Source organism: Chaetodon trifascialis, chromosome 23 (genome assembly GCF_039877785.1).
Source record: "Chaetodon trifascialis isolate fChaTrf1 chromosome 23, fChaTrf1.hap1, whole genome shotgun sequence".
Taxonomy (NCBI): Eukaryota; Metazoa; Chordata; class Actinopteri; order Chaetodontiformes; family Chaetodontidae; genus Chaetodon; species Chaetodon trifascialis.
This window is the reverse complement of record NC_092078.1, coordinates 19,071,261-19,143,349: the sequence shown is the minus strand read 5'-3', so window position 1 is coordinate 19,143,349 and position 72,089 is coordinate 19,071,261. Positions and strand designations below refer to the sequence as shown.

The 72,089-nt window shown below is 41.0% G+C and overlaps 1 protein-coding gene across 1 annotated transcript; it reads left to right on the top strand.

Annotated features, from left to right (window-relative positions):
• Positions 1 to 24,557: 24,557 nt before the first annotated feature.
• On the top strand, positions 24,558 to 66,726 carry ache (acetylcholinesterase (Yt blood group)). Its single transcript, XM_070993058.1, has 9 exons — positions 24,558 to 24,810; positions 55,114 to 55,629; positions 55,877 to 56,100; positions 56,209 to 56,469; positions 56,743 to 56,965; positions 57,486 to 57,731; positions 59,012 to 59,204; positions 60,434 to 60,612; positions 64,899 to 66,726. Exons 2-9 carry the CDS (start codon positions 55,203 to 55,205, stop codon positions 65,018 to 65,020), a joined length of 1,875 nt encoding a protein of 624 aa, XP_070849159.1. The 5' UTR covers positions 24,558 to 24,810; positions 55,114 to 55,202; the 3' UTR covers positions 65,021 to 66,726.
• The last annotated feature ends 5,363 nt before the right edge of the window (positions 66,727 to 72,089 follow it).

Genomic DNA, 72,089 nt, shown 5'->3' with positions numbered 1-72,089 from the left:
GAGCCTGTGCTGAGGGTGATGACACAGTAGGTTTTCTGTCTAACCTGCACTGACTGTGGTCTTTCAGTGAGAAAATCAAGCAGCTAGTTGCATGGGGGGGTGCTGAAACCCAGGGGCCCCAGTTTGTCCACCAGATGCTGTCCTAAAGTCCAGAACCGGCATCTGCACATGAGTGTTCTTCTGCTCCAGGTGTGCAAGGCTCAGGTAGAGAGTGGAGGAGATGGCATCCGCAATGGAGTGGTTTGGCTAGTAGGCAAACTGGAAAGGGTTGAACATGGGAGGGAGTCTGGAGATGATGTGCTCCTTTACCAGCCTTTCAAAGCACTTCATCATAATGGGAGTGAGTGCGACAGGCTGGTAGTCATTGAGTAATGTGATCTGAGGTCTTTTTGGCACTGGGATGATGGTGGCAGACTTGAAGCATGATGGAACTTTGGCTTGATCCAGTGAGGTGTTAAAAATTAAATTAAATTAAATTAAATTAAATTAAATTAAATTAAATTAAATTAAATTAAATTAAATTAAATTAAATTAAAACGCAAGCCAGCTGATCTGCACATTCCCTGAGCACCTGCCCAGGTATATTATCAGGGCCCAGGGCCTCCACATATCAGCTGTGGGCATGCTTTGGTAGTCTGATGGCATATTTCAAGTTGGCTCTTGCTGTTCTCTGTGCCTCCTCGTCACCAGACTTGAAGGCTGAATTCCGTGTCTTTAGCATTTTGTGTACATCATCAGGGTTTTTGGTTGGCCCAGGTGATGATGTCCTTCATGACACTGACGTCATCCATGCATTTGCTGATGTTGATTTTTAATTAGCTATGTTTAGTTTACAGTTTACAAGAAATTAAGCTTACTGTAGAGGCATATAAGTGATAACATTTATGCATTTATGTTTTCTATTATGTACCTTACCTGCAACTGATTTTTAATTATTATAACACAAATTTGTGAATTAGAGTTGATTTTATCAACTTTACCTTATGATAAATAATGCTCATAGAGTGAGCAAAAAAGGTAATTGTACCTTGACCTCATTCATAGGTCAGGTGGGGTTTTCTTTTAGTTCAAGTCTTCTTAAGGACAAGTCAAGACTTCAGAGATCTCAGAAGCAGCAGAGGAGATTTCAAAGTGGAACCAATTCTAGAGATTCTAGAGAGGAGCTTTTTCGACACACTGTGTCACGGATGATATCAATTTCTGTGTGGAGAATGCCATACCAGGACTGTCCAGTGTTTTGCCAATAATAAACTCTGGATTACTCCTGACATAAAGGATTTACTCAAGGAAAAGAAAAAGGTCAGAAAAAGGTCCCCCTATCAGCAAAGCACCTAGTGATGGCAGAGAGGAAAAACTTCCTTTAACAGGCAGAAACCTTGGCAGAAGAAGACTCTGGGTAGGTAAAATTGCCCCTACTCACACCTAGAGGCAATTTTAGAGTTACCAAGGAGAGAACCCGTGCATGCACAGGAAGAACATGCAAACTTCACACAGAAAGGCCCCACCCAGGGATCGAACCAGCAACCTTCTTGCTGTGAGGCACCCACACTACCTGCTGCACCACCGTGCAGCCCTATATTAATATATGATATTATATATAATAACAATAATATGAATCAAATAATCATAGCAATGTGACTAATAAAGTAACAGCAGCAGTCACACAGGGCCAAGGCAGTAGGCGCAACCATGATCCACAATCCAGGCACAGCCATGATCCATGAGAAGGCACAAAGACTCGAGGGAAGAAGCCAAGTTAGTAACATGCATTAATGGGATGTGAATGCATACAAATGAGGAGGGAGCGGATTTCAGTGCATCATGGTTCCCCAGCAGTCTGAGCCTATGGTAGCATAATGAGGTGCTGGTCCAAGGCAAGCCTGAATCAGCCCTAACAGTAAGATTTATTAAAATAGAACGTTTTAAGCCTACTATGTAGAGAGGGTGTCTGCCCTGGACTGAGACTGGAAAATGATTCCACAGGAGAGGAGCTTGGTAGCTAAAGGCTCTGGCTCCCATTGTACTTTTTGGAGATTGTAGGAACCATAAGTAAGACTGCATTCTGGGAGTGCAGTGTTCTAGTGTAATAATAGCATAATATGAGAGCTTGACCAGTTCGGGCTTTGTAGGTAAGGAGAAGGCTTTTAATTCTAGATTTTATGGGGAATCAGTGCAGAGGGGATAATTTTGGGAGAATATGACTCCTTTTCCCAAGTTTCCCATGCTTTTCATGCAACTAATGATTTCACAGTAATGCCTGATAATGTTTTTATGTCATCATATCATAGTATTGCAATTAAGTGCAAACTAAGTTCAGAAATCTACACTGCATTATTACACAACAGTTATAGAACTGACTCAGACTAACAGCTGATACATTCTCCATTGTGACAGATTGTGTACCTCAAATAACAGACAAGTCATTTCAATCTGTTTTCATATGCCATTAAAATGAATGTAAACTATTGTCTGTAATCCAGTTGAAAGTAAGAAAGAACTCATGTAAATAAATAAATAAAGAAAAGCTATTGTATGAGCTAAAACATGCTGACAAGTACATGCAATGCTATCATAAATTAAAAAGGCCACTTACTGTATGTTACAATAAAATCAAAGGCTGGCATCATAAAACAAAATGTGGGAAGTCACAACAGTAAATGTCATTTGTTACACTCAACCTTGCACAGTACTTTAACATACAGTATGTGTATGGGAATGTTTCCATTGTGAAGATAAAGATACACTCAGTTGGCCTTGCAGCCAGGCCGCAGATGCTGTCTGTCCACATGACTGAAGAACCATAATACAGAGCTTCTAAAACACTTTGAACTGGAGGGGGGCAGTACATTTCTCTGTGGTGGTTTGAATGGTTGCTAAAAATATCTGTGTGACTGAAAGGCACAACTGTGAAGCTGATATATTTAGCACATTCATTTATTTTAATACCACTCTATCCTTTGCTGCTTTGTGTTGATTTTTTGGTAGTTTTTCTACATGTGTTTAAAATGAAGTTAACATTATTTGATAATATATCAAAAGATCATTCACATGAGCCACAGAGAGAGGTTTTGGTCTCAGGCTCCCTTGAACTTTAGATGTTTTTATCTGCTAATTGTTCACATATCAGAATCCTCAATCTTATTAAAATCCCATCTCCATCTGAATCTGGAGTCAGTTTCACTGGCCAAATATGTTGACACATACAATGACTTTGACACTGTGTCAGTGGCTTGCAATTTATATATATACAGGCCTGAGGACAAATATACAGGAAGACACAAATCTAGACATACAGTATAACTAAATAAAGATATCAAAGATATGGGGCATTATGTGACATCCTCATATCTTCAGTCCAAAGCCATATTCAAAGAATAAAAGCATTGCACACACTGCTTTGGTCCACATCAGATTCCTGGGAGAGTTTGTAGAATAAACCCTTTACCAGCCCAGTAAAAATTTGCATGAAATGCCGATCTAAGGCATACTCACAGTAAATTGCTGTTCTTGAACCATTTGGAGTACATGCAAGGTTTTGGTCTAACTATTATGCCCCAGGCTAGGGGAGCAGGGAGGCAACATAAAACAGTGAAAAAACAAACTTTGTCTCCAAATCAAAGATCACTCTAAGCAAAACCAGGTACAATAGCAAACCACAAATTTATTGTTTTAACAAAAAGAGGCCTGATGTACAGGTAAAAAAGGGGCCACAGCCAAAACAAAACAGTTCTCAAGATAAACACCAGAAACACATCAGCAATTGCTGTCAAGCCGAGTCCCCTGGTGAATGAAAAATCCCTGGTTTAAGACACGTTGGATGTGGCAGCAGGGATCAATGGGACAGCGACACCACTTGCTGTATGGAGGAGGGCAGGACCAGCACAGCTGCTAAAAAAAAAAGAAGGGAGCACACTTGGACACAGAAACATAGACCAGACAATACGGCCAGGGCTGTAACAGTAACACTCTGAACTTTTATCCCCAGCAGTCTGAATGACTGTACGTGTGATTGGCATTTAGTAATAGATGATTGAACACACTGAAGTAGAAGTGTTTTTGTTCCACCTGAATTTTGTTTTTGCAAATAGATGCCTACAAATGACTATGTGGGACTTATTGGCTGTAAAACACAATGGGATCATGAAGCCTTACCTTAGTCAAAGTTCAATAAAAACTGATAACAATACCACAGAAACTGAATATTTTCATGTTTTAATCTGATAGTATATGAAGGTGGTAATTGGGACAAGAGGTAATTTGCGATATATTTATTGAGATATACATTTCCTTAAGTTATAATGGGAATAACTGAAGACAAGTGGAAGATGAGCACATCACCCGCTAATTTGAAAGGAGAACACATCTTTCTGAGAATTATCCTGTTTTGGACTAAATATTTTTACTGAGGTGGATCATTCTGGACCATTGTTGATATTACCAGACCAGGGCAAGTAAACAGCTCAATCTGGTTTGAATTTCTTAATGAATAATAATGATCCATCCATCCATCGTCTATACCCGACTATCCCTTTTCGGGGTTGCGGGGGGGCTGGAGCCTATCCCAGCTGTCAATGGGCAAGAGGCGGGGTGCACCCTGAGCTGGTCGCAGGACAACATACACAGACACACAACCATTCATGCTCACACTCACACCTAAGGACAATTTTAGAGTCACAAATCAACCTAATGAGCATGTTTTGTCTGTGGGAGGAAGCTGGAGTGCCAATGCACGAGAAGAACATGCAAGCTTCACAGAGAAGCCGACCGACCCGGGGATCAAACCGGCGACCTTCTTGCTGTGAGGCACGCGCACTACCTGCTGCGCCACCGTGCAGTAGTATATATGTCCTTGATAAAATGCTGATGCTAATTTAATCTGGAGTGAAGGAGGGAGATCGATGGAAAACCCATCCTGGTTGTAGTAGAGTGAGTGAAGAAGAACATGAATACACCAATATCCTGTCATATTTCTTAATTCCTTTCTTAATTATAATAACATCCTGCAGGAATTTCAGTCAGGCTTTCGAACATACCACACCACTGAAATCGCTCTTACTAAAATAAATTAAAAATTCAGATGAAAGTAAGGTCTCAATTCCTGTTCCTTCAGACCAAAGTTCAACATTTGATACAACTGACCATGATATGTTATCAGTCATCTTAAAAAGTTGGTTGGTCTGTCTGACTTTGTGTTAAACTGGTTCTAAAGATAAATCGGGGGGGGGGGGGGGGGGCTTTATGTCACTCTTGGAGATCATGTGTCTGAGAAACATGACATCTATTTGGGGGTTGCACAAAGCAGCTATTATTATCATCTTATATGTTGTTGTTGACAAAGAGCACAATGTATGTTTCCACAGTTATGTGGAGGACATGAAACTGTATATCTCTGATGAGCCAAATGGTGCTGCAAATATTAGACTCCATTGCTGCCTTTTAGCAATAACTAAATGGATGAGCAATAATGGGGCAGCATGGTGCGCAGCAGGTAGTGCGTGTGCCTCACAGCAAGAAGGTCACCGGTTCGATCCCCGTGTTGGGCGGGGGCCTTTCTGTGTGAAGCTTGCACGTTTTTCCCGTGCATGCGTGGGCTCTCTCCGGGCACTTCGGCTTCCTCCCACAGACCAAAAACATGCTCATTGGTGACTCTAAAATTGTCCTTAGGTGTGAGTGTGAGCGTGAATGGTTGTATGTCTTTACATGTTGCCCTGCAATCGACTGGTGACCGGTTCAGGGTGTACCCCGCCCTCCGCCCAATGACAGCTGGAATAGGCTCCAGCCCCCCTGCAAACTCGAAAGGGATGGTCGGGTATAGACTATGAATGGATGAGCAATAATTTCTTAAAGTTAAACAAGGGCATAAAAATGAAACAAACTAAAACAAAAAGAGAAATGATTTTTAACAGTATGTGATAATTAAATCCCTGGATTAAATCTGAGTTTGCAAATCTTGTAATCCTAGATTCTTATATAAAATTCAAGTCCCACATGAACAAGGCGATGAACACTTAATTTTTCCACCTTAGAAACTTTGCTGAAGTACAACCAATTATAAATCAAAAAGATGCTCATAAAATGATTCATGCCTTCATTCCAAACCGACCTAATTACTCTAATGCACTCTTTACTGGTCTTTCGTCAAACACCACTGAGAGACTTTAGCTCATTCAAAATTCTGTGTCTATGCTTTTTACAAGAACCGAGAGCACAGAGACAGAGCACATTCATCCAGTTTTACCTGCTCTGCGCTGGGCTCCTGTAACATTTAGAATTGATTTTGAGGCCTCTCTTCTTGTGTTCAAAACCCTTAACTTGGTAGGATCAAGGTGCATAGATAACTCTCTTGTTCACTATTTGGCTTCAGTAAACCAGCAGCCATCTGCATCTGGTTCTAAGTATTGAGTTCTCCGCCTCATTTCCTTGTGCCCTGTGAGCTGTGCAAGTCCTGATGAACCATTTGGCAGTAATTTGTTCCAAATGGTGGAAGGATTATGAGAATATTAACATTTAAAATACAAAATGAATAAGAAAATCGTGACTGAAAGAACAGTTAAATATATGACAAATCCTGGTAATGTGCACAGAGCCCATACTGTATGTACAGATAGAATATCTTAGTAAGCAGCGAGTGATGGATAGAGAAAAAAGTAATTGTACAGCAGATATGGGCCGGATGGAGAGAGAGAGAGAGAGGGAGGGAGAGATTGATGTGTCATGCCGAGTCAGTGCTGCTGCAGTAGCAATTAGATAATAGGTTTGGATCAGCAGCACACACAGCCTGCTCAACACTATCAGAAATTAGCCTGAGAAAACTGTTTTACTGCTGGATGTAAACCTGTTCATGACCACTTGAACTAAAAGGATCTCATCTGTACACCTGTCTCACACTATAGACTTTAAAAAAGATACATCTACAATTAGCCAGAGAAACACATTTCACTGGCATATTGAAAAAAAGGTAGGTAGTTTTTAAATACACTGTGTGACACACTGGGACACACTGTTAATAATATCATTTCAGGTTTTGGTTGTTTCATGTCCGAAACCAGAAGCTGTTAACAAAAAAAAAAGCAATTTTCAAGCATTCCTTCCTTGGAGGTTGCAAAACATTTTCAAAGCATTTTTCACAAATGATTGCAAGTATTGCTATACTGGTGTTTGTTTTGATTAGTGAAATGTGCCAAAATTGAGAGGATGAGACCAAGCGGTCAGCAAAGACTCTTGGATCACCAGTGAGCTCTCAACCATTGCCTCTGACGCTGCTATATTAGCTTCACATTCACATTAGCTTCAATTTGGTCCTCCTCTCTCTTGTGGACCTTCTCAGTATTTCTTTGAACTGCAGAAATCAACAGGTCAGAGTCAGAGTAATTCTTATTGTCCCTCATCGGGGAAATTCATTTTGCAGTGTAGGACGACATACACGAACAATTAAAAAAAGCAATAACAATCGTACCGACAGACAGTCATATAAATAAAAACAATTACAATCATGTCAATAGTAGCCATCAATAAAATGAGTAAGATAAAGAAGTGCTTCGGGCAATACGGGCAGATTATTTTGTCATTTCCTGCTAAAAACCTAGTGCAGATTGATTCTGTTGATTGCAGTGGGGATGAAAGAAAATATATATTTGTTACGTTTGGCCCTATGAAGCCTGTAACGTCATCCAGAGGGGAGAAGAACAAATTCCTGTGACAGAGGATGATCGGGGCTGGCCATGATTTCCTGTGCCTTTTTCAGGACTCGACTGTCATCGATGTCAGCCAAAGAAGCTGCTGAGTGCCAATTTCTTTTACTGGCCGTTTTGACAATGTCTTGCAACCGTTTCTTGTTCTGCACAGTTGCCGTACCACAAGACATTTAACACCACAAACTTGATACGACACCTCAATACACTGCACTGCAGTTCGCAACATAACGCTAAGCAATCATCTCACTTCCCTCCACTGATTAGGCCAAATATAACAGCTGCGGCTGACCGAGCTGCAGGTTCTGTGGCCAGAGTCGGTTACCTTGGCAACACGTCACAACGAGAGATATTAAATAGTCCACTCAGCCGCTTCTTGTGAAAAACTTACGATTTTAACGGTAAAAAAAACCCAACATTGACGTATTAATTGATTAAATATTCATTTCTTTCGTAAGTGACCATGGTATAAGCGGGATAATGCCCTTCGAGGTGTCCATTATCAGAAATGAAAGTGAAGTCCATTCATTCGCGTCGGACGCCTCGCGTCGGACGGTTCACGCCTCCGCGTCGTCCATTCATTTCTGATAATGGACACCTCGTTGGGCATTATCACTTACGTAATGTTGCACTATTCCTAATGTGAAGAAAATTTTATTTTATTTCTATGTTCTGTTCTGACTTGAGACTGTAATTCAAGCTACTTCATAGAAGTTTACAATACACTGCACTGCATACATGTATGTGTAACAGAGTTTGTATATAGTGTTTGTTTCCACTTGCTGTAATGGCTGTATAAGGATAATGTTGTATTCAGGTGGTTAGATGGCTCAATGTCGTCCCCTCTCAGGCAGTTGACAAATGCTCTCTGCTACTTGAAAACACTGCCAGTTAATGAGAGACATGACCGAGGTGAGTTGTGGAACGCAGCACTCCATACAAATTATGTGTATTACTGTCTGTTTACTGTCCTGTATAAGCATAGGTGCACGTTGACTCATGGAGATGTTATTGTGAAGAGTTATGAGTGAGTCGCGGCACTGTTGTGTACAGAAATGTACAGTTAACAGCATAATGCACTTTCTGAGTTAGCTAGTTAGCCTTTGTGCTAACACGCGCTATCCCTTTTGTAGCTGCTGCGTGTAAGCTGCCTTTTGAGCCAACTGACCAGTACATATCCTGTTCCTGTTCAGGTACACAATTCATTGTTATTCTATTTTATATGTGATTTTGTATTGTGAAAACACGGCCAGTTAATGAGAGACGTGACCGAGCATGCTGCGTGTAAGCTGCCTTTTGAGCCAACTGACCAGTACATATCCTGTTCCTGTTCAGAATAAACGGCAACATGAACTGTAAACGAGTATCCTGTCCATCATTCAACACAACACAACGCAGAGTCCGAGTTTGAACCAGCCGGCTACAGAAAAGTGCAGCTGCGCATGGTTACACTGGTGCCGTGAATACCCGGATTCCTGTTCTGGCCGGCGAGCGGGACACATCTAATTCCCGGAGATCCTGTTGGGGTGCAGAGCCGCGCAGACGTGGATTCACCTGCACCACGTGGTCGCCGCATCATCAGCCGTCTCAGTAGGGACATGGACTTCTGAATTTAGCCACAAGGTGGCGGTGTTGTTTAATGACACTATAAATTTGATGTGCTGTCAGCTTGTTCTGTGAGAGGTCCTTGCATTTAAATAATAGGGATCTGAAATTGCAGATACTATTTTATTTGCTGATAATTATTATTTTTTTGACTGAGTATGCATCTGTGATAAGTGGTCTTTAGTGAGTGGCATTATCTGCTCAGTGAGTTTGGTCGCTTATTTGTTTGATTTTATTTGATAAATTGCTTTTGTTTATTTTGTTGCATGGATTTACTAGTTTTGATTTCTTACTGAAACATTTGTTTTTCTTTCATTTCTGCTTAGTCTTTTGTGTATAGTGGGATTTTATTTTTCTTGTTTATTTTCAACATTTTTTTTTTCTCTTCCATTGCCTTTTCTTTTCTCTTTTAACTAGTGATAGAGTCATGGAAAGTGGTCCTGTTTTTAGTAGAGGGAGGTGTTCAGCGACTTTAACCCCAATACCCACACTTGGTAGGGGTAGAGGCGGATTTTTGTTCTCCCCAGATGCATCTACCCCCAAACCAGTTTTTGAGGAGTCAGTGGTTGGTGTTGAGTCCCCTGGTGTGCCCTCCCGGGTGGTTTCACACACTATGAAGTTAGAGGATGATGATAAAACCAAGAGGCTTTTGGCGGGCATGGCATCAAAAATTGGGCTCTCTATAGGTGAGAGCATAGCCTCCTGCCTTGAGTCACGCCTGGCCCATGAGATGGGACCTAGTGTTGCTGGTTCGGTGGGCAGTGCAGTGTCTGATTCTTCACTGATGAATGTCGTAGTCAGGTCTGAGATCAAGGAACCGGACAGTTTCAAGGGAGATGGTTATGACACACATACAGTACAGGAGTGGGAAGCGGTAATGGTTGCTTATATGAGGAAGAAGGGGATCCCTTTAGCAGATCAGGCTGAGGAGGTGCTGAGCAAGCTGGTGGGGAGGGCGCGTGAGGTGGTTAGGGTGGCCATATGCAGTAAGCCATCCCTCTCGCTGTCTGGGGGCCCGGACCCCATTTTTGAGATATTAAAGCAGCACTTTAGCGACACAGTTTCTTCTGGCATGCCCCTAGCTGACACCTATGCCACATTGCCCAGTTCAGGTGAACGCCCCTTTGACTACTGGCTGAGGTTAAATAGAGCTATGGAGTTGACTGAAGACTGTCTTAGGAGACAGAACAAAACATTTGACAATCTGACACGTGACTTGACTGCCATGTTCATACGTCACTGCCCTGACCCAGAGTTGTCCCTTATATTCAAATGTAAACCACTACAACAATGGACAGTTGCTGCTGTACATGAGAGACTTGTTGAGCACAGCAGGGACCAAAGACAGACATCACAGTTGAGATTACACACTACCATAACATCACAGCGGCAGAAGGTGGGTGCCCATGTGACTCCTGACAATAAGTTTGTTATGGCACCACCAGCCTCCGCTCCAGCTCCCACTCTGGGACAACAGGCTGAGGGATCGGCTGATCACCTTGATTGCATCATAGCTATGCTGGAGCGTGTGTTAGAGCAACAGCCACAGCAGGCAGGATTGCTCAACAGGACTGATGCACGTACTGGAAAGGGTCAGGCAGCCAAGGCGAAATCTCTTGGTCCCTGTGAAATTTGTGGAGATGCAGGACACACTACTTGTTACCATTGCAGGGTCAACCGCCTCTGCTTTGCCTGCTTCACAGCTGGTCACACACGTGCTGAGTGTCCTATGGCTATGTCCACCAAACCCAGGGTCCCCGACACTGCGGCTCAACGTGAGGGAAACTAGTTGGCCTACATGTAGAGGGGGAAAGTGTTAGGCCTGAGGGTAATCCCCCAGAGATTGATGATGATATCAATGATTTGGACTCTATCTACCATAGTGTATGTGAGGAGAGGAAACAGGGACGCAGACCCATCCTCCAAAACATTCAAAGACTGAGAACACATGATGAACTGTTCTATGAAAGTGGTTTCTTGGGTGGAAAAGTCTCTGTGAGAGCCATGCTTGACAGTGGATCGATGGCTTGTACTGTGAGTTCCACTGTCATTCCCCAGCTGTTAGAGCAGGAAGCATTAAAGACCCCCAACCTAGAGCCCACTGATGTTGTCCTAATTGGATGTGGTGGCTCAAAGACTTTGCCATCAGGTATGTGTGACCTTGAGGTGGAGGCTTATGGATGCAAGGTCATCGTGCCAATGCTTGTGGTTGAGGGTCAGAGTGAAAACCTCATCATCGGCAGTAACTTGCTGAGGAACCTGGTCCATCGCCTGAGGCTGAGAAGAGAGCTTCTTGACTGTGGTCCTGCTACAGCTGAAAGTGACTGTGACCCACAGAGGGAGTTGTTGAGTCTGGTGGCCGAGGTTGAAGAGCAGACTGATGATGTCCCAGAGAAAGTTGGTTTTGTTAAGATAAAGAGAGCTGTCATTCTGGAGCCCATGACTGAACACTTGGTCTGGGGCAAGCTGCAGCAAGTGAGTGGTGTGTCAGCTGGCAGCACGGTCATGATGGAACGGACGAGTGCAAAATCAAGACCATGGTCAGTCATAGTTGGGAGGACGGTGGCCTTGCTCGGAGATGATGGGTGGCTCCCACTGAAAGTAATAAATCCATCAGATAAACCTGTCACTCTGAAACAAAATACTAAGCTGGCTGATGTGCATATGTGTGTGGCAGTTGAGAGTTTCGGCAGCCCCGAGGTTGCCAGTGTCCCTCAGTGCAGTGTGCAGCAAAATGTGCAACTGCCAGCTGTCAGCCCCATCTGTAGCCACGAGCAGCACAGTTTGACCACAGAGGTCTCCAGTTTACCTGACCATCCTTGTCAACAGAAACCAAGTCAGACTGATCCGCTCCATTCACTGTTGTCTGGCATTGGATTGTCTGACATAGACATTGACTCTTGTGAGGTTTCCTCTGCTTGCAAAGAGAGTCTGGTCAATCTCATAACTGAGTATCAATCCATTTTTTCCAGAGATAAATTGGATTGTGGTAAAGCTGCAGGCTTTCTTCATCGGATTCGAGTTGTTGATGAGACACCCTTTCGGCTGCCATGCCGACGCATACCACCCACGCAGTATGAGAAAGTGAGGCGAGTCTTGAATGACATGGAGGAGCGGGAAATCATCAGAAAGTCTAGCAGTGAGTTTGCATCGCCTTTGGTGTTGGTTTAGAAAAAGTCAGGTGATGTGAGAATCTGTAATGATTTTCACTGGCTTAATGCTCGCACGGTCAAAGATGCGCACCCCCTCCCCCATCCGGCTGATGCTCTGGCTGCCTTAGGCGGTAATGCCTATTTCTCCACGATGGACCTTACTTCTGGGTACTATAATGTGGAGGTTCACCAAGACGACAGGAAGTACACGGCATTCACATCGCCGTTTGCACTGTATGAATATAATCGAATGCCTCAAGGGTTGTGTAATAGTCCTGCAACATTTATGAGGATGATGCTAGGCATCTTTGGTGACCAAAACTTCCTGAGCCTGCTGTGCTATTTAGATGACGTTCTGGTGTTTGCCCCCACAGAGGATCTGGCACTGGAACGGCTAGAGATGGTTTTTCAGCGGCTTAAGGCTCACAATCTCAAACTGGCCCCGAAGAAATGCCATTTCCTGCAGAAGTCAGTGAGATTTCTTGGGCATATTGTCAGTGCGGATGGCATCAGATCTGACCCTGACAAGCTAGTGGCTATTACCTCCCTAACGGAGTCTGATCTCATGGAGCCAGGCACGAATGTTCCTTCACAGCGGAGAATTAGGGTATTCCTCGGAATGGTAGTGTTCTACCAGCAGTTTATTGAAAGCTGCTCTTCGATAGCTAAACCACTGTTCAGACTCACCTCAGGCAGCACAGGCCCCAGGGGGAGTGGAAAAAGGCGCAAGCAGGTTCAGAGGAAGCTTTGTGCTGAGGACTGGACAGATGAGTGCCGGCAGGCTTTCCAGCTGCTGAAGCAGGCTCTGCTGGACCAGGTTCCTTTAGCCCATCCTGACTTTAATGAGCCCTTTCTGCTTTCAGTGGATGCTTCCTGCAATGGTCTTGGAGCTGTGCTTTCACAAATTCCTGCTGGTGGGGCTACTGCTCGGCCTATTGCATTCACGAGTAAGTCACTGAGTTATGCACAGTCCAGATACCCGGCTCACAGGCTTGAGTTTTTCGCCTTGAAATGGGCAGTGTGTGACAAGTTTCATCATTGGTTGAGGGGTCATCGGTTCACTGTGTGGACAGATAATAATCCCTTGACTTACATACTGTCTAAGGCCTGACTGGATGCGTGTGAGCAGAGGTGGATTGCAAAGCTGGCTCCTTTCCAGTTTGATATTAAGTACATTCCTGGTCCCAAAAATGTTGTCGCTTGTTGTCGCTGACGCATTGAGCAGAGAGCCCTTTGTGCAGCCCAGCACTGTGCACCGATTGACAAGAGTCCCCTATGAGGACTTACTGGCTGTGGCAGCGGCAGTGTGTGCACCTGCAGTGCAGGAAGCTTTCCGCTGCTCAGTTCACCCAGTCGATAAGAACCTTGATGGCAGCCAGCCTGTCACTTGTCAGTGCACAGCAGTCACTCAGGTGGGCGCTCTGACATCCGATGAGGTGGCGGCTGTTTTCCATGCACGTGACCTGCAGGACTCTGTTGTCTACCCACATGCACTTTTGTTGCCTCAGTTCTCCCAGACTGTGCTGACTTCTGACCGCATTGGTTCAGAGGTGCTCTCACATGAGGTGTTGATGGAGAAGCAGCGAAGTGACGATGTTCTCAGCAGAGTTATCTTCTACGTGGAGAGGGGTCTGAGACCGTCACGGAGGGAACGTGCCAAAGAACCGATTGGAGCTGCCAAGCTGCTGAGAAACTGGGAGAAGTTGGCAGTGCGAGATGGTGTACTGTATCGCGTGGCAAAGAATGCTATGACGAAGAAGAGAACTTACCTGTACATTGTCCCAGTGTCTCTGCGCTCCAGGGTGTTGAAGGGTATCCATGATGAAGCTGGCCATCAGGGGCAGCAGCGAACATTGTACCTTGCGAGGCAGAGGTTTCATTGGCTGGGATTGTGTAAAGATGTGGCGGAGTATGTGAGGAACTGCAGACGGTGTGTTGTGAGCAAATCGGCGGAGCCTGAGGCCAGAGCACCTCTAGAGAACATCAGAACGTCTGAGCCACTCGAGCTGGTATGCATTGATTTCTGGACAGCTGAAGATTCTGCCAACAGATCTGTAGATGTGCTTGTTGTCACAGACCACTTTACAAAGATGGCGCACGCTTTCTTGTGTCCCAACCAGTCTGCTAAAGCAGTGGCACATCAGCTGTGGCATAACTACTTCTGCATCTATGGCTTTCCAAAACGTCTTCACTCTGACCAAGGGGCTAATTTTGAGAGTGCTCTGATTGCTGAGTTGTTGAGTGTGGCTGGTGTCCAAAAATCTCACACGACGCCTTATCACCCAATGGGAAATGGCTCGTGTGAGAGGATGAACAGGACTCTGGGCAATATGATTCGCACGCTTCCTCCCAGAGCAAAGCAGAGGTGGCCTGAGGCTTTGAAGTCTCTGACGTTTGCTTACAACTGTACGATCCATGAAACAACTGGATATGCGCCATTCCTGCTCATGTTTGGCAGAGTGCCGAGGCTTCCCGTTGATGTCATATTTGGCTCTGTTCTTGACAATTCGGACGTCATGGATTATGACCGATATGTTCAGTCATTGCGAAAAGATCTGGCGGAAGCTATGGACATAGCTCAGGCTGTGGCATCCAAGCAGTTGCAGCGCCACACTGATCTGTACAACAGGAAGGTACGTGGTGCGCCAGTGGAAGTGGGCGACCGTGTGTTGCTGGCTAACAAAGGGGAGCGTGGCAAGAGGAAGCTCGCTGACCGTTGGGAGAATACTGTCTATGTGGTGGTTGGAAAGAATGAGGAGTGTCACACCTTTAAAATCCAGAATGCCTCCACTGGTCAGGAGAAAGTTGTGCATCGAAACCTGATAATGCCAGTGAACTTTCTTCCCTTGCCCGACGCTGCTCCCTCCGATGAGGTGGATGTGTCCTCCATGTCTGACTCTGAGGATTTTGTTGATAAGAGGGAGGTGGTCGCTGACGTTTCTGTGGACTCTGTGAAGTACAGGACTCAGGTGTGGGTGTCTGTCCTGCCATCTGAGACCTCCAGCAATGCAAACTTGGAGGACATTGACCTGTCTGGGGTCACAGAGATTGGTCAACGGGGTCATGCAACCCCTGCCTCCTCTACTGGTGACACCTTACCTGGAGCGCCTATCCAGACATCTTGCAGGCTGTCAGATTCAGACCCCCCAAGGACGGAGGCCATGACAATGACTGGTGACGTTGCTGAATCTGTTTGCGCTCTGGCTGTTGAGGATGACTTGAGAGACCCCCCTTTATGCACTGAAAATCAGGGCCTGGCTTTGACTACTTTTGACAGCCCTAGAGCTCCTGTTAGGGATGACAGAAGTAGGGCTGGTGAGATCCAGAGCAGGGAGGTTGTCGAAACCGGTTTCCAGGCTCATTGAGTTCATGCATCAGAGAGCTAGTGTGTTGTAGGGATTGTTTTAGGGTTGAGGTTGTTACCCTCTATTGTGATTTTGTATAGTTGCTGATATTTCTGTTCGTGTTCCACATATTTGTCAATAGGAGATACATTTTCATTGATTCTCTTCTGTTTTATTTCCGTATTGGGGTAATTTACAGTCATGACATTGTGAAATATGTAACAGGCATATTTTTTTTTCCCTGTGTGTGGTGATGAGGTCTGGCCAACTTTTTCCTACACTGACTCTCGTGCAGAATAGTCTTTGGACTGGGTGCTGTGTTTAATTTTGTGGTTGTGACCTCATCGGTGACACACTTGAAGAGAGGAAGATGTTGACTAGGTGGATTAATGTAATTGTATTTTATTGTATTTTCCTTTGTGTGTTCATGATTGTGATTTTGTGTGCCTGGTATTTTGTACTGGTCATTTTTTTGTTTGTTTGTTTGTTTTTTTCTGTTTACATGCAAGTGGAATTCGGCTGTGGGGGATGTAACAGAGTTTGTATATAGTGTTTGTTTCCACTTGCTGTAATGGCTGTATGAGGATAATGTTGTATTCAGGTGGTTAGATGGCTCAATGTCGCCCCCTCTCAGGCAGTTGACAAATGCTCTCTGCTACTTGAAAACACTCCCAGTTAATGAGAGACGTGACCGAGGTGAGTTGTGGAACGCAGCACTCCGTACAAATTATGTGTATTACTGTCTGTTTACTGTCCTGTATAAGCATAGGTGCACATTGACTCATGGAGATGTTATTGTGAAGAGTTATGAGTGAGTCGCGGCACTGTTGCGTACAGAAATGTACAGTTAACAGCATAATGCACTTTCTGAGTTAGCTAGTTAGCCTTTGTGCTAACACGCGCTATCCCTTTTGTAGCATGCTGCGTGTAAGCTGCCTTTTGAGCCAACTGACCAGTACATATCCTGTTCCTGTTCAGGTACACAATTCATTGTTATTCTATTTTATATGTGATTTTGTATTTTGAAAAAACGGCCAGTTAATGAGAGACGTGACCGAGCATGCTGCGTGTAAGCTGCCTTTTGAGCCAACTAACCAGTACATATCCTGTTCCTGTTCAGAATAAATGGCAACATGAACTGTAAACGAGTATCCTGTCCATCATTCAACACAACACAACGCAGAGTCCGAGTTTGAACCAGCCGGCTACAGAAAAGTGCAGCTGCATATGGTTACACATGCACAATTGTTACATGTTAATATAAGAGTAATTGGTAAAATAAAATAAAATAAAATAAAATAAAATAAAATAAAATAAAATAAAATAAAATAAAAATAAGGGACATCCTGGATCTTATTCTTTGCTCTTAGTTTGTTTGACTCGGACTCGGGGGCAAAAAAAAACAAAAAAACATCCCTAATACTAACTGTCATTATCTGTCACTGTTGCCAGTCACTTGTCCTCTGTCATCTGTCAATTGTAGTGACAATTGTACTGTATTGCATGGAAGACAGATGCCCATATAAAGAGACACTCTGGTTGGAGGCAAAGGAGCGACATATTACAAAACTGAAGTTAGTACATGACAAGCTAGCTATGTTAAATGCTGACTGAATGGTGACAAAACATTGTTCTGTTATGCATAATTAATCTATCTAATCTAGCTGTATCTAACAAAATGAAACAACATTTACCTTTGTGCCTCACTGTATACTGCAAAATTTCTTGTTTTCAACCTGATTAAATGTGTAGTGTGTTTAGTGTTGGCTCAGCAGTTCTTCTGACAGTACAGTACAGTACAGTACAGTACAGTACAGTACAGTAAACAGCCAGTGGATGGCAATCTTATCCTTGTACATAACATAACATAACATAACATAACATAACATAACATAACATAACATAACATAACATAACATAAGACTTTATAGATCCCACACTAGGGAAATCTACTTGTTACAACAACAGGAATGAAAAGGACACAAAAAGAACAAAGAACAAACAGACAATGAAAAGATGCAAAATAAAGTCAACTATAGATAGCGTTACAGTTATGCCAAGACCTTGAGCAACTATCATTCTATGTAGCATCTCAGTGTGTAACTTAAAACATTTTACAACCTACATAAACAGTAAAATGTCTAATTTTAACTTCTTACCTAATGTCTTGCACTCACAACCCCTCAGCATGATCTATTTTTTTGCTTGTTTTTTTGCTTGTTTTTGACCTATACAAGTGTTTACCAGCCATGTTGAAACTGAAGTGTAACTACTGTGTCCTTGTAACTTACAGTATGTTTCATGTATTTCTCATTTCAGTCTAAACACCAGAATAAGGTTTTACAGTATGTTTTTAATCAAAATCCGAGGAATAAAATACATACATTGGCTTTCTACTCCGTAATCAACAGATATATAAATGCATGGTTAGGCTATTTAGCAGATGGTTGGAATATGCAGCAGTGTTGATGGAAGTGAACAGTGCCTGCACTTCTTGGGCAGACTATATTGATTATGTAATATACCTGCAGCAGTGCTGCAATGACTCCTTATTTTTCTGAGAGCTGTTTGCCATTATGCTGAGGAGAGCAAAGAGAAGAGGGGGAAGGGTCGCACAGAGGAATGATGGAGTGAAGGTGAAGAAAAGAGGTGTAGTGGCAGAGTCAGCCTGTCATACAACGGCACTTTACCAGCTCTGTGTGAGTGTGTGTGTGTGGTGTGTGTGTGTTTGTGTGTGTGTTTTCACATTATCAAATATTCCTCCTTTTTCCTCCAGTTTTAATATAGCCCTAATCAGGGAAGAACAGCTATGACTGAAATCACGGGGTGTATATGCCCAGTGGGTTAAATCCAATCAACATTGTGCTCTTTCTGATGTTTTTTGATGCATGCTTGTCGATAGCAACTTACCACATTTGACTCTATGGGGCAGCAATTTAGTCAAGGTATTAATTCACTGGCAGATCATGGGCATCATGAATGCAGGGCTTCAGACTACATTCTTACTATACTAAAAATGCTGTTTAAAAAAGATGTTTTATGACAATCTGACTGGTGGTATAACTGGGCAACTGTAAAACTATGGATGGATGAAAGACTGGATGGATGATCACTCAAGGATCATGGAATTCCTATGTCAACCATGTTAAATGAGCTGTCATATCACCAATTTTAGTAGACAAAATTGCATGTTTTACAGGGTTTTCAACGTGGTGATTTCCATTTTACTGCTTACTTTGTCCATATTGGTATATATGAAAATGCAAAATATATAGTTCATGTAAATATCGCCTGTTTTTTTAAGGGGGTCACAGTAAGAGTTGGGATAGGCATTTAGGTATGATGGTTAGGTTAAGTTTAGGATAAGGAGCTAGAGAATGCATTATGTCAATGAGTGTTGAGTGTCTCACACACGGAAAGAGAGTGTGTGTGTGTGTGTGTGTGTGTGTGTGTGTGTGTGTGTGTGTGTGTGTATGTGTGTGTGTGTGTGTGAGAGAGAGAGAGAGAGAGAGAGAGAGAGAGAGAGAGAGAGAGAGAGAGTGTGTGTGTTTAAATGTACCCTGAGGAGAAAGAAGTAGGATACGTCAGATTCAAGGCACTTAAATTGATTAAAATTTCTCTCAGCTGCAGTACCACCTCTCCTCAATGCCTTCTCTCTCCTCCTTGTCTATCCTTTCCTTTCTTCTTCTCCTTCCCTCTACTTTCCTCATCCCTGTCCTTTTTTAGAGAATGTTGCAATACACTAACCTTGCAAACCAAAGGCAAAAGGAGAATAGCCAGACTCCTCCAAGCTCACAGGAAAGGCCACATATGAAGACAGTAACCTCTCTAGTTTCTTCATCGCAGTGTTATTAGTCTACTTGCAGAATTGACTTCTACTGGCTGGATTTAGTTCACAAGCTTTTCTGTCATACACCAGTGAAACTAGCTGAAGAATATTTTGAATGGTGATGATGATGATGATGTGTAATGCGAAAGGTGTTCCTCATAGTGATTAAGTCACAGAAAAGTAACCAACTCTGCAGACCTCCTTACTTTTAAGACCACCAGATAGTGGTACAGCAAAATACAGTCATTGATGGAGCCTGTTTCTGCACCTCTTGGCACTTGTCAGATTTGTTCTGCTGGCTCATATCAGTTTTCTCTCCTTGTGATACACTGAAATCCATGTGACAAATTAAAAAAAAAAAAACAACGAGTTTGACCTATGTTGCTCTTCATTAAGTATGGGTAAGTTTCCATCCCTCTCGCTTCATCTTTCTTCTTCTTTTTCTAGTTTTATTGGCAGGTGCCATTTGAGTGAATGACTCCTCATCACTCCTCATCTACATACTGCCACCTGCTGTACTAGAGGGAAATGTAGCAAACACATATCCACAATTAAAATCATAACCCATTGAAATTTCGACTTTATTTTTTCAATCGATTGGTTTTTTGGGGCTGCACGGTGGAGCAGCAGGTAGTGCGCGTGCCTCACAGCAAGAAGGTCACCGGTTAGGGTTAGGGTTGCCCTGCGATCGGCTGGCGACCGGTCCAGGGTGTTCCCCGGGATGGATTGGATTCAGTTTGTTACAAATGCCAGATTTGTGGGCATTCATACCAAATACTTCATTTAATGTACATAGTAACAGTAATAACTATATAATATAAGATAAATTTATCCTTTAGTTACAATGTATTTTTTTTTAACACATGTTAAATGGCTGCTATGATGTAATTGTGTTATAATTTTGGAAATAGGTAAAGATTTAAATAATGAAAAAGACATAATTACAACAAATACTAAAGTTATAAGATTAAGAATTTTTTACAGGCTCCACAGTTCTGTTTTTAATTACATTTGCAGTGAAATATTCACATTTTGTTAATTAGAATTTAAGTCACCTATTATTTGCAAAATAACCAACCTTACACCTTTGTAAAATTGACAATGAAAGCGCCATGAAAATGTCTTTGGCCTGCATGTTTATCCAAGAGAGATGAACAATAAAAATGTAGCTCTAATCTCATATGAAACCGTAAAATTATGAAGATGATTGATAACAAAGATTTTTAGGTATTTTTAGATTTGGTATATGAGTTTTATAAGATGTTCATCTTTTTTCTTCATCTAACAGACGTTAGCTTAACTTAGTATCGAGACAGTCACTTTACCTTTTGTTAGCATAAAACAAGTACTATTACTTTAGTGTACTTATATATCTAAGTCAACACATTCATAACAGCACAATATTGTAAAACAACTTCACCTTTTAAAGGTTTTTCCCTGTTACTTGACTTTTGCATTTCTTTCATTAGAACATACAATAGGTGCACAAATGTCTGGCATTTTCTATTTACAGAACACCTCTGCAAGATGGTGGCAGCAGAGATGCATCCCACAAGTCCAATTGCAGTGTGTACTAAACATATCTATGATTGTCAGTGTTGGACTAAGGTTGTGAAATGTAGTGATGTACAATTTATCTCCCAGTAACGTTTGGGTAGTCTAGCTATTTTCAAAGTCATGTAATGTCTTCTAGAGGTAAGCTATTTCTACTAAACAACTGGGACATGCAACCATGGTAACATTGCTATATTCTATTTTTCTTCTAATTCAGGTGAAAATGAAACAATGACAGTATGCCACATTCGTATATTGTATGTGCTTACGCTTTTTGCATTGCTTGCTACTTTCAGCAGAAATATAGTGTAACTGTACCCTATGTACCTATTGCCTCCAATAAAGAGTAGCTTGTAGCTTCACTAGCTACTATTTCAAAGTAGCCCACTGCTAATTGTACAGAAAAATTGTGCAAACATACATTAAGTATGCAGATCAAGGTTCAAGTAAGAAGTGGGTCTGTAAAGTGTAATGGATCTAATTTTACGTTTTCTTTACTTTGTGTCTACCTGTCAAATTCAATTGTATCATTCATTTGTCTTCTACTTTACCATTTGTACTTTACATTTCACATATTGCTTGAATTTAAGGACAGGCTTTTCTGATCTACCTGTGAGTAAGTTATTTCAAACTCATGCAGCTAAATAGCTTTGTTCAAATCCACAGTACTTTATTTTAGATTCTAGTGGAGAACCCAAGCTTTCCAAATACACAAAATCTGTACCAAATTTTGGGGAAGATTGCCTTAAATGATACATAAAACTGTGAGAATTAAGAATATGACATAAATAAATAAATATAACTTGGATGGTCATTGTGTCATTGTGTGAGCAGGCATAACTCTTTGCATTGATCCTGTTTTCCAATAGCATTGCATTGTGTTGTGCGTACAGTAATGCTACTTATAATACATACTGCTGCACTCACTTCCTTTCTCTACTGACACTGTAGCTGGCACTGTGGATGCATTAATTCAAAACCAATCCAAAAGTGAATCAGTTTAAACTGCTGAAGGCATTACCAAGGTTTTGGAACTGCTTCAACCCTGTCACGTAATACTGTCTATGCAGATAAAGTAAAGTACCTTTACTTCCCTGGACAACTGAAATAAGTCCTTTTTACTTTATTTGGCAGTCAATGAAGATGACTGGCTATTTCCTTGTGACTTGCTGAAATGTTTGTTATTTAATGTTTTTCATTAAGCGATGCAACTGTTTGCTATTTGACAATATCACGAATCATCATTTGTTATGACTATTTGAGAACTCCTACAGAGACATGCAGACACACACACAAAACATCCCAAGTATTCTGAGCGTGACTTACATCATATTAGCTGGTGGGATAGTTTGCAGAACAGTTGCTGTCTTTAGTGCCAATAAAAGACAACAGCTGTCACTTAACAAGCCTGGAGGGACCATGACTGTATATATGTGTGTGTCCATGTATTACTCATGTTGTGGGGACATAATTCTGTTTACACTCACATTGTGGGGACTTGTCATACTTGTGGGGACAAATTGCAGGTCCCAATAATGTAAATCATAACATTTTGAAGTGAAGACTTTGGTTAAGGTTAGGGTAAGGTCAGGTTTAGTTTAAGGTTTGAGTGAGGGGAGGCCCGTTATTGCCAACAAAAAAAGAGTGGAAAGGGGAGGGAGACTGACATTTTTTTCTTAAAATGATTGCTAAACTTTGCATTAATCCCAAAGCTTTTTTGATCTGCTTATTATTATTTTTTTGTTGTAAGGCAAGCCAGTGTGCCTTAGTTTGTGGGGATGTGTGTGTATTGATAAAAAAAAGGTCAATCCCAGGTGTCACTACAGCTCAAAACAAGCCAAATTAGATGACTTATAAAATGTTCTTTGATAAAGTTAATGATCTTCAGTGGAGTTTGGGTTGACAAGACTATGTTCTGGCAGAGAGAGTGTTCTGAAGGCAAGTTTTGTGGTGATTGAGCTAATGGCTAAGAGCAGGCACTGCTGAGTTGGACACACTGGACAAAGAAAAAAAATATTCAAAGGTGTCAGTTTGTCTCGAGTATTCATGAGATGAACTGAAAACCTGAGGTTTCAGTACATGAAAGGTAAACAAAAGGAACTGAACATATTTGCTACAACATTATTGTGGAACCAGCTGATGTGCCAGAGGACCTACAACACAAAATCATTTAGCGGCAAAGCAACAATGAGCTCAAAGGAACAATAACCTCCCTCTGCTTGAGTTCTATAAACTGTCCACATGCTCTTAAGATTTCCCCATTCTAAGGAGACATGCAATTTTGCATCTCTGTTTGCAAAACCATGGCCAAATAAAGCCTGTAGGGGGGATTTGGTGTTCACCATAGAAACACTATTTAACAAACAGGCAAACAGTCTTCCTTTTTTTGAAACCCAAGGAAAATCTGTTAATACATAGAAGGTGTGCCCACAAATCAGTAGCCACACTCTCTTCACTTGAGTATTATAGAGGGCAGGATGGGTCACCATATAGATCCAAAGTTGGGGAAAAAGGATACTATTTTTAGGCCAGCAAACAAGTAATTAAAGGAAGTGAAGGGATCATCCACATCTAATTCACTGACTGGGACCTCCGTGCAGAAGCATTAATGTCACTTTTTCATGTGACACCAACTCCCGACAACCACTAAGTGGTGAAACAAAAAAAGGGGTGGGGTTATGAATGGGTCGTGTAATGGTAATATGATACAGGAAGAAAATCAGTTCTTGCAAAAGAAAAGATTATCTAAATTCACATTGAGCTGGCCAGTGTGCCAGACTGTCAGTGACCTGTGTTTGCTGGCAGTAAAAACAGAGCCAATACCTACTCTGTGCATACATAATAATTGTAATATTCATTTAAATTAATCAATAAAAGTCTGTGAGACATTTTGACATTTTTTGAGATATCTATGGTGGTATTGGTTATACTGAAGCACTGCAACATTTTTGCATGGCAGGAAGATCTCTCCACAGTCTCTTTTTCTATTTATCAGACTGACTTAAGAGCTTGATTGACTGATTGAAATTCTATGCTGCTTTGTGCTCTGTGTTGTATTGTTTTATCAGTTCATTGTGCCTTTGACCTAGAGCCTACAGTGCCTTTTACCACTTAGTGTTTGTTGTCAGTAGTCAGTATTTGTAGTTAAGATGCCTTAGCAACCTTATTCATTTATAGCGACTAACATGGTGACACAATGCAGTGCTTTCCTTCTCTTTTCTACATAAACACTCTTTTCATCATCAGTACAATAGAGGCAGAATCCTGGCTTGGGGAAATTTGGCACAGCCATTTCCATACAGTTTGACGAGGGAATTGAACACCTGTGTTCTCGCGAGAGCAACTGCCTGTACTATGTTTACAAGCACTATTTATTAGCGGCAGTCTCCCCCTACTGTCACTGCTTTACGGTCCGGGAGAGCGAATATTAAGAAAATCGGCTGCTGCTGGGAGGAGGCATTCCCGACATTTTCGTCTGAAGGTCTGACGGAGACACCTCTCCTGGGGAGACAATTTCATTCGCACACGATACCACTCTCGTGTCGTTGTTTGCTGTCCAAGCATAGCGAGGAAAGGAAGAAATAAGCAAGGAAATCGTCGGCTGCGGTTTGCTCCACTGGGGTAACGTTCACCAGGTAAGACATAAACAGTGGTACAGTCCCTTTACTGGCAGCTATTTAAGAGCTGATATAAAATTTCCATTTTCATTACATGATAAAAATCGATGTCCTGTGCACGTCAGCAGTTGGTCTCTATATGCTTTCAGCCATTCTTTACACCTAGAGTTGCAAACCCATATAGCGCGTGCAGTTTTAAGGCAATTTATCTGCAGTCTGCATGACTGATGTAATGTCCTTTAATATTTGCTACATCAACGGTAGCCATGGTTACTTGCCATTTCCCCGGCTCCATAGAACCAGTGGCAGGTCAGATTGTGTCACTTCATGTGCTGTTCTGTACCATGGTTAAAGCGTCACGCCAAATTCCATTAAATATATTATCAATTTAAGGTTCCCTTACTCATCTCCAAATCTACATAGCTCGCGGAATAGGGGTAGATAACAGCTCTGAATCGACAGGAGTAGTGTGTCTCTGTCGGCATAAATATAACTCCCTGAAAAATGATTAGCTTTAGTGAAATAATATTTTAGCTCGATGACGCTGCTCTCTGCACTGCCCACAAGCTTCTGAAGTGAACGTCTAGCAAAAGTGCAGTTAGTTACACACGTTCGCGTTAGTATATGTTTTTCCCGCAACAAAACACCAAATTGTCAAAATGACTAATTTAATTGTGCGGCGTAGTGTTTTTTTTTTTTTTTTTTTTCCCTGTTTTGTCTGAGGTGGGTGATTGAACACGGCAGGATAGGTGTTAAATTATAGCTGGAGATAACTGTGGGAATCGATGTGTGAAGCGCCTCGCTGGCGAGACGCATGTGACTGTGTGTTGATGGTGTCTCCTTTCCTTACTCATGTTCACTGTCTCTATGTCTCTCTTACACATACACATACATGTAGTGTTGTATGTGCTAATGTTTTGCTCTGCGCCGGCCTTTCCTATAAAGAAAATCAACATGGTGTTGATGGTTAAACGCTGTAACCTCAGCCGCTTATACCACTGAGGCCGTTCCAATACGGTTCTAACAATATTATGTATTTATGGGCGGTCTGTTGTACCATACTGTAGATTGTGACAATTGTCTCATTACAATAGCTTTATTCTCTCAAGTCGTATATTCTGTTTAATCTCTCATACACTGAAATAGCTGTGTGTGTGATGGCAGATCAGATCTCCACCTGTGCTACATATTGCATAACAGTCAGTGCTTTCAGGGATGCTGCCTGCTGGCTGAAGTCAGTGGATAGGTGAAGCTGAAGAGAAGCTAATTGATGATGATATTTGTGTGTGTGTGTGTGTGTGTGTGTGTGTGTGTGTGTGTGTGTGTGTGTGGTTAAAACCAACAAATCCTTGATTCCTCCCTCTGTGCTGCAGCAGCTAACTGCAGCCTGAATTATTTGCTTCTGTAGTTATAACAGTTAGCAGTTGGCAGCCGGCAATGTACATTCCTTAGATGGATTACAGTGGAGTGACTGCCAAGGTGGTATCAGTGCTGCAGGTTTTACTCATTAAATAAAAGTTGCATTTGCTTGCAGTTTCTGTACAGTGCATAAATCTGTAAATGATATCTGACTGCATTTTTTTTTTCATCTCTGGGAAGTAGTTGTACTTTGGTTCGGAAAAACACTGGTTAGCTAGTTTGACAAGCTTAGAGGATTAAAGGATGGAGCTGAAGTGATATATTTTTCTTATTGTCAACAAGTCCCACAAAAAGACCGAAACCAACAGAGTGTTATTCCATCTCTTAATACTTGACTTCCCTTCTAAACACACGCACGCACGCACGCACGCACGCACGCACGCACGCACGCACGCACGCACACACACACAAACACACACTTTTCCTAAAACATCTGACCGCTCTAGTTTTTAGCAAACATTACTAAAGCAGGAGCAGATAGTACATTTGTTGCGGACTATTTTCAGCTGCAGATGAATCCACATTTCATTTGTAGGTATTTCTGGCAGCACGACTGTGTTTGAATCTGAGATTGAGTCGAAATAAACTACAATGAGTGTGTTCATGGTAATGAATGACTATGTCACCCAATGTAACAGTGAGGCTCATTGATATGTTTTTAATAGTCTGTGCTAAAGGTCTTCATGGTTACACTCTATAAGAATATGTTCACAATTTTTCAAGTCTGTCTTTAACAGTAGTCAAGTGTTCATTGAAGATTAACACAGGTTTTGCTTGCTGTAACCATCCTCCCTTTCATACTGGGCTTCAAAAGCGCTCTCAACAATACTCTTTCTGTCCAAGTGAGAGTGGACACAATCCACAGTTTGTGTTTCAGTATTTCAGTGTTTAGCCTCAGTGGAAGGATAGTTGGAATTCTGTTCTAAAAAGACAAGTTAAAGCCTTGACCAGGGTCCTCAGTCAGGCTACTATAAGCTCTAATTACGTGGTGCGTCATCATCAGCAGAGGGGTTTTTAAGGCAGATGGAGATTGAAAAAAGTAGAAGGTATTGCGACTCTTTGTACCGCAGCTGCTTTTATTGGTAGAGCACCAAGCTGCTGCCAGTGTTACCATTCTCTCTGTTTTGCATCAGCTCAGGTCCTTGCCTTTTTCTGAAAATGTATTCATTACGGATTAAGATTAGTTGACAGTAATAATAATAATGAAAAATATCACTAGATTTATGTTATGGTAATGCGCAAATGTGGCAACAGCTAACCCTCTTCTTTTAATATTTTTATGATTAATTTAATCTGAACTTGTTTACAAAAACTTTAAATTATTGACAGTCCAGGAGGAAAGCTTATCCTAGTTCAGTAACCCTAGTTTTCTTAACACTCTTTACCCTCCTCAGTACATTTTCTCATTAATTGTCTTTCATCATTTACTCTATCTGAGCTGATGTATTGCATCCTTCTGCCTTCTTCCTTCTTTTGTTGGTTTTTATATATACAAAATTTGCTGTTAAAAGGCTATTAAACAATAATGCTGGCTCTCTGTTCTGTTTCTTGTCAACAAATATCTATGCATAGCTATACCAACAATCAATGTATCCTTCTAGCCTGAAGCCTTATAGTATCTCATTCCTGTGTGCCATACAGTTCTATTCTCACACACATCAGGAGCTACACTGTTGCACTCGGTGACATCCCACATAGCCTGCACCACCCTGCCCCAAATATCTACCAGAGCTCAAAGTATGTCCATTTGCTTTAGGTTAGCATTTAAAAAACAAAACAAAACACTTTGAGCCTTTTAGTGCCACAGGGTAGGTAAGGCAGAAAGTGTTGGTTGACAGACCAAAATGTTGTTGTTTTTTTCTTTACATGGAAGATGTTCAGAATAAGAAAAAATACATATATTAGGCATATAGAAAAATTCTTACATGCTATAATTTACATTTCATGAATAAAATAATTTTAATGTAGTCGAGAGAAATGAGACAGAAATGTTTCCACTTTTTTTATTCTTATTTATTTTTTATTTATTTTATTGAAATGGAAGTTGCAATAGTATAAGATTTTCATGGTATGATAACTATCTCAGAAACTATACAGTATTATACAATTATTATTATGTTATAAAGACCCTTAAAGGAATTAAAAACAGATGTGTTTTTGTTTGAACAAAGGCTTTATCATATTTTCAATTCAACTAATTTCAATTTTATTTGTATCGCACCAAATCACAACAGAAGTTGTCTGAAGTTGTATGTAGAGCTGGTACAGACCAAACTCTTCATCTACAGAGACCCTTATGAGCAAGCACTTGGAGACAGCGGTGAGGAAAAGCTTTCTTTTAACAGGCAGAAACCTCAAGCAGGACCAGGCTCTGGGTGGGCTGTCATCTGCCTCGACCAGTTCGGTTAGAGAGAGAGAGACAGCGACAGACAGAAATGGAATCACAGTAACAGTGACAGCTCTAATAATAGACTCTTAACTATATGTAGTATGTATAGCATAGTATATACAAATGTGATATATTTATGTATGTGATATATACACACACGAACACACACACACACACACACACACACACACACACACACACACACACACGTATTGGGAACAGACATAATAGTAGTAGCAGTTGCAGTGGATGTCAGGCGGGGTGATGGCAGGAGACGTAGCTATAATTTTCACGTATGTCCTGATGGGCATGAAACTTTATATCTACATTTGAATTTTGATAAGCATCAATTTTCATACTACAGTATATTGTGAAACTGGTACGCCACAGCAACCCTTGAATGGAATTGGTTAAATATGCCACTTTAAAACTACTTAAAAATACTTTAAATACGTGAATTTGAAGATGTAGGACACTTACTGTAAATAGTAAATAGGATGCATTTTGAGGAGCTGGTGGATATCGGTAGTACATTGAAAACATTAGTGACTTAAAATAATGCAATCTGTACTGTCATTGTTTTTGCTAATGAGACTAATGAATTAAACAAAGGTGATTCAGCTAGAAGTGTTCCAAAAAGCTAGCTACTGTAGCTAGTAAGCTGTTCTGGTCAGTCAGAAGCTCCCAGAACTTCTCTGACTTGTCTCTGCTGTTCTGTGTGCCTCCCCCTCTCATTTTATGCACCATTTTACACTGTTTCCTTCACTAAAAATTCATTGAAGGGGGAAACTATAGCTGTCCTTGCTAATGGTCAAGTAGCAAACTCATTACCTAGTCAGATTTGGTCAGTTGCTAATTGGACAATAATTTAACACAGTTTATTAAGAGGACATATTTGTACAATCTACCCCTGCTTCATAACTGTCTGCAAATTTCTTTTGTGGAATAGTTTTTATTATAAGGAAAGGGGTTAAATAATGACGAAGCTACATTAAACAAAACTGGCACATACAGATACTTCGCAAAACGTCACAGACATGCCTCATTTTTTAGGGATCATAATGGCCAGACATTGCTTATCCACACATCACAGGTAGTGTTAGGCTAAGTGTTTCCTGTAAATAATCAACCTGTTAATAGTCAACGCTGCTGTAGTGTGTGATTGTGCTTCTGCAGCCTTACACTCAAGCCACCTCACATCATTTAACATCATTAATACTCACTGACAGTGAATATTCAAGTATGTTATGTGCATTAAATTGCAGAATGAACGCTTAGGTTATACAGTTGTGCCAACTTTATTATTCTGCATAATTTAAATGACAGAAGCTATGTTCCTTCTCCCAACATCTGCCATTTCCATTTAGGTTTTGTAATTCCATATTTCATAAAAACATGAATTATGTTCTTTCATAATTGATATTTATTGTTATCAAAAAGGAATTTACACTGCTACCAACTGAAGAATTACTGTCGAGAGACTCACACATTCTTCAGCAGTGGGTGGGTTGGTTCCTGTCAGAATGCAGCATCTTTAAGACACAAGTCTTGAACACCAATGTGGCTTTAAGAACTTTAAGATCACGGCTGCTCGTTGTTAGTATATGGAGTGGTGAGACTTTTAAAAGTGCATTTCAATTCAGAATATTTTATGTGAAAGGGCAGTTCTCTTCCCACGCAGGGGACACAAGTGTTGTGTCATGGCATGATGCTGGGGGCAGAACAAATGTAAAACAAGCTGACAAGCACACAGCCAAGACATAATATGGAGTTGTAAAATTGTTGATATTGTCAGCATACAGCAAGCAATGGTACACATGTGTAACATTGTCAGTGATAACAATGCAACGTAACATATATTGTATAGTATAAGATTAGGGAAGGCCAGGATGGAACATTGCATGAAACTGTGTAGTCCAGTCTGATGAGAAGATGGTTGCACATTAAATTGCCACTACGAGACTTAGTTTCAGGTCATCACTTAACATAGTAATTGGCAGATATTTAGTAGTTGGATGAACAAGTTAAAACAAATAAAGAATAAGTGTTTTATAATAATAATTAAAATAATATTATAGAATAATTAGTGCTGTCAATCGATTAAAATATTTAATCGCGATTAATCGCACAAATGTCATAGTTAACTCCCGATTAATCGCAAATTATTTGCACATTTTTATCTATTCTAAATGTCCCATTAATTATCATTTTAATACTGTTATGAACATGGAAAAGAGTATAGGCTTGCTTTGTGCAAATGTTTTTTATTGAAAACAACAACGTGTAGTGTTATATTTCACACTAACATTCTCATTTTGAGCAGTCATTCACATTTGAATGAATCAAATCTCACACATTTTAACACTGTCAATAAACAGATGATAAAAAAATAAATGCTTGGTTACAAAAAAGCCCCTTCAACAACCCTTTCTAAGGGATCAAAACAGGGTGATACAAGATAAAGTTACAAAGTGCACATCATTGTAAACTAGGATTCAGCCTATAGTGCAGTTAAACCATGGCTTAAACTTTCCTTTCTTAAGTTTCCTCTGAACATACAAGCAGTCAGACTATGATGCTCTTCTATTTATTCACCAGAGGCTTATCAACGCAGCCTTTTATTTCTCTCCAGAAAGAATGAACATTACTTGGCTATGACTGCAGTAAGCTTGTTTTTAGTTGCGGTATCCATATGCCTCTGTCCAAACTTTGGTCTTGTCAGTCGACCCATCGGGCAACAACCATTTCGGCATTTCGCGCTTGACATGCGCCTACACTTTCACAGCTAGCGAGCAGGTGAGACCAAAACATGCGTGGGGCGTGCCTATTGTTTTGTTTCCGGTTTACAATCGGATCCTGTAGTTTTTGTAACGTTACTAGCAGTGGCCACAGCTTATAAAAAACTACAAATTCACTAGGTCACAAAGAACGTTAATCGCGCAATAAAAAAATGACGCTGTTATATTTCTGACAGCACTAAGAATAATAAATATAAAAACTTATTTATCTTATTTATTTACTTATCACCAAATGAAGTAACACGATGGTGATTGAGCAAATATTCAGTTATTTGCAGTGTTTTGAACCCCTGGAAAAAATGGCTGCCAATGCAAACCGAACATTTCCTACTGCTGCAGCTTCACATTAAAAGCATTTAACTGGTGAAACATGTGTTGACTTTTATTATGAAGTAGTCACAGAAAATGTAATATTTAATTAACCGCTATCATCTATCACAAATGTGTCTACAAAAGAAAACAACGACCATTTCTGGCAGTTTTGACAGCAGATCAGTTCAAAACATTTCAGGGAGTGACAGAAAAAGAAGGAGCAGCCACAGTGAGCTGTTAGCTGAAGAGCTGCAGGCAACCGGCTGCAATCCTCCAAAAAGAGGTTAGAGCTGATGTGTGGCAGCATTTCGGTTTTCTAGTTTTAAGAACTGGCGAATAGGAAACAAATGCAAAACAACTTGCAAATACTGCAGGATGACTGTCAACTCCATTACTGGAAACACGTCAAACCTGAGAAGCCATTTGGCACATCGCCACTCAGAAAAGCTCAAATCACAGCAATAACATACTGTACTGTGAGGAAAAAGCTTCAGCAGGCCAAAGGAGCCTGAAAGAAGCATTTCAAGCCCTACTTCCCCATAACAGTCCAACAGCTGAAAGAATAACACGATGCATCACTGAATATATAGCCAAAGACTAAAGGCTGTTTTCTGTGGTTTACAACAATAGATTTCAGAGGTTAGTAAACAGCTGAGGTGGCTGAGGCATCTCTATCGGATGCCCCCTGAAAGCCTCCGTAGGGAGGTGTTCCAGGCATGTCCCACCGGGAGGAGGCCCTGAGGAAGACCCAGGACACGCTGGAGTGACTGTATCGCTCGGCTGGCCTGGGAACGCCTCAGGATCCCCCTGGAAGAGCTAGGGGAAGTGTCCGGGGAGAGGGAAGTTTGGGCAGACGGAATCCTGCCTGTCCATTCCTGAGTTTCTCATCTACTGCCTCTGTAAGGTGTTGTACAATGATTTTTGCCATGATTTTGCTTGGTATTGATAGGAGTGTAATTCCACACCAGTTGTTACAATCTCACAAATTGCCCCTCTTTGGTATCTTTATGATAATTCCTTCCAACCAGTCATCAGGTATTTCACTTGTCACCGGACCTGAACCAAATCGAGATGGTTTGGGGTGAGCTGGATCGCAGAGTGAAGGCAAAGGGGCCAACAAGTGCTAAACACCTCTGGGAACTCCTTCAAGACTGTTGGAAAACCATTTCAGGTGACTACCTCTTGAAGCTCATCGAGAGAATGCCAAGAGTGTGCAAAGCATTAATAAGAGCAAAGGGTGGCTATTTTGAAGAAACTAGAATATAAAACATGTTTTCAGTTATTTCACCTTTTTTACAATGTAAATAGTCATGAAAATAAATATAATATAAATATATTGAATGATATATATGCGCAATAGAATAAATGCATTAAAAGTAAAATGATAAATAATAAATAAATAAATAAATCCTGACAGTTTTGAAAAAAGGAATAAAATCATGTCGTAATGACATTCAGTCTCATCCAACCCGTTAAAAGTAAGTGCTTAAAAGATATAATTAAAAAGTGCACACAGCAATTCTGGTAAAAAGATAGAATATATGGTATATAATATATAATGTTAAAAATGCATGCATAAAATCCATATATACGATATACGTTGGTAAAAACGCATGATGAATGGTTGAGAGACTGGATCTTATCCATTGAAATAAGTTGAGTTATTAAATATATTAGTCCATAATATATAAAAATTATAAAATAAATAAACGTAAAAATTAAAAGATAAGGGTAGCAGGGTACCATTAGCCCTAGAACAGAAAATGCAGGATATCCCTAAATATTTATTTAACAGATCAGGTGGAAACACAAGGGTTCTGTCAAGCAACCTGAAAATGTTGCCCCTATCTCGCTTGATATTCAGAAGGGTACGATTAATCCCCTGAAACTACATGAAAACAGGACACTGAACACAAGCTCTGTCCTCAGTCCAGTGCCCCAACTCTAAGTATAACATTTATGCAGTATAGTACTCTCAATAACCCAAAATAGGATTCTATAGTAAACTGTTGAGTGTTTACTATCCGGGTAACATTGCTCTCATATTCTGGTCTATTCTTGTCTATCCCATTTCTGAGCCCAACTCAGTGTATTCCTATCACTGCATGTTTGTGTGTGTACACGCATGTGCATGTGTGTGTGTGTTTGTTTATGTCCTGTAATAACAGTGTTGTGTGAAACCTTAGAGGGCCAAACTTGAAAATGGAAAATTCCAGTGATTCCCCTGCTGCCAATCTGTCAGTTACGATGTTTTAGTGGTACTAGGTACTATGTCAGACTTTGTGTTAGAGCAGCTTTTGACTGTTACAATTAGTACATGATCTATATTAAATTGCATGGTAATGAGGGAGGGAGAGAGATGTATTTATATATTATTTATTATAGATATGAAAAAACTCTTTCTTCTTGACTATTTATAACAGCTTTCAAATGAAACAATGTTCTATTAGGCAAGGCAGAGATATAGGAGGACAGTATGTTACAAGCCAAACTTTCACAACGCAATGCAGATTCCCTAAAGTGATACATATACATACATATATATATATCTAATCTAATCACCTACATCTGCATCCTTGAAACAGCTTTGACACTGTGATTAACAGGAATGGGAAGGAGCTATTAAAATTCTGCAAAAGCCTCAGTCTGTACATTGTTAATGGTTAGGTAAGAGGGGACTCTTTTGGAAGGTTCACTTATTGTTGAACCCTTGGCAACAGCACTGTAGATAATATGATCACAGACATGGACCCTTCTCTTTCAGCGCATTCACAGTCACACCCTAAACCCCTGCATTGAACCACAACCAGATCAATCTCTTTCTCAAACAGACCAACACCAAGAAGCAAGCAATAGTGAGGAGATTAAATTATTACTAGAGGAGTTTATTTCCCCTAGCCTGCAACTACTGAAGGCATATGTAAGGCTGTTCAAAATATGATGAGAATTATAAATAACTTTATTGGCCAAGTATATGTGCACGTATAAGGAATTTGACTCTGGTTTAAACATTGCACTCAATGTACTTGCATAGAAGAAAAGATTTACAGCTCAACAGGGACAAAAAAAATACAAAACAAAATCCTGAACAATAAGTTAGTCTTAAAGTAATTCTTATCTCTTAAAGTTACTCTTAAAGATATATAAATGATATATTTAAGAGAACAGCAAGTAAAGATACATTGAAACTACTTACAAACAAAAGAAAAATGAAATCATTCAATCCAATTCTGAGTGTGGGATATTTTCCTGAGAGTTGGAATGATAGTCTAATTACACCTATATTTAAAGTGGTGACAAATTTGACCATCAGAAATACAGCAGAATATATGCCACTCACTTTATGGACGAGGTACTCTGCAGCATTATCATCATTAACTACAACTCAGATTGGATTCATAACAAACCATCGCACATCTGACCATATCTTCACCCATATCACCCTTATTAATTAATTAATGCACATGTGCACCAAAATAAAAATCTAATGTATTCATGTTTTGCAGATTTCAAAAAAGGCATTTGATTGTATTTGGCATGAAGGGCACTTTTATCAATTATTATAGAGTGGCATCTGGGTAAAAACCTCAAACAGTGGATTCCAATTAAAATTTCAAACAAAAGAAACAGTTACTTCAGACATCACCATGGGGTGAAACAGGGCTGTAATATGAGCCCAATCCTTTTCAACATATATGGCGTCATCAACCACGTTTTCAGTGGATAGCCGTTATCACCTAGCAGCCACCCATCCAGAGGGGTGTCCCCCTGAAAGTCTGTAGGGATGCTAGAATTCGCCAGGATGAACGAGTCATGTGCCGGCCTGGGGAAAGTGGTGTGCATTCGGTCAGGTTGAGTGACCATTACGCGTGCTGAACGCGCTTTCGATGTGGTCAGATGAGATACGGATCAAAATATATAAATTTAGGTCTGACTGTATGTGCTGACTCAGATAGTTGCATTGAATTGCGGCTGTTGCTAATAATTGATCGCAGTGAAATGCCAGACACTGTGGAAACCTGACTGTGAGGTATTGGTGACATGAGCGTACGACTCCACCGGTTTAAGAAAATCCACTTGCGCCACTGGCGCAGAGTTGACCAGGTCTGAGGTGGTGAGCTTTCAGCGCACTTTTACGCCGCCGGCGCAGACCGAAATGGTCGAAAATTCCAATGCTCATTATGCCGACAGCTCCCCCCTACTGTGCCACAACGCCCATCCTGGAGCACCTCTGTACGCCTCGGTTCACCAAAATACCAAGTGGGCTGTGCGCCTGCCTGCGCCGCTCGAAAATACCACTGCGCCTGTGGCGGAGTCGAAAATAGAGCCCATAGTCTCATATTTTACTATACTGTGCGAAATACACAGAATTGAGAGTTTTCTTTGAAAAAATCCACAATATGTATCCTGAGTTTGCCCATATCCCTGATCCTCAGTAACTGCCCCATCTATGTGGGGAGAAAAGTCAGTTTGCAGTTTTAGCTGCTTGTCTGCAATATAGAAAGACAAGCTCTATAGTAAATGTTTCTGAATTATTATGTCTGTAAAAGACTGTGTTTAAGGTGCATTTGTTATCTTCAGTTATCAGTGAAATGAGCTCTCCAAGGGGTGCCAGTCCATACATTTAGTCTTTTATCAACAGTTTGTACATACTTTTGCCTTGCGTGACTTTTAAGCTGTTTTTAATTATTTTAATCATTCACCAGAGCATTGTATAAATCAGGAAAAAGTGTCAGTGCAATTGTCTGTGAAGAATCTCATTTATCCTGGTCATGGTACTTCAAAGTGCTTTCCAAAGGCAACTGGACCTGCTTGCGGTTCTAGAAAACATTTTGCCTCTCATCCAAGAGGCTTTTCAGTTCTAACTGCCTGGTGGGAAGTCCCAGGCATGGACCATAGCTCTGCTGATCTATCATGTGAGTCGTTAGGGTCACACGAGTCATGGTGTTGATGGGTCAGTGGGGTTTAACGGGTGAGAACCATCATGTGAGTCATTCAGGTCCCAGTGCAGACGGTCTCAGACAAAATCTGCCAAAACTGCCGTATCCTGGCCAGTAAACATTCTTGGGGGTCCACACATGCCAGATAATGTTATCATGGAAGACATAAAGTTATTGGTCACTAATGTGTGGCCTTCGGTGTGTACGATTTAGGCAGATCTATGGGTGAAATATGGCTGAAGGAATATAATATTTGTGACTGTGTTAGTGTATAGTCACGTGAAAATAAGAATTGTTGTGTTTTCATCAACTTGAAATGAGCTCTTTATATGTACACAGAACGCAGGTCCTCTTCCAGGCAGTCTGCCATATTCCACTGCCATGTTTCTACAGTAGCCCAGAACAGACAAACCGACTCTAGAGAGCACCTTAAATCACTGCTGATCTTTAGCACACTCTCAATGTCACCACAGAAGACCTGGACCTTGGCTATGAGTGCAAAGCTGAACCCAAAGGCATCTTGCATCTACCACAAATAAGGGTGTACAACTGGTGTTAAGCGATCAAAAGCCTTTTCTTGATGTATGGAAATCAGACCAAGTTCACAGCCCAATGAACTGGAGAAGTCCAAAATATTGGGATTCAATTCAAGATACCTTTATTAGTCCCACAAGGGGAAATTCCAACCACAAGGGGAAATTCCAAAATTTAGAGTATTGTCGTCAGATATCAGCCTGCTGCGTACAAAAGAGGTCTGGTCAGTGTGAATTACCTGCTTCATAACTTTTCTTAGCCTCATGTTGAAAGTTTGTAGTCTACTGGCCGCCAGTTCTTAATCTCTTGTAGATCCCATTTCTTGTGAGAAGGATGAGCTGCAGCTCAAAGGTAACTGTCATTTATTAAGACTGTTTCTGAGAATAATCAACAAATCCTTGTCAGCCACAAGCCAGAAAACCTTGTACAAGTCTACAGGAAGGCCAAAGAAAACTGGAGCCTTGCCACTGTCTAGGCTCTGCTGCGCCACATGCAGATCATCAGTGGAGAACTGTGCGTCCAACCAACCACCTAACCATCTATATCAGGCATGTCAAACCTGTTCCACAAAGGGCCATGTGGCTGTAGGTTTTTCCTCCAACCGATCAAGAGCACGCAGTCTTACCAATCAGCTGTCTGAAGACTGAGATCAGCTGATGAAATGAGTCAAGTCTGGTGTGCTACTGCTTGTTTGGAAAGAAACCTTCAGCCACTCAGCCCTTTGTGGAATAGGTTTGACATATGTGCTCTGTATGGTTCTGGAGGATTTCTGTCTAGAGTTGTATTTGCAGTACAGTTAAAGTGGCCACCCTAGAACTTGTACCCTTCATCACTACAGCTGTTAACAACAGCATTTAAAGGGTTGAAAAATAAAACCCACCATTGTGCCTGTGGTTTGAGCATATACAGTACATTAATAAATGTAATTTTTACATTTTCCAACAGCTTGTATTTTCAACAAAGGACCCTCAATCATTTCTTCAATGACACAAGTAAAAGTAAAAAATGTAGTAAACAAGACCACCAACTCTTATTAATGAAGTGTATCTTCTTCTTCTTCTTCTTGTAGAGGAGTAACCACTGTCTCTCCTCTTCTGGCTGAGGAAAACCTCCCCATCCCATTCCCACCTCCATGTACAAAGCGAAAAGAGAAGCTCATGACATCCTTCCTTGCGAAATTAATGTTTAAAGAGCCAAGCTTTATGCCACACGTTTATCATACAACTCCATGTAAACGAGGGAGCAACACAGAAAAACTAGGAAAAAACTTCAGTGCCCTTTGCTATTTGAAACCTTTTCAGTAACGGTTGGTTGCCCAGTGCATTGTGTGTTTTTCATGAAAAGGCTAACTTGGTCAAGGAACAGCTTTAAATCCACCTCATGCCTTTTGTGTCTTGCAGTAAAGACCACATTCTGTTGAATGAGTAAACACTTCCCACATCCACCTGCATGTTTCCAGTTAGATCACACTCACTTTTTTGCATGTTTATTTAACTGTAATCTGACTGACAGAGAGAATCAGTTGATTGTTTGATTTGTTTTCTGGATTTTGTCCTGTGATTGACACTCTGGAAACTTCATAATCATAACTTCCTCATCACACAACACTGACTTCACCACTCTAGTGATTTTCCTTTACCTCAGTTTGTGTTTTTTGCTCACCTTGGTGGAAACAAATGCCCCTCATCCAAAACACTTCATTGTTTCTGAGGTCATATGTACAGTATAATCAAATCAACTGTAACTTCAGCTCCTCATTGCTCTTTTTAAGAACCATGAAAACTTCTTTCTTAAAAGACATGACATGTTTTAGACAAGGAGGTTTACAACTCATGGGGATTGTATTTATTGGAGACAGTAACTGTCAGTGTCTCACCAACACCTTCTCCAAAAACAATTTTTGCAGTCTCACCTACAGCTACACTACACGCAACCCAACGGCTGGAGAACGTTTGATGGCATGTCGGCCCTAACTGTAAGGGTTATCAAATTGGGAAAAGTTTTAAGCCTACTCCTGAAGCCTAAAATATGGAGAGGGTGCCTGTCTCCCTAACTGAAACTGGGAGCTGGTTCAACAGAAGTAGAGCTTTATGGCTGAAGGCTTTGGCTTCCATTCTACCTTGTGAGACTCGAGGAACCCCACGTCGGTCTGGCCTCTGGGAGTGCAGTGTTCTGCTGGTGTAAGAAGGAACTTTCAGATCTTCAAGATATAATGGTTTTGTAATGTCATTAAATGCTTTGTAGATGAGGTGAGTGATTTTAAATTTCTTTCTGGATGTTAAAGAGGGCCAGTGCAGAGAAGCTAATATGATAGAAATATGATCTCTTTACCTAGTTCTTGTCAGTACATGTCCACTGATACTGATTTTTACACTGATACTGACTGCTCTGCCCAGTGTTTTATCCTGAGAGATACATGACTTGCACCGACCCCCGGTGAAACCAATCCTCCTGTGAACTTCATACACAAATTCCTTAGTCTAATTTGAGAAGTGACACACTTTCTCCCACCCAGTCCCAGGCCCCTCCACTGTCTCCCTCTGCCCTCTCTTATTTCCTTAGCCATTGGAGGTCCTCTTCCTATTTCCTCTCTATCTGTTTTGTATCCATCTACTCCTCTTTTCCTCATCTTTTCTCAGGGATCACCTGCAATAGTTGTCACAAGTTGAAGTTTGGCTGTTCCTATTGTAGATTGGTGCACTTAAAGGAATTGTTCAACATCTTGGCAAACCCTTATTTGCTCTCTTTCCAAGACACTAGTGAATTAATATCAATTTCATGTCTGTGTCTGAAATCTTTCCTTATTTACTAGACAGTGCGCTATATATACTGTCAGCCATTTCATTTGAGAATCTTAGACTTAGACTTAGACTGAACTTTATTAATCCCAATTTGGGAAATTCTTTAGAAATGAATGCTAACGACGGAGTTGTAAGGGAAATTCTCCTTGTTGTTTGTTGAGAGTTGCTAATTCTCTGAAGAATTATAGACTCGGTGTGATGAATCAGGTCTCTTTAATACATGCAGCATGGAGGGAAGACTCATGCAGAGTGTTCTCTCCAGATCTCCACAATGTCTTGGCTTTTATACTTTTCAACAAAAGGACAGATGGTTATCACACACACCTGGTAATCATAAACCTTCCTTCAAAGACAACGACCATTTGGGGGAGTTCACTCATCCTGTTTCTTTAGGGTTTATGCTATACCATAAACTCCTCAGGTACAGTGAATTGTACCTCTACCTTCCCCCTCTATCCGGTGTCCCCCACTGAATGTCCTTTGATCCTCTTTCTTCCCTCAGTGACAAAGGGCCATAAAGAGTTTTACAATTCATAGACTGATTCCCAGGATTAGTAAGTCATCTAATTCCTCCAGAGTTACTGCAACAGGCGGCCACCTAACAGAGCGCCATCTTCAGATCAATCAGAATGAGTGTGTAAATGTATTCACTATATATTGCCTTCCAAAAATAATAATGAGGTGTGTCCATATTCTGACCACATTTGGTCAGATGCTGAATTGCTGACACTAATCTTACACCCACATTGTAACTTTGGTGATTGTATCCAGCGTCTGTGGTGCTGGGTTGAAGATGTGTGTGAAGCTTCCACATTTCAGAATTTGTAGTTTCTCTGAAGCAACATCCATGTTGGAAGTGTTATAGTCCACCACAAGCTCAATGGTTTTGCTGTTATCAATCATTAGGTGATTGTCGTTGCACCATTTGCTGAAGCTCTTCAATCAGTCCTCTGGACTTCTCTTCAAACATACTCTCGCAGTAGAGACAACGTTTCTTACTGTAAAATATTCACTGGAATCATATGAGTCAATATAGTGAAAACTTATTATAAACTTATTACTTACTATTTCACCAAAAAGGACACTTAATACCTTTTATTTAATTCTTGCTCAGCAAGGTTGTCCGTGAGCCTCTGTAAACACTCTGCCTATTTACGTGTAAATGACACAGAGAAGTGAAACTAATGGCGCTTTTCCATTACACAGTTCCAGCTCTACTTGACTCGGTTCTACTCTACTTGGTTTGGTTGAGTTTCCATTACAATTGAGTACTTCATAGTACCTCCTCAACGTAGGCGGGGTCGTCATACCACGGCTGCGCGAAACTGCCATGACGTCAATTTGTACGCAATGCAAACAGAGCCGACAAACAATGGAGGACATCGAGGCGATGTTGTATTTGCTGCTCGGTTTGTGGCTTTTTGTCACACACAAAGCAAGACAAGAAACCCAGAAAAGGCTGAGAATAAAGAATAAAGTCAGCGGTTGCTGTTGCCCGGCGTTACAATGGAGGGGGCGGGATTGTTTTTCCTGTGTTGGATGTCGCAGATCAGTGATGACACTCTCCGGCCAATCAGTGGCTGACAGGCTGTTGACGTCACACATATAGTATAGCTTCTATTCGCTTGGAACCTCGCCAGAGCAGGTACTAAAAACAGTATCAGGTACCAGGTACTATCCCTAATGGAAACACAAAACACAAACACAAGCGTAGAGTCGAGTCGAGCTAGTGGAAATGTGGCATAACTGTGCACTTATAGCAGTCATTAGCCCCCCCTGAAAATAAGAATTGTTGTGTTTTCATTAACTTGAAATGAGCTCTTTATATGTACACAGAACGCAGGTCCTCTTCCACGCAGTCAAGCCCCCCCCCCCCATTTGGTCATTTGGGGGGCAGGACCCAAGTTCACCATAGAAACACCAATGACAATACAGAGGGAAGTAAGTCCAAACATAGGGTATTTCATATGAGCCCCCCCCCCAGCCCCCCCCCGTTTTTGTAAACAACCAGGACCCTCATGATCGATCTCAAACTAACACAGAGTCATAGGAGCAGATAGTTGCAGCGTTTTTTTGAGCTGGAATATCACTTTTGACCACAAAACAGCAAAGGTAAGACATACTGTATGCTTTTGAGAAATATTTTTCTGCTACTGTTTGGATGTGGGCTTGCCAAGTTTTCGTTGCACAGTGAGGAGGCAGACATTGTCGTGATCATCAGACTCTCTGCTTTCATATGATATCAGGCTTTTGTGGTTTGTATAAAGTGGTGAATACAACAGACACTCTAAAGTGGACATACACTGTTTCCGTGTTTTCCTTATATGCCCATATAATTTATTGCAGTATGAATTAGGTTTCGTTTTGGTGGCAATGCTTGGTAGAGGCTTATAGCTGAGTTTCTCCCCTTATTTTGGTATGCTACAAGTTAGGATTGGTGCTCACGAGTGTGACCATCGATCATCGACGTGTGCACGTATCCCAGGTTGCCCCCTGTACAGGGGGCACTCGTATTGAAGACCAAAATCTCAGTTTGCCGCTCTTCACAGAATAAACTGTTGAGTGCCTATTTTATAGGGAGCAGTGAATTAGTGAGGGAGATACAGCCTGTGTGTTAAGTACAGACTGGAGTCAGGATGTGATTAGCCTAGCTTGTCATAAAGCACGGTGAAACAGCAACCTTGTTCTATCCAAAGTTCGATCTGTTTAGTTTACTTATTTACCTGTCTAGTTTTGTACACAAATAGTGATTTTAGGGGGAGTTAAATGTGACCCGCAACGAGAAAACCAGCAACAAGTCAGCCCAGCGCAAGTTGTGTAAACGAAGAAAAATTGATTCTTTTAAAAAAATTGTGATTTTTGTTTTTTTTTGCAGAATATGTAAGTTGAAATCATGAAGAAGCTACTCCATGTTTCAAATAACAGTATTAGGGGCCTTAAAACCATAAACTTTGCATTTGAATTTGGGTTATTTTCGAGGAAATTCTCGGTCCTAGTTGGGGGTGTGGCGATTCAACAGTAGATTAGCATACTGGCTTTCTTTGGCTATTCACGGCTTCAGGGCATTCAATCGATCGCAACTGGACTTTGTCAGTTTGTCTTGGAAGACGTTTCGCCTCTCATCCGAGCAGGCTTCATCAGTTCATGCGCACCGGACTAGATAGGACAGCTCTAGTCCCTATTCACGGCTATTCACGTGCTCCTGTTCTTTTTTCAGCCAATCAGTTGCATGTTAAAAGGGAACCACATGGCTATTTATGCAGCCGCATAATAATCCAATCCCCTTTCTCCACATAGCCCCGCAGTTTTGAAAAAGACTTAAAGAAAAAACATATGAGCGGAGCAGAGACACCAGTGGGAGAGTGGAGCGAGAGCACGCCAACTTACCGCAGCGAAACCCACGACTTGAAGTCCGTCGGTAGCAGAAGGATCTCCTTTGTCAGGAACATCAGCAGCTGGACTCAAGGAGGATCGAATACTTCCGTAGAGTTTCCCAGGGCAGCCGGGAGTTAAGAACGACGCGGTCTGACTGACGCCAATCCTGACCGTCTCTGACTGACTGACTGACTGACTGACTGACAGGTCCCGAGTATTGTGAGTACTGTACATATTCGCCATATTCACTTGTTGCACTGCGCTAAGAGACGCAGTGTCCTGGTATGCAACATTTTGATTTCCTGTTTTGATTTTGTTGGGAAGATCGGTGGTAAAACCCGGAGCGGTCTTTTGAGTGTATTTTTTGTTGATAAGGAAAACACTGGATTGAACTGAACTGAACACTTTGAGGGATTGCACTGAATACTATTGCCACACAGAGACATGCCTGTATGTTGGTCACTGGTTGATTAATACACTGTTGAACATTATGTTAGTGTTCATTTGAAGTCACATACAGGGATTACAAACTGTTTTTTCATGCTAGATGCTATGGCTATACCTTACATTGTTTGTAGCTAGCTCAGTATTGTCATTTTAAAATGCAAATAATATGCACATCAAAACTTATGTTAGATCAGATGATCATATTATAAGCTGTAATGGGAGGTTTAGATATGGTAATGTGAGCATCTGCTGTTAATTTGAATAACACACCAACCTGATGCTGTGCTTGAATAATGTGTGAATAACACACTTGTGGGTGAATAACACACCTTTGGGTGCATGAATAACACACCCACGGGTGAATAACACACCTTTGGGTGCATGAATAAAGTATTGACTGTGATGCTAATGTGCCATGACCCATGATCTGAAACAAGGGGTTTCTTTGTTTTCCTTTTTCAGAATTGTCAAAAACACTCTGACTGACATAATCAAACACAGACTGATCCATTCCATGCAGTTCGCAGCGCATGTGAGTAGTGATTGACAGATGTCAGACACGCCCTCAGACGCTCCTCTGGCTCTGATAGGTTGTTTTGTGTTGGGCGCAGTGGATTCTTGCAAATCGCAGTAGGAGCAGTAGGTGGGACCAATGGAGCCGTTTTTTTTTTTTCACAGATTACATGTTTCATGTCCTGCTGCAAGCACATTGAGCACATTGTGGCATGTCATATGAAATGTGCTATATAAATAAAGTTGAATGAATGAATGCTGTCTGGGCATAGGGACAGTTTTAGCAAATATGACAAAAAATTACTTTTATACAATCTACCCGCTGCAGCTTTAAGTTTAGCATTATTTTACCTCAGCATGGTTAAAAAAGGTTGTATCTTTTGGTTTGGCTAAATGCCAAGTGCTGCTCACGGTGGATACTCCAGCGTTTCCTACGTTTGCATGTGATGCCTTTCTGGTGTTTCTGACAATTTGATGCTAGGACTTTAGAGTCTTTCAGCTCAAAATGTTTGAAAATTTTGAGGGCAGATCCCTTTGCTTGAATGTGTTTATGGCTGCAGCTGCTGTGGGGTTTATATTGTCTGTGCTGTCTGTTTTAGTGATGTTTTATTTTGCTGTTAAAGTAATTATTTCATCTCAATTCAATTTCAATTCAATTTTATTTGTATAGCGCCAAATCACAACAAAAGTTGTCTCAGGATACTTTCCATATAGAGCTGGTACAAACCAAGCTCTTTTATCTACAGAAAACCAAAATTCCCCCATGAGCAAGCACTTGGCGACAGTGGCGAGGAAAAACTTCCTTTTAACAGACAGAAACCTCGGCAGAACCAGGCTCTGGGTGGGCGGCCATCTGCCTCGACCAGTTGGGTGAGAGAGGGAGAGCAAGAGAGGGAGAGTGAGACAGACAGACAGACAGACAGACAGACAGACAGACAGACAGACAGACAGACAGACAGACAGACAGACAGACAGACAGAAATGCAGTCAGAGAGAGGGAGAGAGAGAGAGAAACAGAGAGAGACAGAGAGACAGACATGCAATCAAAGTAACAGTGACACTGATCTCATAGCCTAATATTGCTTGTTCCACCTGCGGCAGTGTCCATAGCTCTGTTTATTGTTAGATCGTTTGTGTTTCACAGAATGAAGTTTTGTGCTAGTATCTGGTTTAGTGTGGGAAAGGTAAACAGAGGAATGCTGTTGTATATCACTAATAGATTATCAGTGGTATTCACAGGCTGCAACATCTGTACAAATGTTGCTTTGGACCTCAGGGGTGTGATGTTGGATTGATATTTAATGAAATTGTAGGCTTATTCTCACTGATGTCTGTGTTGTCATTCTTCTAAACTTCACTCAGTATTTCAATATCAGGAATATTGTTATCTTTTTGAAATTTTAGATTTGTTGCCAGTGACAGAGACAATGGGCAGTTTATATAGTGTAATAAATGCATCTTTTAATTTTTAATAGATGTGACTGACTAGATTCTGAACAGAGCTTATACAGTAAAATGTAGCATGCATCATAGAAAGGGGCAGGCGTTTATGCTGTTTAAGAAATTGTCACATCAGGTAACTCCCACCAAAACCACAAACTATCGCTGTTCACATTACTGTCTGTGTCCAGATTAAGATTGTAGACATAAGACTTTGTGTATTGAAATTGTGAAAATGTTAGCAATCAATTGCCTTTAGAACTTAATACCATAGTTGTCGAAGTGGTTTCACAGAAGAACAGGGATTGAACCCAAATGCAGACCACATGGCAGGGCTGGTGTAGTTCAATAAATATACTAAGATGATAACAGCAAACCCAAGACTTAAGGCAGGTGAGAAAGGTGAGGGTCAAAACCACAGTAAAAGTCCAAAGTAGCAAACAAAAACCAAACCAAGTAAAGTCTAGGGAAACAAAGCAAAGTCCAAAATCTCACATAACCAGCAAAATACTCACAAGGGGAAATGCCTGACACAAGAGGTACGAAGACAAACTAGCAAAAATAAAGGAAACACAGACTTTAATACATTGGGAGGAAGATAAATAAGGCACAGGTAAAAACTGTGTTGCAAACTGCAGTAAAAACCCCAATTGAGATACATGTTCCATAGAATGGACATAACTCCATTCCTATGCCAAACTTCCTCAGTAACATTGTGGGCTAATAGTCCTGATGGTGGTAATACAGCAACCATCTTGAAAATATATAACCAGTCGTAAGTGCTACGATTTTGCAACTTTTACCAAAATGTATGCTCAATGTGCAGAAATGTTCAGATGCTTTGAGCTGGCAGGAATTATGAAGTCCATCACTTAACTTAAACAATCTGCTCGAACATTTTTGGCTCTATTGACACATAACCCTCTACACTGCATATTCAGGCTGTCTTCTACAAATGATCCTGGCAGATTTCTCAATTATCAAAGCTGTTGACTGAATTTACCGGACCCAAAGTGCCATGCTCCAAAATAATGAGGCAGGAAAACAGTTGAAGTAGTTTAATGATTAAAAGGTAATGACTGAGTTCAAGCAAAACCAAATCCTTAAACTGAGCTGAAGGGTATAACGATCCAGTCCCTTGGCAAGTGTAGGTAGACAGGTCCAATTCCTCAGTGAGAGCAAACTGACTGATCCAAGTTTTTATGTGAGAGCAGACCGGCCAGAAACCGACAAAGCTAGTATGGGCTAGGCACCTGAGCACAATAGGGAAAACATAACTGATTAGGTATACTGAAGGCAGACAAGACAAAAACTTACAGGATACTTAACATGAGCTTCAGGTCTGGCCGTTACCACATAGCAAGGCAGATGATATGACGAATACTGGTTGTAATCTGGGTGCTTACACTGAATGAGCAGGTGGGTCTTGATTGATGATTGTGTGCAGGTGTGTTCAGGAAACTGGTCCCAACCTGCTGGCGACACCCTGCAGCAACACAGACACAGAATAGACAGACAAGTGAGAAGCGCTCACTCTCATGAGCGCTTCCTCCAGTGTGGGTTTTAAATTGGATCTGTCTGCCATACACCACCTTGCTCTCACAAACACAGTTGTGTTTGGTTATAAATGTGCAACAATGCCTGGAGACATGTCTCCCACCTGTTAGGTTGGAGGCTGCTGTTTATGTTTTGCAATGTATGGTTGTCATAGTGACAGGATTAGCTCAAAGGTGCTGTAAGGGATAGGGGGCAGCTGTGTGTGTGTGTGTGTGTGTGTGTGTGTGTGTGTGTATTGATACTATTTCTGAACACACTCCCTCTCAGTTGTATAGAGACTATTTTGGTGATGTCACCTTTCTCTGTCCCTCACACATACTGCAGATTCAAACAAACAAAGTGATATTATTATCACTGGACTTTGAATATTATGACTTGTTTTCTAACATGGACGGTGTGAGTAAAGCAAAAGAGGAGATTGATTATAGTTTTCCTTGTTTTTACTGATTTATATTAGCATTACTATACTATACATCCACAGCAAACATTATTCAACTGAGATACTCACTCAAAAATGTGTGTTGTTATTTTATTCTTAGCTCATGTAGAGTTTACTGAAGACCATTACTGCTATTTTTTGTTTGACTTGAGCTGATATTCAATTTTCATTAGGGATGATACTACAAGCAAACTGCAGGTGTTTGTTTTTATAGCTCAAACATTCCTGGCATTGGCCCTGTGGATGAAATTTATGGTGGTAAGACCCTATAAATTGCAGCCATTCCAAACCACTAACAATAACCGTTGCAATGTCGCAGTGTTTTTTTTTTTTTATTGCTCCAAGCTTCTTCATATATCAAATGTGTATTATTAATTCATATTTGGTGATAAACAGCAAAGTTAAAACCAAATTTGGAATTCAGAAATATTAGAGTAAATGTCTGAATGGTGGAGGTGTTTGTGCAAGGTTTTTATTGTGAAGCAGCTGCTACAGGTCATCATTAGGAGTACTCAGCTTATGAAAACAGTTGTCTAATGTCTGTGTGGCTCTGGAGTTCTCTTTAATTGTAAAAATAACCCTTATGATGTCTTTGTGATGTCATTAGGGCTTGGAGACAAATGTAAAACAGAAAGCCTGATTTGTAGCCTGAAAGATGTGGGTATTTACGACACAGTCTCCTATATGAACTGTATTGAACTGCAATATTAAATCAATGGGAGGAAGGTTCCCTTAAACCAGGGATATGCGTTAGTCACAAATGCCAAGTCAAGTCTTTGAATGTGATATCTTAATCACTTTTTATTATGGCAAGGCCAGCAGAGTGCTGCAGTTTACTGCTGGGCTTAACAGTCAAGGGACTGATGTTTGTATTGATTTGCTCTTCTCTTGAGAGTAGTGCTGAAACAATTGGTTGATTAATTGACCAGTCAGCTGAAAGAAAAATAATCATCAGCAAGGGTTTGGCGATATGATGGTATATACCATGTGACGGTAAAAACTTTGGCAATACTTTTCCACTGCGGAAGCTATCCCTTCGTGTTTCTGCTATATTTTTGGGGCAGGCAATCTAGAAAATCAGGGCTAGATTCATTGACAACTAGCCACTATGTTTGGGCAACTAGGCTTCATTCGGGCAGTTCCTGCTCTACCTACACTCCACCTCTTTGACCATTTTTGGTTAGCCGGGGGTTTGGCAGATTTGGAGATGGCAACGGCCAGAGACTATGTCCATGTTTTATACAGTCTATGATTGCGATGTCATATGTGATGGCGGGCAGAACCACAAGAGTTAATCAGAGAAATGAGAATCAAGAGTGGGGGATGTGATTTGCAAGTCTGAACACTGCGGGCTCTATTTTCGACTCCGCCACCGGTGCGGCGCAGGCACGGCGCAAAGTCAGGTCCGCTGCGTCGATGGGGCGTGGTGGCGCAGACTTTGGTATTTTCGTGAGCTGCACCGCCGGCGCATCTCCACCTCCTTCTCATTTCAGTCCCACCCAGCGGCGCAACTCGAAAAGAGGGAGGGGAGAAGGCGTGGAGTGGGTTTGGCACAGCCGAGTCAAATCTTCACCAATCACAGCAGCTCCTCGCCTCACCTTTAAGAACACCGCTGGCGAGGTTTCCAGGAGACTGACGTCACTCATGTCTCCTGACATCCGGTCTGGGGACATCCATCTGGTATATTTTGTTTATATATATATATAGTTTTTCTATTTGCTTTTTATGTATATAGTTCTCTCTATTTTCTTTCTTTTCTAATTTTTTTCTAATTCTATTCTTGTTCTTGTTGCACTGCAACAAAAACAATTTTCCCTCGGGGATAAATAAAGGATTTCTGATTCTGATTCTGATGTCTAAGTATGAGGTCCTTAGATGGTAAATCCTCCTCCTCCTCCTCCTCCTCCTCCTCCTCATCCTCCTTAAAGCAATGATGTACTCCATCTTTGTAGATAACGTTAAGCATTACGATGATAACTTTTGTATTTGGAATGAAATGACGTGGGTAATAGCGGACAACATCATCACTTACATTTTTTCCATGTGTCTGTCTCTCTCTGTCTCTCGAGTGCTCTGAGATAGATGCAGTATATATGCTCTGTAGGATGTCACGGCTGTTTCTGGTTGGCACAGCGACCTTAACCGATTAGTTCTCATCCCTGTTTCACCTGTGTACATTCGGTCATGGTGAGTGACCATTACGCGTGCCGAACGCGCTTGCGATGTCGTCAGATGAGATACTGATCAAAATATAGGTCTGACTGTATGTGCTGACTCAGATAGCTGCATTGAATCGTCACTGTTGCTAATTATTGATCGCAGTGTGCGTTCGATGACTGACCGAGCACTGCTGAAAACACCGTTAAAACCACGCTGCCGTCTTGTTGACGGTGTGATATATGGCGTCATCACGTTTTCAGTGGATAGCCGTTATTACCTAGCAGCCACCCATCCAGAGGGGTGTCCCCATGAACGAGTCATGTGCCGACCCGGGGAAAGTGGCATACACGTTTGTCACCAGGCAATTTGAGTCACAGATCACCAGACATCCCTGTTTCACCTGTGTACATTCGGTCAGGTCGAGTGACCATTACGCATGCCGAATGTGCTTTCGATGTGGTCAGATGAGATACGGATCAAAATATACAAATTTAGGTCTGACTGTATGTGCTGACACAGATAGTTGCATTGAATTGCGGCTGTTGCTAATAATTGATCGCAGTGAAATGCCAGACACTGTGGAAACCTGACTGTGAGGTGTTGGTGTCGTGAGCGCACGACTCCGCCGGTTTACGAAGGCGCACAGAGTTGACCAGGTCTGAGGTGGCGAGCTTTCAGTGCACTTTTACGCATTATGCCGACACCTTCCCCTACTGCGCTGCAACGCCCATCCACTTCTGTACGCCTCGGTTTACCAAAATTCCAAATGGGCCGTGCGCCTGCCTGCGCCGCTCGAAAATACCACTGCGCTGGCGGTGCAGCCTGCGCCGCGCCGGCGGCGGAGTTGAAAATAGAGCCCTGCTTGTGTTGAGAAGTGACACCTCAAGCAGTGAAATGTGTGTATTTTATTCTACTGTATCACTGACATGTTCATCTGTATTGTAGAGCAGGAGGACTCTGTCAGGCTGTTGTGTTTAATATTCAAGTCTTTTCTGGGGAAGCCACAGGCCACTTACACATCTCCATTCACTGTACTGTCCACTGATACCTGCACCAGGGTGTGTCGACATCCTGAAGAGGCCCTCAGATGTGTTTAACTGGCTGCCTAAATCCAAGACATGAAGAGTGCAGTTCAATTATAGACTGTATAAATAGTGGATGGAGCTTCTTGGATGCTTTAAACCAGCATTCTTGCTAACGTTCAGCAGGGCGACTCCAGTGTCTCCAGAAAGAAGTCCAATTTTATGTAAGGTGATGAAAAAGAATCTTACATTTCATTTGATACATTTCAAGTCAATAGTTTATGAGTTTATGGCCTCAACTGCTAGTTCCAAGTCTTCTTCAAGACAGCATGATATTCATTTTGTAAGTTATACTAACAGTTAGAGCAGACGATACAATAGCATCTGCTTCAGGGCATAGTTACCTTGTGTCACTATGGTGGTGTGTTCGAGGGTTCTTAGTCAGGTCCAAACAGGATTGAGGCATAGCAGTGCATAAACCTCCCCACCCTATTGCCCAAATATGACCATTTCTGGCTCCAAGAAAGCACAATGGAGATGGCCATAATGCCAAACTCAGAGCTTCAGAACGATACTCCACAAACCAATGGATGACATCACGGTGGGTTTGCACTTCAATCCAGGCTTCATTTATTTTAGAAGTGATTTCTTTTAATGGTTTTATCTAATTGTCAGCATTTTACAATATTCTGTCCAAGATGATTCCAAGCAAATTCTGACTAAAACCATCTGAACAAATTACACTTGTAAAAACATTTTTTCATTTCATTTTCATGTGCGCTTTGCATGACATACCCAAAGAGATGTGTGGCCAGTGAAAAATATTATTTTTTTGTATTAGGAATTTGTTCTTTTCAAAAGTCAAACTGACTTTTCATTTAGTCTGACTAAAACACTTACCTTGTTGTATGATAGTAGCTTTAATATAAGTAGTCTTAGACATATTTTAGACCATGAAGACAATGGCATCATAAGTCATACCTTCCTGGCTAAAATAGTTTTGGATTAATATGTCTTTCAGTAGAAATGTGGCAAGTAGCTGTATTAAAAAGCTTTTTGAATTCCCTCTTGAACCTGAAATAGTTATGTAACAAAGTATGTCTAACTCCAGGTCTACCTAAAAGCTTGTTTTGGGAGCTGTTTACCACACCTCATGGTTTTTTCAGCTCTTGGAGTTTGCTCAGTTGTCATCACTTGACCTTGGCATAGAACTCTATGTCAACAGACAGGTAGACAACTTTCTTTTAAGATATGTAACACCTACAAGGGTTTCCTGCAGAGTTTTGTAATGTAGACGCCTCAACCCACCTGAAATAAGAAGCAGCTCCGCTAATGTAAGTAGAGATATATACATCTGTATGTTTTATTAAATACTCTGGTGACTTATTAAGCTTCAGGAATAACAAGTAGCAGAGCATAATCTCAGAGCGAAGGCCATATAAAGAATTATTGAGGAGATTGTTTAAAGGTCCAGTGTGTACATAAGATATGACCAGAACTTTAAAAAATTAAAAACATTAACATTATTTTTTTTATTACAAAACACACTACATTCAAACTTGAGTGAAAAGAAACAACAACAAAAACTCACCAACACCATCTTGTCTTTCCACCATTACAACAATCCTGGCTGCTGATGCCTCCTGTCCCTGCCTGCCATGTGTCTGTCATTCCCAGATTCAGAGTCTTGGTCTGAGCTGCTGTAAATCACCTCTGTACTGTAATCGCTGTCGTCAGACTGGCCTCTGTCAGTCTTGGAGCCTGTGTTCTTATCTGATCCAGGCGTGTTGCCTGGGAGGCTGCTGAGTCCATTTCCGTTGTCTGTGGTGTAAACACCAGCAATCCCACAGTGCTCAGGGCTCTCAGTCAGGGCAGACTCCAGTCAGCTAATGACCACTAGCTGCATAGCTAACTGAGCTAACTAGCTAACAGCTGCTAGTAGCTATAGCCAAAGCTAGCGAGACAATATTGAGCAGCAATTAGTGATTAGTCTTGTGATGTGCTCCCCCCTATTTGTTTGGAGTGACCTTGGACAGATGGCCATATCTTAAACATTGTACCTTTAAACCAGGGGTGTCGGTTCAAACTTGTTGGACTTTTTTGATTGATTGTGCTTAAAGAAAAACAAAACAGCTTACATCACAACAGTGCCTCAGTGGGTTTTCATTTATTTTGTTACAAAAAGGGTTGGTAGCTCATTCTCAAAACAGCAGCCTCAGAGCTTATTAGTCAGGATGGTGATCTCCCTTCACAGCCTTTTATCACGGGGGAAAATAAGGGGGCAAATGGGATGGTTATATTTAAGCTGGTTATGGAAATATGTTATTAGGGTCATTAACACATCAACTAACATTTGTCAGATTGACTAAATTTATTAAGTAATTGGGCTTGTGAACACATGAATACTATGTAATATATTTTAAACTCACCTATAATGGGAATGGCGTTTTGGACGGAAGGATGGCTGGCAGATCAGGATTAAGTTTGGTTGTTGAAATGCGAAGGACTTTACAGAGATGGCTGTCGGTCATTTTGGTCCTCAATCTGCTTTTGTTCAGAGAAAAAGTTTGCTTATGAGATATAGGCAGTATGTTGAGCCGAGCAGACTCATCATTCTTTTTGTGTGTCATCGCATCAGAGGAAACTTGGCCTTTTCCAAGCTACGGTAGAAGTTTGGTAGAGAGAGAAGCTGATGTTGATTCATCAGAGAATTATCACACTAAATTCAGATAAGTTCTAGTCGCAGACATTCTTCCACCTCTTCTGCATCCATCAGGAAGGGAGTTGAGAACAACTTGATTTTCAATTATAAAAAAATGTTGGAAGTGCTGACTGAATTCTGTCAAAAGAGATGTGATCACAGACACATGTAGCAGAAAGGTTGGCAAAAGTAAATTTGATTTTGGACAGAGTGGGGGAGTGTGCACCATTGAAGTTGCGTAGTTGTGTCTAAGAGAGACAAAGCTTCGCAGAGAATGCTTTCACGTGTGCATAAAGTTGTGGTACAAGCTGGTCTTTGCCTTGCAGGCTCTTGGTCAGTGTGTTAAAATGTTCAGTAAGATCAACTAGAAATGCCAGGTGTGCAAACCATAGCGTATGTCTCATTCAATGCCATATTCAATTTATTTATATAAAGCCAAATCACATCAAAAGTTGTTTGATGGCACTAGACCATACTTTAATTTACAGAGACCCACAATTCGAACAATTCCCCCATGAGTTAGCTCTTGGTGACAGCAGCAAGGAAAATCCATCCATCTTTGTGTATATTAATATGTGATAGTATTATGTGCAATAATATGTATATGATAATGACAAAAATATGACTTAGAAATTGATGTTAGCAGTCAAGAAGAGCCAGAGCATCCATGATCCACAATCTAGGCACAGCCATGATCCCTGACATGAATGGGACTTGATGGAGAGGGAGAGGAGCTCAGTGTATCATTGGAAGTCCTCTAGCAGTTTAAGCAGCATAATTTGGGGCTGGTCAAAGGCAAGCCTGGCCTAGCCTGAGCTGTAAACCTTATCAAAAAGGCCCGTAAGTAAACCCATATGTGCCCATCAGGCACATTTAGGTTCTGATGTGCAAGGAAGGAACTCATTGCTGAACTGCGGGCTCACCACCTCCACTAATTGATATCCTTGGAAAAACCTTGACTAATGGCCAGATAGACATGAAATTTGCTGCAGGTTTTCATTGACTCCAGAGGATGTTTTTGTTGATCTTCTTGAACCCTGTTTTAACACCACTGTTAGGCAAATCTCCACTTGTGCAGAAGAAATAGAGTACCCAAGTCTTTGATTGATTCATGTATCTAAGAGGATGAATCCTATTAATGACTCTAAGAGTTAAAATGTGTGATTTTGATTTTGAATCAAGAAAATTTGATATGTTGAGATATGTGACCAATACACACATGTGAAAATACTATATAATTTGGATTTTGGTTGCCTGCCTGTCTGAACAAATCTTTGAATCTACCTCAATGACACTTCCAGACGTTGTACTACCTCTGCTCTCCTATTTCTTTCCTCATCTGATTTCTCCCTCACTCTTTCAGTCTGTTCTATATCACTCTCTTTTACTGTAATAACATTAACTCTCTCTCTCTCACTCTCTCTCTCTCTCTCTCTCTCTCTCTCTCTCTCTCTCTCCCCCTATCTCTCTGTAGAGCTCAGGGTGAAGCAGAACAGACCCTGCCTTCCCTCATTGAAGAGGGAATAAAAACCACTGCTCCAGCCACACCATCTTTGCCTCATCATGCAGACCTCCATCCTTCTACTTTCCTCATTCCTCCTCCTGTCTCTCCTCATCCCCTGCTCCTCCCAGAGCGAGGCAGACCTCATTGTTCAGACACGTACTGGTCGAGTTCGTGGTATCCGCATGCCAGTGCCTGACCGCAGCTATGTCACCGCTTTCCTGGGCATCCCCTTCGCTGAGGCACCCATAGGCAAGCGACGTTTCCGTCGTGCTGAGCCCAAGCGTCCATGGACAGGGGTGTATGAGGCCAATGCCTACCCCAACGCCTGCTACCAGACTGTGGACACATCATTCCCCGGCTTCCCGGGAAGTGAAATGTGGAATCCCAACAGAGAGATGAGTGAAGACTGCCTATATCTCAATGTGTGGGTGCCCTCCTCACCCAGACCACACAATCTCACTGTCATGGTGTGGATCTACGGCGGAGGTACTTGGTCACAACTTATTATGAATGAGCCAAAATATATATAGATTAGACATGACTCATTCTTCCAATGAGGACATTGGGTCAGCAGTGCATAGCAAACAAACTAAAGAAAACCCCTGTTAAAAGCATTAGCAGTATCCATCTAATAATAACAATAGGTGCAGCTTCCATCTGTTGTGGGAGATCGTGGTACAATCTGTATAATATTATAATAACAATAAACAATATTATACTGTAATCTTTCCAGGATTCTACAGTGGTTCTTCTTCTCTGGACGTGTATGATGGCCGTTACCTAGCTCACAGTGAGACGGTAATTGTGGTTTCTATGAACTACCGGCTCGGTGCCTTTGGTTTTCTCGCTCTGCATGGCTCCTCTGAGGCTCCTGGCAATGTGGGTCTGCTGGACCAGAGAATGGCACTGCAGTGGGTACAAGACAACATCCATCTCTTTGGTGGAAACCCCAAACAGGTTAGTTTCTCATTGTTTTGTCTATTGTATTGTTTCTATGTAAGGTATCATGTGCAAATTCATTTTGATCCCAATCTCTGTATTTATTCTTTTTTGCCCATTTAACAGGTGACTATCTTTGGTGAGAGTGCTGGTGGTGCTTCAGTAGGGTTCCACCTCTTGTCTCCAGACAGCTGGCCCACCTTCACCAGGGCTATCCTTCAGAGTGGGGTCCCCAACTGTCCCTGGGCCTCGGTCAGCCCTGCTGAGGCCCGCAGACGGGCTACTCTGCTGGGCAAGCTGGTTGGCTGCAACGGAGGCAATGACACAGAGTTGGTGGACTGTCTGCGCAGTAAAACTCCACAGGAGCTCATCGACCAGGAGTGGCAGGTAATACGGACTAAGCCAGTAAACAATCTGAGCTCACTCTATTCTCTTTTAGGCCATAACACGCAGGAACTGTCAGAAGGTAATCCAGTTGGTCACTTTTGCAACAATTTTCATAGAGTGTTTTTGTCTTTACAGACCCTGTTATCCGTTGTCAGTGGTTTTATATATTTTATCCATGTGACATTTCCTCTGTTATGTGTTTGCATGCCACAGTCATTTTACAGTCAGATGAACTCAGTGGTACAATTGATCTTGTGATCCTGTTCTGAGCAGGTCCTGCCATGGTCAGCCCTCTTCCGGTTTTCATTTGTCCCTATTGTGGATGGTGAGGTTGTGCCTGACACTCCAGAGGCAATGCTCAACTCTGGCAACTTTAAAGACACTCAGATCCTGCTTGGGGTCAACCAGGACGAAGGCACTTTTTTCCTGCTGTATGGAGCACCAGGATTCAGCAAGGACAATGAGAGCCTCATTGCCCGAGAAGACTTCTTAGAAGGTGAAGCTCAGCTCATCTCACCTGGAAAGAACAGATATAGACACAAAAAATACCCCAAAATTCTGTTCAGCTGAAATTCAAGGTTGAAGTAGAAGCTCATTCAGAATGGACAATAGATTGATCCTGCAGTCACGAAAAGCAGCACAATTGATGTTGAAAGGTGGCTTAGACTTAATGATCCATATAATAATTGTGTATGCAGTTCTGACATTATACAGTAATATTAGTGTTGTCAAAATTAAATTTTTGTGTTTTTTTAACTTAGTAGTTATTATGGTTAGATTTGAATAGATGTGGCTGACATTACATGAAACACCACCGCAAAAATGAAAGTGAACCAGTAGTAACAGTTTATGTAACTGCAGAAACTGACAGTTTTCCATAATCATTCTGTCAATGTGAGAAATCAGAGAGAATTATAGGAATCACCACTGTCACATTCAACCAAAACAATTGCAGCCATGATTGTACCTTCCAAATATAACATCTAAAACTGCACCTAAAAACTTAATTTTTCCAGGTGTCAAGATGAGTGTACCACATGCTAACGATATTGGCTTGGAGGCAGTGGTGCTGCAGTATACTGACTGGATGGATGAAAATAACGGAGTGAAGAACCGCGACGCCTTGGACGACATTGTCGGTGACCATAATGTCATATGCCCACTGGCTCATTTTGCTCGCTCTTACGCCCAGTACAACTCCCTCAAGGCTAACATGGGAGGAGCCAGCACTGGGGTGGTGAACAGTGGAGGAAACTCACAAGGTAAGATTACACACAGTTGTCACCAGTAGAGGAATGTGTTATGGAGATGAGAAATTGTGCCTCACAGCTACTTTTGGGACAGTTTAAGTTGTGCTGTGCATCGGAAACAAGCTAAACCCTGCCCAGCCACTACATCACAGTTGCTAACATACCATACGTGCTGCGGAGTATTACTGTAACAATCACCATATTAGCTTTATGGTTATTTGTTGTCTTAGCTTTATATGCTGTTGTTAGCAGCAGCAGTATGGGCAGTTTCTCCTTTGTGGGTGGCTGTTGCTCCGCCATAGCTCTCACTAGCCTCCTGACGCCGCTCACAGAGCTGTTTCACTGAGCGGCAGCCAGCAACATGAGTGGAGGGAGGGGCCAGTTCTCAGGGTGAGTGGTGACTGACAAATGTCAGACACTCCCTCAGACACTCCTCTGGCTCGGATTGGTTGTTTTGTTTCGGGTGTGGTGGATTCTTGCAAATCGCAGTAGGAGCAGGTGGGACCAATGGAGCTGTTTTTTTTCCCACAGATTACATTTTTCATGGACTGCTGTCTGGGCATAGGGACAGTTTTAGCAAATATGACAAAAAATTATTTTGATACAAGTTACCTACTGCAGCTTTAAAGTTGTGATGTCACAAAATCCTGCTTATACATACATGTCTCAAACTCAGATTTAAGGTGAGCGCAAAGAAACTTAACCTCCTTCAGCAGATGAATGTGAAAACACCTCTGCACATAGATCATGCTTCATCACTATACAACTGTACAGTTCTAATATAAGAAAAATAAAAATTCAATTAAATTCAGTTTTATTTATATAGCGCCAAATCACAACAGAAGTTGCCTCAGGACACTTTCCATAGAGAGCTGGTACGTTCCATACTCTTTATTTGCAGTATATAATTGAAATATATCAGAATATATACAGTGTTGGCAAGGACTGGGGGCCAAAAAATAAAATGAAATACACTAGTCAAAATCACTTTCATTGTTACGTTTCTCATTACAATTTTTTCCTTGCGTTATGACTGCCTTTTTCTATTTTATTATATTTAACACTCAGTTCAGTGTAAAACTTACTCAGGCTCTAAAGAAAACTATCAATTTATACAGTATGAGGCATCAGGAAATTACTCAATGTATGGTATTTTGCAGTAATTTCTTGATGACTGCAACAAACATGATTAATGACTTATCCACCAAACCAAACATTTCACCAGCATCTACAGAGAGTGGTGCTGTATAAAAATAATAACCACTTGTGCTTTTCTCCTGCTGCTTCTCAAGGAGGTGTCTACCTCTACCTATTTGACCACCGAGCATCAAATCTGGCCTGGCCAGAGTGGATGGGTGTGATCCACGGATATGAAATTGAGTTTGTCTTCGGCCTGCCACTGGAGAAGAGACTCAACTACACCTCAGAGGAGGAGAAACTGAGCCGACGCATGATGAGATACTGGGCCAACTTTGCACGCACTGGGTGAGGCATTGCAGACAGTAAAACAATAAATCTGTTATGTAACTATTAACTATAATGAGCAGCAGAAAGAACAGACCTTCCTGAATAAGTTGCTTCATTACAGAATAGGTGAGGTGGTCACTTACAGACCCGACCAGAAGTTACAGCTCCAGCCCCAGCCAAGTCCAGTTACTTCTGGGAAACACATATGCCTGCTTAACATCAGCGTATTAACATTGTCATTGTAGACATGTTAGCATGCTCACACTATCATTTAGCACAAAGCACCACCATGTACAGTCTCACAAAGCCCCTTGCATCACCGTAGACTGTTATTATTCCGGTTCTGCCCTGGTGTCTCCTCCCAGCTGGAGGTCCCTAACTACCTTAACAGGTAGATATTAAAGAGGCAGTTAACCTATGAGGGGTAAACCTCACCATTCAATCAGTCATCTGCTGAGACCAATCAGACAGGTCCTGACATCATCTCATCTTTTGTGATGAAATGATTTAGATCATGTAATTTAGCAAATACATGCTTCTCAGTGGTTAAAACAACTAGTTTTTCCAAACATTTTGTGCATATCAAAATGTTGGTTCTGTCCTACAAATTTGAACATTACTGTAATAAATGAATGTGAAATATGCAAACATGGCTTAGATACAGTATTTGCTAGTAACCTTTTCTCTCGTGAAGTCCAACTAAGATTGTAATGTTAGTATAGCTGGAAAATCCACAAAATTGCTACTATTTCTGTGCAGTTACTGCACTGATAAGATCTTGAGCCTTGTTCACGCAAGATTTAAAAATGTCTGTCCAGACATCCATAATCCATCCATGCCTGTGAACACACCTCTTAGAGGTCATTTTTGGGGTAAATATGTTTTCTTTCAACTTGGTGTAAAAAAACTGGGTTGCACCTGCTGTTCATAAATACATGGCGGGGGGGGGTTGGTTGTAGGGTGATTTGTAGGGTTAGGTGATGGATCTCCATTTGTCATGTTTTCACATTGGAAAGTCGCGTTGCCAGTGTAAGGTAGTTACTGATCCTTACGTCATTACCACAGCAACCCATGTAGATAGGTTGGTGATGTCTAGATATTCAAATCACTTGGCCTAGCCTAGACCTAAGAAATGTAAAAGCAATTTTTATTCCATCTTCTCTCTCACTCTGTCTCACTCTTGCACACTCTCTGTCCAGTTGGTCTGTCCAATAAAGGCTCATTCCCCTTATTCTCATCCCTTTCAGAAATCCTAATGTCAACCATGATGGACTGGTTGAAAGCAAGAAGCGATGGCCTCTGTTCACTATCAGCGAGCAGAAACATGTTGGCCTCAATACTGAAACACTGAGGATCCACAAAGGTCTGAGGAACCAGATGTGTGCTTTCTGGAACCGCTTCCTGCCACGCCTCCTCAACATCACTGGTAAACACTACTTCTAAACACTACTTCAATTCAACAAATGCAATCTGAATACTAGTAGTTCACTAGTCTTTGCCCTAAGTTATTCTTACTACACATTCATACCAGAAAGCTACATTGCACTTCACACAACACTGTAGACCTGAAGGGGTCAACCACTATTTAATTTAAACATAGACAAATCATGTTGATAGAATCCCTCATTTACATAATATATATGACCAAGATGTGTACTGAGTGGGACATTTTGTTTGTAAAAATAGCACAATGTGCATTTGCACATATCGCTGTCTTTCTTCATGATGTTAAGATAATATCAAAGAACCTTAACATATCCTGCAGTTGTTTCATATTAAAAGCCTTTTTCTAACTTTGAGAAAACAAATACAACAAAGTACAGACACAGCTGTTGCACAACTCCTCTCCATTACACCATGCTTTAGTCTCCAAACATTTTTGACTATCTTGTCTTCATCAGGGTGGTGTCTTAAGTTGTTTCCTTATATCCACTGAAAGCAGATACAGAGTGTATTCACTGTGTTTCCAAACATTACTTTAAAAAGGTAGTTGCAATTTTGTATATACTCACAAGACTGATCAAAGGAAACTGGAAACAACCTCAGAGACCACTCTAATTAAAGGTAAAATAGCTGTAGGCCTTAAGTGAATAAAGTGCAACATATTTTTATTTTGACATTTTGACAGTAGCTTAATATCAAAGAAATGAACAGCAAATTAGTGAATGAAAACAGCATTTATGTTTTGAGAAACAAAAGGGACACAAGTAGAGTGGTGAGTTTGACAGGACGCTGTTGGAAATATACATTACCTTGAATTTATGAGGACAACACCTGGGCATACCAGGAACGTTTAGTTTACTTAAACAGCAAAGTAAAATGGGGTTACCTCTGACTAACATCTGATAATATATATTTATGAAATGGAAAATTAGGAATAAAGGTCTGTCTCAAATAAAATCCTGTCTAAATCTAATACATACAAGTGTCACGTACAGGTAATACTGGTAACATGATTTGTAGTGCTGTCAGGCGATTAAAAAAATTAATCTAATTAATTACAGGATTTGCAATTAATTAATCTAATTAATCACATTTTAATCTCATATCTGCTAAAGGTCCCCAAATAAAGAATTTGAATTCTAGGACATTACAAAATTGTAGTGCATGACTAATCAATTGAATACACCAAGAAGAGAAGATTTGATATCCACATTTTTATTGGTGAAGTGTGCTTCATAAATGAAATTCAGATGACGCTATCTGAAACGCCTCTTTTAGGCCCTCGTCTTCCACGATTGAAATCAGCCTGCAATCAGCAGCAACCCACTTTGCGATTGAGTTTGTCAGTTTTTCTGTCGTGGCTTTGCTCATTCGTTTTCCTAACTCAGCAAGTGTGGGTTGGCGGAGTGAGCTCACGATAGCACTAGCGGCACTAGCAGCAACTACATGTTTACATGTAGCGTGTAAATGATAATTCAGGCTGGAGCTGCTACGGTGATAGGAAAATTCTTTTTTACACAAGGTACAAATCACTGCGTTCTTGTTAATAGTCCCGTCTTTGTTCTTTTTATAAATAAACTTGCCGTTCAAAAGTCCAAGTAGGCTTGCCTCGCTCTCCGGTGTCGCATCCATGTCTGTTGTCACCCTGCTTTTGACCAGTGTCGCAGGTAGGATGCGACCTGCCGCTGCAGCCTATACGGGTCACTCAAAGGGCCAAATTTAAAATGCTTGCGCATTGACTTGCCACTCATGATTAATTGCGTTAATTTTTATAGCGCATTAATTTGCAGCGTAATTAATTAATCTAATTAACGTGTTAAACTGACAGCCCTAATGATTTGTTAGGTGATTTCATTACCGTTAAACCTTCTGGCTGTATCAGTTACTCCAAACTAACCACATATAATCACCTCACCTGAAACCCTGGTGAGCTTGACTAACCTTCCGCATTCGATTTGGTTGGGCCAGCCCCTTCTCTTCCTCTTGGTTCCTGGGCTGTCGAATGATAAGATGAGCCTTTATTGATCCCTAGAGGGGAAATCTGGTTGAAAGACAGAAATAAGTACAAATAAAATAGTGAAAGTAAAAAATAAAAAATAACAAGTACATAACACTAAAGAATAAATGTAAAAAATAGAAACAGTACTAAGATTAAGATTTTCCCTTTATTCGTCATAATTTTTACACACAACATGCAGAGTTAGAGGGAAACTGCACACGCCATGCATTTGTGAAATTCTTTCTCAGCTTTTGACCCATCCATGGTCAGTCCTTCCCCCGCAGCAGACCACGAGCGGTGGGCTGCCAGTCAACAGGCGCCTGGGGACCAGTTCCATTGTTGTCACCATTGGTCAGGTGGTGATCTTCTTGCATGTTTTTAGTGGGGGTTTTTTGCTACTACTTACTACAGGCAGAATTACAATGTAAAATCAAAGTGATATGTTTAATACAGATACAGAAGAGTCACCACGTATATGTAAACAGCATACATAAGACTAATATGTAATGTGATAAACTAATGATTCTTAGTGTTTGTTTGTTTGAATATAGACATATAATAGAAATATAGCATATAGTAATAAAACAATATATCAAATATAGTATTGCCTGAGTATGAGTATGAGTATGAGTATGAGTATGAGTATGAGTATGAGTATGAGCATAGTTTGGTGTAGTATAGTATAATATATGATTAGCAATAAATATACTATAAAATAAGCAAAATATAATGATCACTCCAGCAGAGAGACAATTGAAAGAGAGAGTATTATTGGTGTCCCAAGTGTAAGACACTGTGGGGTCAAAGCTGGTAGTTAGAAGTGGTTTTGATAGTCTGTGGTCTCCACTGCTGTTGTACAGTCTGATGGCAGTGGGTGCAAACAAGCACCTGAAGCGTTCTATTTTGCATCTGAGTAGGATAATCAAGAAGATGAATGAGCTGCCCATCTGCTACAGCTCGTCCTAGAGAGGGTGAGAGGGGGTTATTCAGGATCGCTTTGATCATGTCCTTCATCCTCCTCTCTGCCGGAGACTCCTGATTGTCCATTTCTGACCACAGCTGGCCCTCCTTACCAGCTTGTTAAGTTTGCTGGCCTCACCAGCCCTGATGCCACCTCATCAGCACACTACAGCAAAGAATGGCTTGCTGGCTAGTGCAGACCAATAGAAGATCTTCAGAAGCCTGTTGCACACACTGATGAATCTGAGTCTCTTTGGGAAGAACAGTCTCTTCTGGCCCTTTTTGGCGATGGTGTCAGTGTCATGAGACTAGTCTAATTTATTGTTGATGTGAATCACAAGGCACTTGTATGAGTCGGAGACATGGGGCCTCCTCTTCCTCCAGTGCTCCACCACGAGCTCTTTGGTCTTGCTGATATTGTAAGGAAGCAAAATTTGCTTCCATAATACTGAGCTTCAGGTGACTGTTGTTTAACCATGTGGTAAAGCTGCATTTAACCATAGAGGAGTTATAGGAAAACTTTTGGAGGTGGCAGGAACCTGACTTAAAGCAAAAGTCTGAGGTGTAGAGTGTAAAGAGAAATGGCACCAGTACAGCTTCTTGGTGTGCCTCAGTGTTGTTTATTACATGGCACGGCCATCCACTCTGGCATTCTGTGGCCCTCACTACCACAGCAGATGGTTGACAACAAAACACGGACAAGGATGTTGCAAAAACTCCTATGGCAGATAGTAAAGTCTGAATCGTACCGCCATCATTTCAATATCAGGGGATGTCCAGTATTACACCGCTTAGAGTTAACAAAGACAGCTAGGCCTCCTCTTCTCTTCTTACCTCTGTTTTGCCGCCCACCCATAGTAGCGTGAAGCCAGCTAGTTCAAGGAGGCTGTAAGGTATATTCCCATTCAGCCATGTCTGTGAAGCAAGCTTACATAACATGCTCATGATTCATAGAGTGTAAAGTAGACAGATGTAAAAAAAAAAAGCAAAAGACCAAAAACAAGGAAAACAGCAGGAGACAGGCTGTACACTGCTCTGCACCCTGAAGTATGATATTGAGTAAGTGAAGTACTTAAACAATGAGGTTTATCACTCATTGTCTGTCAGTCTTCACAAAAGTTGCTATCATTCTGCACTACCTGTCTCTCATCTGTGGTGTCTGCCCTCAGAGAGAGCCACCATCTTGAGGTTGGCAGCCATTAAAAACAGAAATGACTGCTATAAGTGCAACTTCAGTATGCCGTAAAAGCTTCACCGCTAACAAACACTTTTTGTCCACTGTTACTAAGTCTGTGTGTTTTTATTTTCAGACAACATCGATGAGGCAGAGCGTCAGTGGAAGGTGGAGTTCCACCGCTGGTCCTCCTACATGATGCACTGGAAGAGCCAGTTTGACCACTACAGCAAGCAGGAGCGCTGCACTGACCTCTGAAAGCCTCAGCAGAGAGATGAGAGAATGATGGGAAGGGGGGAGGCCGAGAGAAGACGCTATGGCCATTTTCCTCCATAGCCCCTCAGTGAAGTCTATCTTCATTCAACTTTTTTTTTATGTCTTCTGTTTCACTACACACACAACAGGCACTGTTGATCTTTATATTATTTATACTATTTATTTATGTGCTGTTTTTCTGAATTTGTGTCTGAGGAAATATAGGGCTATGGAGGGAACTTGCCATCAGTATGGAGTAATAGTAGAAATGTCAAAGATTTGTCATTACCTCGTGTGTGTGCACACGCGCGCGTGTGGTGTGTGCACAGTGTGTGCACGTGTGTGTAAGCATGTGTCTGCGTCAATGGCTTGAAAGCCTCCTGTTTAACTCAAGTCTCGACAGGCCCATAACACTACACCACTACCACTGTTGGTTCACTGTTGACTTGTTTTTGTGTCGATCTCATTAACTCTGTTTTGTTTTCTGAGGACTCCTTCTTTCCAACATATCAGGGTTTGTTTTTTGGACTTAACTGCACTGGTTATTTCTGTCTCACATTTCTGATGAAGCCTTTTATTCTCATTCTTGTTCATTACTACTATTATGACCACTATTGTGATTACCCGTCATGTCCTGCTTAACCATGTCTTTCTAATGTGGTAAAGCCACACCCAAAGTCAGTTGGGTTACATCCCAGTGTTTTTGTGTGAAAAGGTTCCATGGAAACAATGGTTTCTCTAATTTGTCCTCTCTACTAGGAAAACTACTTCATGCTAGTTTGATGTGACATACATTTGTAAGTTAGATCCTTCTACTTGTACTATAGATGGTGCATGACATTTCAAAACTTTAAATCAGTTTGACAGTTGGAACTGAAAATGTCTACTGATACTGTAAAAAAAATGTCAAGATGTGATGAAAAAAAAATATCCCTGCAAATGAATCACAAATCAATTCAATATTCCTTTATTCGTCCCTCGAGGGGAAATTCCAAAATTCCAATTCCAAATGTAAAGAGAAACTGAACGAGTTTGAAAAAGATTGTGAAATATTAGGGAGGAAAAGATGGAGGAGGTAAAATGAGGGCAGAAACAGCCCCCACCCACAAGTGAGGGAGGCTGTGTAATTTGCTGAAGAGCAGCCACATTGGCCACAAATGATGCTATGGGATAATGGTAACTGTTTAAAGTTTATCAGTTGTACAACTGAGAAGTGTCATAAATTCAGTGACCTACTCAGTGCTGTCGATTATATAAAAACAATGTCTTTTTTATGAAATGCTTTTATGCTACTAACCTTATTGTTTAATCGAACATTTTTCTTGACTTATTGATTAATAATTTGGTCTATAAAACATCAGAAAACAGTGAAAATGCCCGAATACAAGGTGACGTCAGCAGATGTCTCATAATTAGTCCAAAAAAAAATATTCAATTTATTTAGTCGCAAATTCTAACATTTGAGAACACTGAATCATCAAGTTTTGGCATTTTTGCTTGAAAAGGGACATTGATGATTCAACGATTATCAAAACAGTTGCCAATGATTTTCATTCAATCAACTAATCAACATTGACTAATCGATGCAGCTCTAACCTTAAATCTGCTAACATTTACTACAACCAAGTAAAATTGTAGCAACTAAACAGCTCAGTGTTTTGCATTGTGCAAAGGTGTGGATTACTGCTTAAATACAACTTCTCATTTGTAAGAGGATGATTATGTTGTTTCTTTTTTCAAAAGTTACATAGTTTCACTTAAAAGCCACTATATGTAGGATTTGAAAAATGTCTTACCATGGTGTAGTACAGTGAAGAACCTCACATTTCCAATTCCAATTACATTTGAATACACCCATTATAGTGTAATAATATCCACCTTTGTGCTACCATAACATACTATAGTATATAGTAGTATATAGTATTACATTTTGACAAATTCTTACAGTGCAGTGAGAGTGAATCAGTTGCTAGAGGGAGGAATGAGGGTCATGGCAAAGTGGCTAAAGGGATTCCTGCAGTTTTAGCAACTTATTCAGCCTTGTTGGCTTTTCTAGTACAAGAGAAAATGTCAACATAATCAAGGTTATTCTTTAAATTCAGTATAATGCCTATGTCTGTGTATTTTCATGTGTTTGTTCGTGTCTCTCAATCCGAAGCTTTTGATGAGATGTAAGAAGCAGGAGCACAGTGGTAGCTAACATTGAGGTCACTGAGGTCATGTCATCTGAATTTTTTCTGGAAATTTTGGTGATTTAGCAACCTGGAAGGAACTTACATTCTTATATGAGGATTTTACATACAGTCTAAAAATACTGTAATTTTTTTCCCACTTTTTTCCACATATTTAGATGTGACTGCTTGTGCTGCCAGAATTTTATTATTATTATTCAGTGTGCAGAGGTCTGTTACAGTAAACAGCATTTAGACATCTGTGTTTCACAGTATATGTTAATTGAAGAGTTAACAGATTAAATCAGTAATTGGACCATGACCTCAGTCCTTAAATCTTGGACTCAACAACTACACTGAATTATGTGTGTGTATTGTCTGTCATTCACTCAGTGTGCAGCTGTGATGTATGTCATTAACATTTTTGACACACCTCCCTCTGTTCATTCCAGTCTTCACTGCTTTATCTTTCTCTGTCCAGTCATTTTTCTTTTCAGTGATTTTCTCCTCTCATCCTTCCATCCCCCTTCCTTTTTATTCCAACTCACATCTCCCCTCTCCATTACTTTTTCTTCATTCTATTTTCCACCAACTGCCCAACCCTCTCCTGTCCTTCCCCCATCTCAAACACATCCTCCCATCTTCCATTCCTCCTCCATCTCCTCTAACCTCCTCTTCTCCTCCTGCATCTGTTCATTTCTCTCTATCACGGCCCTGTAGTCCAGCTCCTCGCCCAGCTTTCCACCTCCCAGTCGTTCTCTTCCTTAATCCTTTTCTCCACTCTGGCTTTCATCGTCATCTTCATCTCTAATCAACCTCCACCCACTCTTCTGTCTTTCCTCCCCTCTTCCTTTAATCCTTCACTCTTTCCTTTTTCCTTCTTCCTCTTACTCTTGCTTCAGACTTACTTTTTTCCACTACCCCTCATTTCTCTTTGTCCTTCCACCTCATCTAACTTTTCTCCTCTTCATCATCTCTCTCATCTCTCTTTCCTTCCTCATACATCTCTCAGTTGCATCATTCTTTCCCTTCTGCCCCCCCCCCCTTGTGCTCTCCATCCCTGCCCCCTACCACATCTCTTTATCCTCCTGCTTTCTCGTTAGTTTAATGGAGGCAGAGTAATTCACTCAGCGGCAGGATAATGTGAAAGACCGCTGGCTCAGCCTCTGGCCTGCCAGCCAAAAGGACACAATGGATGGATGGATGGAAAATAGAGGTGGAAAGGTAAAGAGATGAGGCAAGGAGAAAGGGACAGGGGATGGGGAGATAGAGGGAAGATGGATGAGGCAGAAAGAGGAGGAGATGTGATGGAGAGATGAAAAGACAGTCAGAGAAATACATCATTACATAACTCCATAGAAAAAACCTTGTATGTGAGTAACATCTTACATGTGCCACTGATAACGTAACAAATTATTAAAATGTAATAAAAAGTTGTAAAACCTCATTCTCAAAATGACAAATTACCAGTCATTAGCTGCTGATTTAATGATAAACTATAAAATCCTGATCAAATTTGGGTTTCAGGGCCAAACCTGGATTTTACGGGGCCCCATCCAGGATTTGACAACAGAACAAACCAACATACAAGTTATATTTTTAACCTCAAAAACCAACTGGCTAAAGGTTCCATCTTTTGCACATAAAGACTGGACTTGTATTCATATAGACAGGCTCTTTAACATTTTTATTTTAACTGTAGGGCTCACAGTAAATATTTTTATGTAACAGCATTCACTCATATTTGCAAATAGAAAACTGCAGAAAAATGCAGGGGAAAATGTAAATTCTGCCAAAAGTTGAAAAAACATTTAAACTTCACTCCCATCTAGCCTTAACCATCCATTGCTGATACTTGAGGCTGATTTTGATACTACAGAGCTCTGACAGTCCTGAAAGATCATATTTTCTGTCTATGTGCACATGAGTGTCTTGACATGTTATTATCTTGTTCTTACAAGATCCATGTTTAATGCAGGAGTTATTAACTACTGCTAACAAGTTGTTGTACTTTATACATTATTAGCTTGTTCCAAAGTCTGCAAGTTTTTGTTTTGTGGGAACAAGATACCTCACTTCACAAGTCACAAATGGCAAGTCACATGTTGTATGCACTAAAGATGTACTTAATAATGTAGTAATACTTGTACACTCATGCTATCATCTGGTGGATTCAATTAAAAAATGCATAATCTTTCAGGACTGGGGGCTCTCTTAGAATTTACATTATCATTTGCTGAATGGAACCTCTGACTTTGACTGCCTTCTCATTCCACCTGCCTCCTTTAATATCAGTGAGGGTTGTTTTTGTGTGTGTGTGTGTGTGTGTGTGTCTGTGTGTGTGTGTGTGCGCGCGTGAGTGTGTGTGTGTCTGTGTGTCTGTGTGCGCGTGCATGTGTGTGTGTGTGTGTGTGTGTGTGTGTGTGTGTGTGTGTGTCTGTGTGTGTGTGTCTGTGTGTGTGTCCGTGTGGGTGGGTGGGTGGGTGTGTAATGAAATGTCTACCTTTCTGTCATCCTCATCGCCATTTTTACATGAACACTGAGAGGGAATTGAATTCAGCACTGTGATTGGCCCACGCCAGTCCCAGCAAAGCGTCTCTTTTGGCATGCAAAGTTATTTATAGACTGGAGTAGTGTAGTCTAACATAAAAAAAGAACTAAATATGAATAAAGGATTGTACCTGATGTCTAAAATACCAGTGAAGAATGCATGTGTGACTGGCTGTGTGAGTGACAGCTCCAGTTCTTCTTATCTAATGGGAGACCCTGCTTAAGCCCCACCTCCTTCCCTTACCCTCCTATTAAATCCTTATGCATGTCCTGAAGTCAACTTCATCCCTACCAAACTTGGACTGTTATTTTCTGTAAAATTTGTACTTTTGAACAAAACTATTATTAAAGTAATATATCTCTTATCTTAGCTATGTTTGATGTTAGCAATAACGTAAATACATCAGTAAAGGAATATATTTGATATTTAAATGCAGTGAAAATATAACGTTATCAGACAACAATGATGATGGATAGAGGTTGTGTTTTAAAAGCAATATTAATCTGAGTATCAACTAAAAATGAGTGCCATAAAGCTCTTTTCTTCTATTTTTCTGTTTGTTTGACTTGTTTCAATCCTCTGCCCCATCATTGTTTGTTGTAGTCACCAGTACTGTAAGTGTTAAAGGCTTCTGTAGCTACCCAGTATGTCCCTGTATATCATGAATGCCGAATTCGTTAAGCTATAGCAACAGAAATAAAGACATCCTGCTGCTTCTGTCCGCCTCAAGCTTTTATTGACTCTCAGCATGCACTGTCAGCTGTATGATTTAGACAGGATACAAAAACTCAGATGTCCGTGATTTAAGATTTTTACCATATGAATCAAGGCTAGAAGGTCCAATTTTTGGTTCAAACTCTCATGTAGTGTGTAAAATGAAACTGCAAATTATGGTGATATGACACATCCAGTTTATGAGAGCATCACGCCATTTAACATGTTTATCACTGAACTGTGATCATTGGAATGGCCATTTTATTAAGATAAAAAACAAATAGCAATGACATCAAGTGCAACTAACAACAGATTACAGATTACAGACAACTTTATTAATCCCACCAGGGGCAATTGTTATGAACAGCAGTTAGTAACTGAAATTTTTGAGACTTTTAACTTTCATTTTATTTACAGAATATTCTGTATTCTTGTGACAATAGCTAATGGAGTGTAGAAACTGACTTTACATTAAATGCTAAGTGGACTATATTTATATAGTGCTTTTCTAGTCTGAATGACCACTGCGCAATTTAGTGCTCAGTATCACTTCAACATGTAAACTGCAGGGGCCATGGATTGAACCACCAACCTTCTGGCAAGTGGGTGACAGCTCTACTGAGCCAAAGCTGCGCCAATTACATTACATTACAGTCATTACAAGACAACATGATGAATGCTACTGTACTCTACTGTACTTCATAGCATCAGTTGATTTTCTGTGGAACCTCATTCACAATATGAAAAAAAAAAAAAAAATCATGTGAAAAACTGACAAAAAAAGTCAATATTATGTAGTTTCTGAGGGACACATATGAGAGGAAAATGAGAAACAAATGTTTCCAGAGGTAAGGTGAGAGGTCAGTAGTGTTGTCTTTCGTTTCCTGATAGTAGTTTCATGCTGCCACCTAGTGGCTCTCACTTTCTATTCACCTAGAGCAACTGAGAATCATTATAATTAATTTATTCCCATGTCATTGTACTGCACGGATCATTTTGCTTGCTGCCATCTAGTACACATACTGTCACTTCTTGATTTTGGCCTACAAATCCAATTTTTAGGTACATAATACAAAATGGCTAAAAAAGAGAGAACATATTGTCTTGTAATAATATCTCACTTAAAGCTCTGTGGTACCAACCTAAGCTACCTTCCTCAGTCAATAATGTGGTTTTGAAGTCTTCTGTTCAGTTATGAAATAACTACAGGCAATTTGATAATGATTCTGGCTCCATTCAGTCCCGTCTGGTGTACTCCTGTTCTCACAGCAAGAAAAAGTGGTTTCACACTTTAAAAACAGTTTATCTATCAATTATTCATCTATCTTGTATATCTACAACTGAATAGACAGCATTCGGGAGATCAGTTCAGATTTAAATTAAGATTTAAGAATTCTTTATTCGTCACAAATAAATGTGATAGACACAGAATTATACAGAACAAGACTGATGGTAACAGAGAAACATTTTCTTATCTCCTATGGCAAGGTCCTGCTTGGTCAAAGATACTATCCTTAGTGTCATTCTTTCTGTCTGTCCCATTTTGGGCCTACTCTATCATGAAAATGCTTGTTTGTTGGAATGTCTGACTTCAACACCAATCTCACATCTAATCTCATTATAAAGATCATAATTC

What these genes read in the sequence shown, in the direction of transcription:
- ache (XM_070993058.1), top strand. Translation starts at nt 55,203, where the DNA reads ATGCAGACCTCCATCCTTCTACTTTCCTCATTCCTCCTCCTGTCTCTC. An exon ending in CCGAGAAGACTTCTTAGAAG is followed by an intron (nt 56,966 to 57,485) that starts GTGAAGCTCAGC and finishes TAATTTTTCCAG; the next exon opens with GTGTCAAGATGAGTGTACCA. An exon ending in CAGTGGAGGAAACTCACAAG is followed by an intron (nt 57,732 to 59,011) that starts GTAAGATTACAC and finishes CTGCTTCTCAAG; the next exon opens with GAGGTGTCTACCTCTACCTA.